We start from the raw sequence: 68601 nt of genomic DNA on the forward strand, positions 1-68601 counted from the left end.
CTTTGAGGTCGTGACATCATTAATCAGTCAATCACATTTGATTATAACACTTTTTGCAAAATCATTAGTCGCAAGATATTTGTGGTTAGGTCCTGGATAGAAACTGTCATCCGTTCAGGGTCCATATTATGACAGCCTCAGTTTCAGCAGGAGTTGTACATCTGGTTGACTTTTTGGATCACAAAAACTCAACCACTGACAATACACTACTTTGTTTGTGACACTTTCCCTGGGGGGTAGATAACTTCCCTCGTGTATCATAGCAACAGGTGGACATACACTACTGTTCAAAAGTTTGGGGTCACTTAGAAATGTCCTTGTTTTTGAAAGGAAAGCACTTTTTTTGTCCATTAAAATAACATCAAATTGATCAGAAATACAGAGTAGACATTGTTAATGTTGTAAATGACTATTGTAGATGGAAACGGCAGATTTTTAATGGAATATCTACGTAGGCGTACAGAGGCCCATTATCAGCAACCATCACTCCTGTGTTCCAATGGCACGTTGTGTTAGCTAATCCAAGTTTATCATTTTAAAATGCCAGCATCCCGGAGTCGCCACTTCACTGTTGATGTTGAGACTGATGTTTTGCGGGTACTATTTAATGAAGCTGCCAGTTGAGGACTTGTGAGGCATCTGTTTCTCAAACTAGACACTCTAATGTACTTGTCCTCTTGCTCAGTTGTGCACCGGGGCCTCCCACTCCTCTTTCTATTCTGGTTAGAGCCAGTTTGCGCTGTTCTGTGAAGGGAGTAGTACACAGCGTTGTATGAGATCTTCAGTTTCTTGGCAATTTCTCGCATGGAATAGCCTTCATTTCTCAGAACAAGAATAGACTGCTGAGTTTCAGAAGAAAGGTCTTTGTTTCTGGCCATTTTGAGCCTGTAATTGAACCCACAAATGCTGATGCTCCAGATACTCAACTAGTCTAAAGGAGGCCAGTTTTATTGCTTCTTTAATCAGAACAGTTTTCAGCTGTGCTAACATAATTGCAAAAGGGTTTTCTAATGATCAATTAGCCTTTAAAATTATAAACTTGGATTAGCTAACACAACGTGCCATTGGAACACAGGAGTGATGTTTGCTGATAATGGGCCTCTGTACGCCTACGTAGATATTCCATTAAAAATCTGCCGTTTCCATCTACAATAGTCATTTACAACATTAACAATGTCTACTCTGTATTTCTGATCAATTTTATGTTTTAATGGAGAAAATATGTGCTTTTCTATCAAAAACAAGGACATTTCTAAGTGACCCCAAACTTTTGAACGGTAGTGTATATTACATTGTACATGATGAAGGAGCCACTTTGGATTTAATCCGCAATATTTTACCTTAATGTTCTGGCACGGCTTATAATCTGACACTGAATTCTTACATATAACTGCACTCTTAGCAGGGGAACTGGGATGGTAGGACCAGCCTGGACAGGATCCTGGCTCTCAGCCCACAAGCCCTCACAGACATCTAAGATACTCTGTCCCAAAGGGGAACTGAACCAAACTAAGAGCAGACAAAGTAAAACAGTTTCTCCAGACACACAGTGTGCAGGATTATAGCTAGTGGACCATAGCTATATTATTTTGTGTCATGATCACACACCTGGATGATAAGCTTTATGCTTCACACACACCCCATTCACACCCTTGACCATAGTACATGAACCAGAACAATGTACGTGTTATGGTCAAGGGTGTGAATGCTGTGCATGTCCATATAGTACAAAGGCAGAGGCCTTTACCTAATGCCTGGTCTAGTGTAAAGTAGATCTCTGTGCCAATGAAAAGCCTTTATTAAGTCCTTTTGATGGGGATGGAATTATCTTTATCCCCCACAGTAGCCCCTATCCATGCAATGCTGTTTTTATCAACAGTGCTATGTTTGTGTTACCAATGATAGCTTCTCCTTTGGGTGTTGTGTTCAGCAGCTGTCCCCATTTCTCGGATCACTGACTGGAGCCTGGCAGAGGGCAGGCATTATGGAATGTTATTGTGCATATCACTCCCTCTGCTGATTGGGGTTGGGATTACAGTCTCATGTGGTATGCTCCCTGTTTCCTAATGTCCTCCCCGCTCCATATGCTTCCTATTAGAAGAAGTATGGCTGTTATGATTTTCATCTTGAATTTTTTTACAGATTGGTCTATATGCAGTTAGTGCGTCTGATGGAAGTGGCAGATAGAGTGAGAGCAGGGGAAAACGGGACAACAATATTTTTCTATTCAGGGATCTGCGATGGGTGTGAGGGAGTATGTAGGGTAGCAGAGGAAGGATTTCATCCTGTGGACCAGGATGAGATTGGGGCACTGTGGGTTTGCTGTGTACTGTGTAGGGATATACTGAGCCTGTGGGTGGCAGTAATACACCATGTATTTGTGTAGTCTGCCAGAAACTGAAAGGAAGGAGATGAGGAAGAGGATCACTTTCATTGGCTAGTGCTGCAAGTCGTGGTTCCAGCAAATAGTGTCCATGTAGAGTGATACCAGAGGAGGCTGGTGGGATGAGCTATAGGAAGAACGGACAGAGTTTGCTGTGTTTGATACCCTTCCATTGATTCCATTCCAGCCATTACAATGAGCCTGTCCTCCTAAAGCTCCTCCCACCAGCCCTGTCTGATATATATACTGGTTGTGGTGAAGTTAACGGGGGTTAATCCTGGGTCATGTCCGTATTCTGCAAACACTGCTTTTCCTTTCTCATTTCTGCCCACTAGATGCATAGATAGGGATCTCTTGCATTCACCAGTCCAGCTTTTCCAATGGGGATGACTCGTGAAAGGAAAGTTCTAGTGCATTGTTCATCTACTAGTTTGTTTATTTACTAGTTTGTTTAACCCAGACCTTGGATGTGGGGACTTTAATTTGCACGTGGATTGGGTATATAGCTACCATGTGTTTTGTCCTCCTATAGCCAGTAGTTCTTCAGACAGTGGATCCATGGCAGCTGTAGGGACATGGACATGGGGATTCTCTCAGCCTGATTACCGCTGGACGAGATGCTACGGACAATGTAGAGGATGCCATGGCAGGTTGGCATGAGTTGGAGTGGGTGACCCACCGACTGCAGTTAAGCAAAGCAGCATGTCTATTTAAAAAAAATAATAATAATGTTTAGTAATTTATCAGACACTTATTCAGAGCGACCTACAGTTAGTAGTATCTTAAGATAGCCAGGTGAGACAACCACATATCTCAGTCATAGTAAGTACATGTTTCCTCTATAAAGTAGCTATCAGCAAAGTCAGAAGTAGGAAGAGGGAAAAGAGTCAAGTGCGAGTGGGCACAAGCGGGGAGCCCAGCCAACAGCAAGTTGCAGGAGTCCAGCCAACAGCAAGTTGCAGGAGTCCAGCCAACAGCAAGTTGCAGGAGTCCAGACGGAAGTTGACAAGTGCCTGGATTTGGACCTGCGGCACTTCCAGTGAGGTAGTGTCGTACTCTACAGGTGTTGTAGAACATAAACCTGCAGGAGCATGTCACTTCTTTGATGTTTGCAAAGAGCGACAGAGTGTTGCCCAGGGTCACGCCAAGGTTCTTTGCACTCTGGGAGGGGAACACCATGGAGTTATCAACTGCGACGGAGAGGTCTTGGAGCAGGCGAGCCTTCTTCGGGAGGAAAAGCAGCTCCGTCTTGTAAAGGTTGAGCTTGAGGGCCGACATCTAAGCTCCAGATATCTACTAGGCACACAGAGAGATGCGTGTCCCCACCTGGGTGTCAGAAGGGGGTAAGGATCAAAGTAGTTGAGTTGTCATCCGCATAGCAATGACAGGAGAGAGTGTGAGGATATGACAGAGGCGAGTGACTTGGTGTATAGAGAGAAGAGGAGAGGGCCTAGAACTGAGCCCTGGGAGACACCAGATGTGAGAGTATGTGGTGCAGACACAAATCCTCTCCACGTCACCTGGTAGGATGGGTCTGCCAGGTAGGATGCAATCCTAAAGTGTGCAGAGCCTGAGACACCCAGCCCTGAGAGGGTGGAGAGAAGGATCTGGTGGTTCATGGTGTTGAAGGCAGAGGATAGATCTAGGAGGATGAGAACAGAGGAGAGAGAGTCAGCTATGGCAGTGCGGAGAGCCTCCTTGACACAGAGAAGAGCTGTCTCGGTTGAGTGACCCGTCTAGAAGCCTGACTGGTTAGAGCCAAGAAGATCGTTCTGAGAGAGATAGCGAGAGAGTTGGTCAGAGACAGCACGCTCAAGTGCTTTGGAAAGAAAAGAAAGAAGGGAGTTTTTGTCGTTTTTGACATCAGCAGGGACGAGTGTTGGTTTCTTGAGGAGGGGAGCGACTCGGGCCATTTTGAAGTCAGAGGCGACGCCGCCAGTGGTCAGGGATGAGTTGATGAGGGAAATGAGGAATGGGAGAAGGTCTCGAGAGATGGTCTGGAAAGGGAGGAGGGGATGGGGTCGAGCGGGCAGGTTGTTGAGCGACCGGTCCTCACTATTCGCAGGATTTCATCAGGAGAAAGAGGGGAGAAATAGGTTAAGGCGTAAGGTAGATCTGTGTGAGTGGGGCCAGTTGATTCAATAGGCTGAGTGAATGAGGAGCGGATGTCGTCAAACTTCATTTCAAAGTGGTTGACAAAGTTGTCTGCAGAGAGGGAGAAGGGGGGGGGGGGGGGGGGGGTGGAGGATTAAGGAGGGAGGAGAAGGTGGAAAAGAGTTTCCTAGGGTTAGAGGCAGAAGCTTGAAATTTAGAGTGATAAAGTAGCTTCAGCAGCAGATACAGAGGAAGATAAGGTAGAGAGGAGGGGGAGAAAGGATGCAGGAGGGGGAGGGTGGAGCCAGCCAGGAGGAAAAGGGACAGTGAGAGTCATAGGATGCGGAAAGAAGGGATAGTAGGGTCGAAGAGGCAGAATCAGGAGACAGGAGAGAGAACGATTCAGCAGAAGGGAGAGATGATAGTATAGAAGAGGAGAGAGTAGTGTGAGAAAGAGAGTGAAGATTGCGACTGCGCATAACCATCTGGGTAGGGGCGAACAGCCTTTAATAAAGATGTGGTCAAGCATTTTGCCTGCCTTGTGAGTGTGAGGGGACTGGGAAAGGTCAAAAGAGGCAAGGAGGGGGAAAAAGAGTTGCAAAGAAATTAATCAAAGGCAGATGACGGGAGGTTGAAGTCGCCCAGTACGAAGAGCGGTGAGCCATCGTAGGAAATTAGCTTATTAAGGTGTCAAGCTCATTGAGGAACTCTCTATGGTGGGCGATAGATGACAACAATGTTAAGCTTGAGTCGACAAGTGACAGTGACAGCATGGAATTCAAATGAGGAGATGGACAGGTGAGTGAGGGAGAAAAGAGAGAATCTCTATGAGCAGCCCTGTGCCACCACTGTGAAGACCAGGTGGTCTCGGACTTCGAGAAAACATGTTGTCAGATAAAGAGAGAGCAGTTGGAGTAGCAGTGTTCCCCGGGTTGATACATGTCTCTGTCAGGGCCAGAAAGTCTAAGGACTGAAGGGCAGCATAGGCTGAGATGAACTCAGCGTTCTTGACCGCAGATCGGCAGCTCCAAGCGCTGCTGGAGACCAGGAATTCCACATGGGTTGTGTGCGCAGGGTACACTAAATTAGAAGGGTTGCAGCCAAGGGGTGGGGAGCGTCTGTAAAGCCTACAGGGAGAGGGGCGAACTGGGTTAAAAACACACATACAGTGGGGAGAACAAGTATTTGATACACTGCCGATTTTGCAGGTTTTCCTACTTACAAAGCATGTAGAGGTCTGTCATTTTTATCATAGGTACACTTCAACTGTGAGAGACGGAATCTAAAACAAAAATCCAGAAAATCACATTGTATGATTTTTAAGTAATTAATTCGCATTTTATTGCATGACATAAGTATTTGATCACCTACCAACCAGTAAGAATTCCGGCTCTCACAGACCTGTTAGTTTTTCTTTAAGAAGCCCTCCTGTTCTCCACTCATTACCTGTATTAACTGCACCTGTTTGAACTCGTTACCTGTATAAAAGACACCTGTCCACACACTCAATCAAACAGACTCCAACCTCTCCACAATGGCCAAGACCAGAGAGCTGTGTAAGGACATCAGGGATAAATTGTAGACCTGTACAAGGCTGGGATGGGCTACAGGACAATAGCCAAGCAGCTTGGTGAGAAGGCAACAACTGTTGGCACAATTATTAGAAAATGGAAGAAGTTCAAGATGACGGTCAATCACCCTCGGTCTGGGGCTCCATGCAAGATCTCACCTCGTGGGGCATCAATGATCATGAGGAATGTGAGGGATCAGCCCAGAACTACACGGCAGGACCTGGTCAATGACCTGAAGAGAGCTGGGACCACAGTCTCAAAGAAAACCATTAGTAACACACTACGCCGTCATGGATTAAAATCCTGCAGCGCACGCAAGGTCCCCCTGCTCAAGCCAGCGCATGTCCAGGCCCGTCTGAAGTTTGCCAATGACCATCTGGATGATCCAGAGGAGGAATGGGAGAAGGTCATGTGGTCTGATGAGACAAAAATAGATCTTTTTGCTCTAAACTCCACTCGCCGTGTTTGGAGGAATAGAAGGATGAGTACAACCCCAAGAACACCATCCCAACCGTGAAGCATGGAGGTGGAAACATCATTCTTTGGGGATGCTTTTCTGCAAAGGGGACAGGACAACTGCACCGTATTGAAGGGAGGATGGATGGGGCCATGTATCGCGAGATCTTGACCAACAACCTCCTTCCCTCAGTAAGAGCATTGAAGATGGGTCGTGGCTGGGTCTTCCAGCATGACAACAACCCGAAACACACAGCCAGGGCAACTAAGGAGTGGCTCCGTAAGAAGCATCTCAAGGTCCTGGAGTGGCCTAGCCAGTCTCCAGACCTGAACCCAATATAAAATCTTTGGAGGGAGCCGAAAGTCCGTATTGCCCAGCGACAGCCCCGAAACCTGAAGGATCTGGAGAAGGTCTGTATGGAGGAGTGGGCCAAAATCCCTGCTGCAGTGTGTGCAAACATGGTCAAGAACTACAGGAAACGTATGATCTCTGTAATTGCAAACTAAGGTTTCTGTACCAAATATTCAGTTCTGCTTTTCTGATGTATCAAATACTTATGTCATGCAATAAAATGCAAATTAATTAATTAAAAATCATACAATGTGATTTTCTGGATTTTTGTTTTAGATTCCTTCTCTCGCAGTTGAAGTGTACCTATGATAAAAATTACAGACCTCTACATGCTTTGTAAGTAGGAAAACCTGCAAAATTGTCAGTGTATCAAATACTTGTTCTCCCCACTGTATAGTTGCCAAAGATACAAAAAAGCAAAATTAGATCATCTGAAAATAATTAGGTAAGATACTCAAGTGAGAGACTGGTGTGAAGCTTTACTCTTTTTCCTTCCTTGAATAACTCAGCAGAACCATCTTTGTTTCGGTGACGGTCTTAGTTTTGACGACGAGACCGCCGCTGACACTGATTAACAAAACCACAACAGTCACAAACTGCCCTGCCCCTTAATCCTGGTTGATGTGTCAACAATCATCTGCAAGTTATGAGCAGTCAGCAGTTCACACACCAAGTAGGCTACTGGGAAGACAGGCAGCATTTAAAGTAGATGGTCTTAGCTAGCAGAAAGACAGTACTAGACAACAACAGATTAAGGCAAAAAAAATGAGGAGTCCTCTAGCTATAGAATGAAGCATTATGATACTCTTGTGTTTCTTCCAGAGGTTGAAGATGACCCAGAGACTGGGCATCACATTGTGGGGAGGGGAGGATTCCCTAACAGTGGGGGAGTGTGATGCTGCCATCATGGAGGGCATCGCCGGCAGGTTTGGGGCAGTCACAGCACTACGATGGTGAGAGAACCACCTGCTGAAACCACTGCCATGGGAAAGAGATATCTTTGAAAATAAATAACCTATTGATAAATGTACTGTCTGTACGGTATGAAACTATGATTTCCAGTGTTGGGGCTCTGGTGCGGGTGGCTTGTAGGGTGATGGACAGGAGCCCCCATAGTCTGCTGGTTGGGGATGGAGCAGCAGCTTTCGCCAGGGAGCAAGGCTTTACTATAGAGTCCAATTACAACATGCTGTGATGCTTGTGCAGTCAGCCAAGGATTACTAGGTACCGATACTCCATAGGGGAAAATGGCATGGCTAACCATTTTAAATATAAATTACAGATATTGATAAACTAAAATTATAACTCATAGTTGCAGGACTTGCTGGAACAGAAGCAAAGTGTCAGTGGACATGACACACTTGGTGAGAACTGAAACTTGCTTTTTAAATGTATTATTTATCATGATCTTCCTGCTCATTGTAGAACATTGAGTGACAGTAGAACACGTAGCAGAAGGGTTGGGTTAAATGCGGAAGACACATTTTAGTTGAATGCATTCAGTTGTACAACTGACTAAGTACCCCCCTTTTCCTTCCCTTTATTGTAACATAACTGAAAAGGACTGGTAATGTATGACTGATACTTGTGCAGTAAATTGTTTGGTCCTCTAAGGGGAGACCTAATCCATACAATCACATTAGTCTGGGTTGTCTATTATATAATGTATGAGTCCCTGACCTGACACCGACTGTTTTGATCTGGAATCACCTTATAATAGTCTTGATTTCCCCCATCTCCAATATGAATGTTTCTCATCTCGGTTAAATAACCCCAATTTCCCTTTTTTTCCCATAATTTTGATTACTGACAATTCCTGCAAGGCATGTTGGTACAGTACAATATATCTGTGGACCCAGGTCTAAAAGTGCAGTTTAAGTATTTATTAGTTCACGTCTAACACCTTCTCATCTTCCCTTTCTCAACAGGACTCATAGTGGCAGTTAGACAACATGGGGAACATAACTGTTGGTGAGGAAATTGGTGTCTTCTGTTTTGCTCTTTCTTCCTTATTATGTAAGGCTCTTTTCACATATAGTCCTCTTTAAAGGAACCAATATCAGTTCTCTTTAAAGTGAACTCTGGGGTAAAAAAAGGGGCACTTTTTTTTCATGAACCCAGTTCTCTTTGTAGTCACACTGCCTTTGCCTTTGAATGAGGCCTCAACTATTTTGCCAGTTCACTTCAACTACTTTGTGGACTGCGTTCTCTTTGCATTCACATTGCTATGTTTAGAAAGGAACCAATATATTTTTCCAACATGCACTCTGGGTTTTTACAAAGTGCAGGACAAGCCATTCAATTAGAATGCGTTATCAGACAGCTAGATACATCTACTTACATGTTGGAAGCCAATAGATTGCATTGAGTTAAAATATGACACATAATAATTGTAACCAGAAGATACTATTAACATGTAAATTTGATTGGTAACAATAAATAGCATTAGAATAACTGCAGAATAAATAATGCTGTAATTGGGGCTAGTGCCCCTTGAAGCTCTCTTAGCCTATATATCACATATTACAAATAAATAATCTGAACTAAAAACTCCATACATTTTGGAATTTCTGTGCGTCCTTGACAATCGCTAATCAATATCCAAAGCAGCACACAATTTTTTTCCGCAAACCGGCACATCGTCATCTTCTCTTTTTTTGTGGCACCAATGTGAGGGTTTATGGCAGGGGGAACGGTGTTGCAGTAGTCTAGTGTGTGGTTTGGGAATAATGACAAGCGAACCTGAGGAGCTTTGCGTTCACATTGTCCTAAAAAAAGGAAACCATGTGTTTGATGCATTTGATAGCATTCCGCTCCAGCCATTACCACAAGCCTGTTCTCACCAATTAAGGTGCCACGAACCTCCTGTGGTGAAAACACCCTAAAAGACATTCATTGACTATTTATTTTCCGAATTTAGAGATACTTCCATAGTAGCTACAGTATGAGGTCAGGTTGTAATATTATCATTCAGCGGATTTGCTCTTGTCCTATTTTTCAGTTGTTTTTACTTCAGGTGCCCCCTTCAAATCACCATGGAGGGTGGAAGACTCCCCTATCGGGCTGTCGCCTATACACTGAACACATGGCAAGTTTACAGCTACCAAAATTAACTCAATCAAAGAACTGTACACACTGATAAACTTTTTCCCCTCAATGTTTTAGTAGCCTTTTCTGGAAAGTTGTGTTATGTGACATACTACATAATTCATTCATGTTACTGTATGTTTGTTAATCCTACAAAGACTGAAGGTGTATGTAAAGTTTGAATACATTATTGTAATGTTAATGTAACAGTCTATTTCAAACCAGTACAATATTCAATGGACAAGTGGGGCAAGAAAAGTGAATGTAGAATTGTTGGGGGGAGGGGGCAAATAATTTTGGCCTTATTCCAACAACCTAGAAACAATCTCTCTGACCAGGCTACTATCGCCTTTACACACAACCATGTCTCTGTTTCAGTACGCTTGAGGGAAACGTATTCATAGACAATTCACCACACTCCACAGTTTAGCATCTTATGATCAATAAGAAAACACAAGAGCAAAGGAAGCGCATGTTGAATTGAAAGAGATGTGAATATTAAAACAGACTTGTTGTTTTTCACGTGGGGGCCACTGCAGGTACAGTATGTGAACTACCCTACCTGTCAAAAGTTTTAGAACACCTACTCATTCAAGGGTTTTTCTTTATTTTTGATGTCTTCACTATTATTCTACAATGTAGAAAATAGTACAAATAAAGAAAAACCCTTGAATGAGTAGGTGTTCTAAAACTTTGACCGGTATTTATATATATATATTTATTTTTTCTTTGCATGCTCAAATATGCTTTAGATTATACATTCATAAGGGTTCTTCTCTTGTCAGCCAGAGGTGATGGTGACAAAAGACTGTGTCATTGCCCAAGCTTTCATGCTGTTCAACTGATGAAACAGGCAGTGTTATCAAATGATCAAGCCATAAATCATTTTACTTTGTCAGCCTTATACTGAGTCAGGTGTAGGTTTGATGTGCCCTGTGGTTAAGATGTTTGAGCAGCACCACTGCCCCATGAAATCTATCCATCTATAATTCACACAGCATTAGCCTGCCTGGAACTTGTCCACCTCCTTACCTCAACTGACTCTCTGTCTCTCTGTCTCTCCCTCAGGAGTCATCATCCAATGAGGCCTGTCACGCTGTCCTGGATGACATCCTCAGGAGCACTGCCCCAGACAGGTGTTTTGAGGTTGGACTCATCACCCTGAACGCGAAGGTGTCTTTTCTACTCTTAGACCTATATTATAGAAATTGAGTAGTCATTTGTATATACAGTGCATTCGGGAAGTATTCAGACCCCTTGATTTTTTTCACATTTTGTTACATTACAGCCTTATTCTACAATGTATTCAATAGTTTTTTTCCCCCTCATCAATCTACACACACAATACCCCATAATGACAAAGCAAAAAGGTTTTATACATTTTTGCAAATGCATAAAAATTAAAAAATTAAATAAAATATCACATTTACATAAGTATTCAGACCCTTTACTCAGTACTTTGTTGAAGCAACTTTGGCAGCCATTACAGCCTCGAGTCTTCTTGGGTATAATGCTACAAGCTTGGCACACCTGTATTTGGGGAGTTTCTCCCATTCTTCTTTGCAGATCCTCTCAAGCTCTGTCAGGTTGGATAGGGAGCGTTGCTGCACAGCTATTTTCAGGTCTCTCCAAAGATGTTCGATCGGGTTCAAGTCCGGACTCTGGCTGGGCCACTCAACGACATTCAGAGACTTGTCCCGAAGCCACTCCTGCGTTGTCTTGGCTGTGTGCTTAGGGTCGTTGTCCTGTTGGAAGGTGAACCTTCACCCCGGTCTGAGGTCCTGAGCGCTCTGGAGCAGGTTTTGATCAAGGATCTCTCTGTACTTTGCTCCATTCATCCTTCCCTCGATCCTGACTAGTCTCCCAGTCCTTGCCACTGAAAAACATCCCCACAGCATGATGCTGCCACCACCATGCTTCACCGTGGGGATGGTGTCAGGTTTCCTCCAGACGTGATGCTTAGCATTCAGGCCAAAGAGTTCGATCTTGGTTTCATCAGACCAGAGAATCTTGTTTCTCATGGTCTGAGAGTCCTTTAGGTGCCTTTTGGCAAACTCCAAGCGGGCTGCCATGTGTCTTTTACTGAGGAGTGGCTTCCGTCTGGCCACTCTACCATAAAGGCCTGATTGGTGGAGTGCTGCAGAGATGGTTGTCCTTCTGGAAGGTTCTCCCATCTCCACAGAGGAACTCTGGAGCTCTGTCAGAGTGACCATCGGGTTCTTGGTCACCTCCCTGACCAAGGCCCTTCTCACCCGATTGCCCAGTTTTGGCTGGGCGGACAGCTCTAGGAAGAGGCTTGGTGCTTCCAAACTTCTTCCATTTAAGAATTATAGAGGCTACTTGCGCTATAAAAGCAACGAAGTCCACCTTCTTTACTATTAGTATGTTGAGATCCTTCTTCTGCATTGCATTCACTGCAGACTATGGGACATCCACTTCCATCTCCTCTCTACTCAGTCCTTCAGCTATTTTCACTGCCTCCACATAGGAGACCGTCTGGATTGCCCTGATCCTAGCTACTGTGACCTCCATCATCCGCATATCTCACGTACTCAAGTTTTACATAAGTTGGGAGAACGACTTCCTTCTCTCTATCATTCGATTCAATCGACGTGCGTCTACCACTCCTTGAATGTTATCCCTAAACCACACAGCCTCTATGTCCAACAAAACACCAGAGATGACACCTTTAACCGGTGCCCTACTCTAAAAGTCATAGCTTTCCACATCATGCGTCGACATCTTATTGAGCCACAGAGCTTTCTCCTTTTGTGCTGTCGACACCATACCACCATACAGCATCATACTGCTCCTGGTTATTCAAACTGATTCCACTTCACCCAATTCGTCCTTCACCATCTTTGAGACTGCAAACGGGTCTCCCAAAAATATCCTTGCTCGCGAATCGCACTCTAACCATAAACTGCAGTTCATTTCCAACTTAAGCCCTATTCACTCCACTCTTCTTCACCATCGTCCACTCATTCTCACCAACTGTACTTGTGCCAAGAGAATCACACAATGCTTCCGGTCCACCATTGCTCCTCCAGTCATCCCCTGGGACTCCCTCGCTCTTTGCTGTGAAAGATGCAGGAGTTTGTGTTCTCGAAGTAGCACCCATATTGTTCTCATTTCAGCACAGCTGTTGCTTCACCAACTTTTTCTCGATTTCCTCCATTTCATCCGCACTACTCGCCGCCATTTCCCTTCTTGGTCATGTCCTGACATGCACTTGACATGCACATGTCCTGACATGCACTTTCATGATGACGGAAGTGAGTGCTACGGGGCGGTAGTCGTTTAGCTCAGTTACCTTAGCTTTCTTGGGAACAGGAACAATGGTGGCCCTCTTGAGGCTGGTGTGTTTAAGGACATATTCAATCAATCCTTATCCCAGTCTGCTGTTCCCACATGCTTCAAGAGGGCCACCATTGTTCCTGTTCCCAAGAAAGCTAAGGTAACTGAGCTAAACGACTACCGCCCCGTAGCACTCACTTCCGTCATCATGAAGTGCTTTGAGAGACTAGTCAAGGACCATATCACCTCCACCCTACCTGACACCCTAGACCCACTCCAATTTGCTTACCGACCCAATAGGTCCACAGACGATGCAACCACACTGCACACTGCCCTAACCCATCTGGACAAGAGGAATACCTATGTGAGAATGCTGTTCATCGACTACAGCTCAGCATTTAACACCATAGTACCCTCCAAACTCGTCATCAAGCTCGAGACCCTGGGTCGGGCCGCCCCCAGGTTGCGAGGGTAGGTAACAACATCTCCACCCCGCTGATCCTCAACACTGGGGCCCCACAAGGGTGCGTTCTGAGCCCTCTCCTGTACTCCCTGCCATCCAGGACACCTACACCACCCAATGTCACAGGAAGGCCAAAAAGATCATCAAGGACAACAACCACCCGAGCCACTGCCTGTTCACCCCGTTATCATCCAGAAGGCGAGGTCAGTACAGGTGCATCAAAGCAGGGACCGAGAGACTGAAAAACAGCTTCTATCTCAAGGCCATCAGAATGTTAAACAGCCACCACTAACATTTAGTGGCCGCTGCCAACATACTGACTCAACTCCAGCCACTTTAATAATGGGAATTGATGGAAATTATGTAAAAATGTATCACTAGCCACTTTAAACAATGCCACTTAATATAATGTTTACATACCCTACATTACTCATCTCATATGTATATGTATATACTGTACTCTATATCATCTACTGCATCTTGCCATCTTTATGTAATACATGTATCACTAGCCACTTTAAACTATGCCACTTTATGTTTACATACCCTACATTACTCATCTCATATGTATAGACTGTACTCTATACCATCTACTGCATCTTGCCTATGCCGTTCTGTACCATCATTCATATATCTTTATGTACATATTCTTTATCCCTTTACACTTGTGTGTATAAGGTAGTAGTTGTGGAATTGTTAGGTTAGATTACTTGTTGGTTATTACTGCATTGTCGGAACTAGAAGCACAAGCATTTCGCTACACTTGCATTAACATCTGCTAACCATGTGTATGTGACAAATAAAATTTGATTTGATTTGATTGTCAACTGTGGGACATTATATAGACAGGTGTATGCCTTTCCAAATCATGTCCAATCAATTTTAACACAGGTGGACTCCTATCAAGTTGTAGAAACATCTCAAGGATGATCAATGGAAACAGGATGCACCTCAGCTCAATTTCATTGCAAATGGTCTCATTGCAAATGGTCTGAATACTTATGTAAAGAAGTATTTCTGTTTTTAATTTTGCAATACATTTGCTAAACATTTTAAAAACCTGTTTTCGCTTTGTCATTATGGGGTATTGTGTGTAGAGTGATGAGGAACATTTTTTATTTAATACATTTTATATTAAGGCTGTAACGTAACAAAATGTGGAAAAGTCAAGGGGTCTGAATACTTTCCGAATGCACTGTAGATACATTAAATTGCAAATAAACCAGCTTGGGTCTTTCTGTATCCATGACTCCCTAACGCTAGATTGAAACCTGTCCTCTGTCCTTTCAATGGAGTTTCCCTACACATTCTTGAACCAGGGGAATTATTCTTTGGAAACAAGTAATCAGCTTCCACATTCCAAAGCAACAGAGGGCACAGAACAATGTGACACACATGCACAGTGAAAGAAAGAGTGTCATTATTATCAGTGATTTCTTGAATTGTATCGATATAATCAGTAATAGATAATACAACTATTGTATGTTTACTATATATAAGGGTCTAATAGTGCTGTCTGAAAATATATTTTGAAGTAGGCCTACACACAGGTATGACGTTAGAATGGTATGTAGCAGACACTTTTTTTCTCCCCAATCTATGGTATGGACGTTTCTAGCTTTAGCCTGTGAAATGTTGAACTCTTTTCACATGCACGGTTCATGTTATGGACTAACTGTGACTGGCATAATCATAATTACTTACTTGCGTCCTCGCTCATCTCAAAAACCATTGGATGAGAAAGCCAGATGTCACGCCCTTCTGACCTTCTCCTCCAATAGCTTTAGTGAAGGAGGCGAGGAGCTAACCTTTGTTGATATCTGATGTGGCTGATCAATTTCATGAGGGAACTGGACTGTGCCTTCAGTTAATTTTGCCATCCATTACATTGTATCCCTCCCAGTGGTGGTTGTTGTCGTCTTTATTAATTTACTCATTCAAAACACTATCATGGTCTTACATTTTGAGAAAGCAATGACAAAGAGGAACAATTTGTCCGTTGTTTTTTTTTAGAGCTCATCTCAGAATTATTTTAATAAAACAATGACAGGCTTGATTTAGATTTGATTAAGTCTGATTAAGCCATATGGAGAGCAATTTATTTATCCAGTCCAGACTGGATTTCATGCCAACATTTTGCCACGTTTCACTAATGACGTAACCTCTTTTTAGCTTTGACAACAAGCAGAAGGGGCAAACGAGCGGTTGAAACATCGACCAGCCTAGTTGCCTACATTGTCAGTAGGGCACTGTAGTCATATTCTTCACGGCAGAACGTAGTCAATAGTTGACGACCCTTTAGGGACAAACTACGATTTCCGAAAATCGCTCAACTCTCTGTAAGGCTTCTCTGCTTGTGGAGTTGCTATTTCCTGGTTGGTAACGTTACTAGCAGCCATTTTGGGTTTCAGACAACTAGCCTATTTTTGGAGGAGTACCTTGTCACCTAGTTAAATTATCTAGCTACTTTTTTATCGAAGGAATTAGCTAGCTAAGTATTTATTTCGATTTTTCAGAGCGGAAGGGGGTGTCGTTTTATAAGAAGAGGGGATTTACTGTGACGAGTCCAGGATGAATCCCGAATAGTAAGTAGCTAGCCAGCTATCGTTAGCTGATCAACTGTCTAAGAAGTGCAAGCTAGTTAACTACTATTGTCACTGTGTTGTTTATTTAGCGCATAATAACGTTTCGCACAGGTGAATTATGTTTGCAGACAGTTGTTGTGAGTTTGCTAGCTAGTTGCTAAGTAGCATCTACCTTAGCTAGCTAGTTAACGTTACCTAGCAAGCTAGACTAGGTAACGTTACCTAACGTTCATCAGTTAGTTAACGATAAGTGCTGTTGTCAAAAGGAACATTACTTTGGTTGGTAACTAACGTTACTACTTCCTTTTTTACTTAACATATTGAAACTAGTAGTCTGACAATACAACGCACGTCTGCTAAAGTTACATGTTATGGTTATCGTTAGCCATGCAAGTCATTATGCGAGTGTGTAACGTTACGGCAGCCTTTGTGCGCTTGTGGTCAATAATTCATGTAACTAGCTTGCCTTTTCCATGACATTCAGTGAATTTGGCCCTCAAGCGGAAAACAAGCAAGAGGACAGTCAGTGCCACCCCCCCTCTACATCCTGAGAGTCATGTGTAGGTCACGAGCATGCCTGCCATATGCCATGCCTCTTTCAACACACTCATTGGGTTGTTTGGCAAGTAATGGTTTGTCTACTACTACCATCTCTCCATGCAGGTTGGCAAGTACCTGATTACTGTAGTTTAGGCCTATACGTTTCCCTTTTGTGATACAGCTTTTGTATTTCAGCTCAGTTTAAATGATTGATTTCTCATATTCAATAGTCCCACTGGCATGACTGAACATCTGATTTGAAATGGTGTTTACAATATTAAGTTCTGATGACACAATCTAGTGCATATGACTTTGCATTGAAGGGTAGCCCTTTCCTTCCTTTTTTTTGACAGGCACACTATACTATTGCCTCCATTTATAGCCATTTCAGTTATTTATTTGAAACCTCAAGGGGTATGTTATTAATTGTAACTCAGTTGTTCTTTAACTCTTAAACTGTGTGTAGCATAATTTTTGGGGGGTCACATACACATGTTTAGCAGATGTTATTGCGGGTGTAGCAATGCTTGTGTTCCTAGCTCCAATAGTGCAGTAGTATCGTAACAATTCACAACAATACACACATGTAAAAGAATGGAATTAATAAATATATAAATATTAGGACAAGCAATGTCTTGAGTGGCATTGAATAAAAAACAGAATATAGTATATACATATGAAATGAGTTAAACAGTATGTAAACATTATTAAAGTGACCAGTGATTCCATGTCTATGTACATAGGGCAGCAGCCTCTAAGGTGCAGGGTTGAGTAACCGGGTGGTAGCCGGCTAGTGATGGCTATATAACAGTCTGATGGCCTTGAGATAGAAGCTGTTTTTTAATCTCTTGGTCCCAGCTTTGATGCACCTGTACTGACCTCGCCTTCTGGATGATAGCGGGGTGAACAGGCCGTGGCTTGGGGGGTTGATGTCCTTGATGATCTTTTTGGCCTTCCTGTGACATCGGGTGCTGTAGGTGTCCTGGAGGGCAGGCAGTGTGCCCAAGGTGATGCATTGGGCAGACCGCACCACCCTCTGGAGAGCCCTGCAGTTTGCGGGCAGTGCCAGGCGGTGATACAGCCTGACAGGATGCTCTCAGTTGTCCATCTGTAAAAATCTGGGGCCATGACAAATATCTTCAGCATCTTGAGGTTGAAGAGGCACTATTGCGCCTCAGTGTGGTGAAGAAGGCTGTTGTGGAACTTGAAGCTTTTCACCTTCTCCGCTGCAGTCCCGTCAATGTGAATAGGGGCGTGCTCTCTCCATTGTCTCCTGAAGTCCACGATCAGTTTATTTATTTTGTTGACGTTGAGGGAGAGGTTATTTTCCTGGCACCACTCCACCAGGGCCCTCACCTCCTCCGTGTAGGCTGTTTCGTTATTGTTGGTAATCAGACCTAGTACTGTTGTGTCGTCTGCAAACTTGATTGAGTTGGAGGCGTGCATGTCCACGTAGTCATGGGTGAACAGGGAGTACAGGAGGGGGCTGATCACACACCCTTGTTGGGCCCCTGTGTTGAGGATCAGTGTAGTGGAGGTGTTGTTTCCTACCTTCACCACCTGGGGGCGTCCCATCAGGAAGTCCAGGACCCAGTTGCACAGGGCGGGGTTCAGACCCACGGCTCGAGCTTAATGATGAGCTTGAGGGTACTGTGGTGTTGGAGGTTGAGCTGTAGTCAATGAACAGCATTCTTACATGGGTATTCTTCTTGTCCATATGGGATAGGGCAGTGTAATGGCGATTGCATAATCTGTGGATCTATTGGGCCAGTATACAAATGGAAGTGGGTCTAGGGTGTCAGGTAAGGGTAGGATTTAATAGTCACAGTGGAAACAACATCCCCTATACACTTCCTGATGAACTCAGTCACTGTTTCCGTGTATACGTCAGTGTTATTCTCAGAGACAACCCGGAACATATCCCAGTCCGCGTGATCAAAACAATCTTGAAGCATGGATTCTGATTGGTCAGACTAGTGTTGAATAGACCTTAGCACGGGTACTTCCTGTTTGAGTTTCTGCCTATAGGAAGGGAGAAGCAGAATGGAGTTGGATGGAGTGATTTGATTTGCCGGCAGGGCGGGGGAGGGCCTTGTAGCCATCCCGGAAGGGAGAGTAATAATGCTCATGTTTTTGTAGCGCGAGTACTACAGGCAATTTGTTGGTAGAACTTCGTTAGCGTTTTCCTCAAATTTGCTTTGTTAAAATCCCCAGCCACAATAATTGCGGCCTCAGGATATGTGGTTTCCATTTTGCACAAAGTCCAGTGTAGTTCCTTGAGGGTCATTGTGGTATTGGCTTGAGGGGGAATATACACGGCTGTGACTATAACCGAAGAGAATTCTCTTGGGAGGTAATACGGTCAACATTTGAGATATTCTAGGTCGGGTGAACAAAAGGACTTGAGTTCCTGAACATTATCACAATCACATCCTGAGTAGTTAATCATGAAACATACACCACCGCCTTTCTTCTTTCTGGAGAGTTTTTTATTCCTGTTTGTGCGATGTACTGAGAACCCAGCTGGCTCTAGGGACAGGGACATTATATCCGGAGAGAGCCATGATTCCGTGAAACATAGTTTGTTACAGTCCTTGTCTCTCTGGAAGGAGATCCTCGCCCTGAGCTCGTCTACTTTATTGTCCAGGGACTGAACATTAGCGAGTAAAATACTTGGAAGCTACTAATGTAAGAAATGACGTACAAAGAAACAAAATACTGCAAAGTTGCTTAGGACCTAGATGCCGAGCTGCCGTGTCTGTCGTCGCCACCTTCACCTTGTTGGCTTACTTTTTTTATTTTTTATAATTTTTTAGATTTTTTTTTATTTTTTTATGTGTTATTTCTTACATCGGTACCCCAGGTAATCTTAGGTTTCATTACATACAGTCGGGAGGAACTACTGAATATACGATTAACGTCAACTCATCATCGTTCCTACCAGGAATATGACTTTCCCGAAACGGATCCAGTGTTTTGCCTTCCACCCAATACAATGGATCTGATCCCAGCCGGCGACCCTGTGCGACGCCGTAAAAGGGGCAAACGAGGCGGTCTCCTGGTCAGGCTTCGGAGACGGGCACATCGCGCTCCACTCCCTAGCATACTACTCGCCAATGTCCAGTCTCTTGACAATAAGGTTGATGAAATCCGAGCACGGGTAGCATTCCAGAGAGACATCAGGGATTGCAACGTGCTCTGCTTCACGGAAACATGGCTAACTCAAGAGACGCTAACGGAGTCGGTGCAGCCAGCTGGTTTCTTCATGCATCGCGCCAACAGAAACAAACATCTTTCTGGTAAGAAGAGGGGCGGGGGGGTATGCCTTATGATTAACGAGACGTGGTGTGATCATCATAACAACACACAGGAACTCAAGTCATTCTGTTCACCTGATCTAGAACTCCTCACAATCAAATGTCGACCGCATTATCTACCAAGGGAATTCTCTTCGATCATAATCACAGCCGTATATATTCCCCCCCAAGCAGACACATCGATGGCCCTGAACGAACTTTATCTGACTCTTTGTAAACTGGAAACCACACACCCTGAGGCTGCATTCATCGTAGCTGGGGATTTTAACAAGGCTAATCTAAAAACAAAACTCCCTAAATTCTATCAGCATATCGATTGTGCTACCAGGGCTGGAAAAACCCTAGATCATTGTTATACTAATTTCCGCGACGCATATAAGGCCCTCCCCCGCCCCCCTTTCGGAAAAGCTGACCACGACTCCATTTTGTTGATTCCAGCCTACAAACAGAAACTAAAACAACAAGCTCCCGCGCTCAGGTCTGTTCAACGCTGGTCCGACCAATCTGATTCCACGCTTCAAGACTGCTTCGATCACGCGGATTGGAATATGTTCCGCATTGCGTCCAACAACAATATTGACGAATATGCTGATTCGGTGAGCGAGTTCATTAGGAAGTGCATTGACGATGTCGTACCCACAGCAACGATTAAAACATTCCCAAACCAGAAACCGTGGATTGACGGCAGCATTCGCGTGAAACTGAAAGCGCGAACCACTGCTTTTAACCAGGGCAAGGTGACCGGAAGCATGACCGAATACAAACAGTGTAGCTATTCTCTCCGCAAGGCAATCAAACAGGCTAAGTCCCAGTACAGAGACAAAATCGAGTCGCAATTCAACAGCTCAGACACAAGAGGTATGTGGCAGGGTCTACAGTCAATCACGGATTACAAAAAGAAAACCAGCCCCGTCGCGGACCAGGATGTCTTGCTCCCAGACAGGCTAAACAACTTTTTTGCCCGCTTTGAGGACAATACAGTGCCACTGACACGGCCCCCTACCAAAACCTGCGGGCTCTCCTTCACTGCAGCCGAGGTGAGTAAAACATTTAAACGTGTTAACCCTCGCAAGGCTGCAGGCCCAGACGGCATTCCCAGCCGCGTCCTCAGAGCATGCGCAGACCAGCTGGCTGGTGTGTTTACGGACATATTCAATCAATCCTTATCCCAGTCTGCTGTTCCCACATGCTTCAAGAGGGCCACCATTGTTCCTGTTCCCAAGAAAGCTAAGGTAACTGAGCTAAACGACTACCGCCCCGTAGCACTCACTTCCGTCATCATGAAGTGCTTTGAGAGACTAGTCAAGGACCATATCACCTCCACCCTACCGGACACCCTAGACCCACTCCAATTTGCTTACCGACCCAATAGGTCCACAGACGACGCAATCGCAACCACACTGCACACTGCCCTAACCCATCTGGACAAGAGGAATACCCATGTGAGAATGCTGTTCATCGATTACAGCTCAGCATTTAACACCATAGTACCCTCCAAACTCGTCATCAAGCTCGAGACCCTGGGTCTCGACCCCGCCCTGTGCAACTGGGTCCTGGACTTCCTGACGGGCCGCCCCCAGGTGGCGAGGGTAGGTAATAACATCTCCACCCCGCTGATCCTCAACACTGGGGCCCCACAAGGGTGCGTTCTGAGCCCTCTCCTGTACTCCCTGTTCACCCACGACTGCGTGGCCATGCACGCCTCCAACTCAATCATCAAGTTTGCGGATGACACTACAGTGGTAGGCTTGATTACCAACAACGACGAGACGGCCTACAGGGAGGAGGTGAGGGCCCTCGGAGTGTGGTGTCAGGAAAATAACCTCACACTCAACGTCAACAAAACAAAGGAGATGATTGTGGACTTCAGGAAACAGCAGAGGGAGCACCCCCCTATCCACATCGACGGGTCAGTAGTGGAGAAGGTGGAAAGTTTTAAGTTCCTCGGTGTACACATCACGGACAAACTGAATTGGTCCACCCACACAGACAGCGTCGTGAAGAAGGCGCAGCAGCACCTCTTCAACCTCAGGAGGCTGAAGAAATTCGGCTTGTCACCAAAAGCACTCACAAACTTCTACAGATGCACAATCGAGAGCATCCTGTCGGGCTGTATCACCGCCTGGTACGGCAACTGCTCCGCCCACAACCGTAAGGCTCTCCAGAGGGTAGTGAGGTCTGCAGAACGCATCACCGGGGGCAAACTACCTGCCCTCCAGGACACCTACACCACCCGATGTCACAGGAAGGCCATAAAGATCATCAAGGACAACAACCACCCAAGCCACTGCCTGTTCACCCCGCTATCATCCAGAAGGCGAGGTCAGTACAGGTGCATCAAAGCAGGGACCGAGAGACTGAAAAACAGCTTCTATCTCAAGGCCATCAGACTGTTAAACAGCCACCACTAACATTTAGCGGCCGCTGCCAACATACTGACTCAACTCCAGCCACTTTAAAAATGGGAATTGATGGAAATTATGTAAAAATGTACCACTAGCCACTTTAAACAATGCCACTTAATATAATGTTTACATACCCTACATTACCCATCTCATATGTATATACTGTACTCTATATCATCTACTGCATCTTGCCATCTTTATGTAATACATGTACCACTAGCCACTTTAAACTATGCCACTTTATGTTTACATACCCTACAGTACTCATCTCATATGTATATACCGTACTCTATACCATCTACTGCATCTTGCCATGCCGTTCTGTACCACCACTCATTCATATATCTTTATGTACATATTCTTTATCCCTTTACACTTGTGTGTATAAGGTAGTAGTTGTGGAATTGTTAGGTTAGATTACTTGTTGGTTATTACTGCATTGTCGGAACTAGAAGCACAAGCATTTCGCTACACTCGCATTAACATCTGCTAACCATGTGTATGTGACTAATAAAATTTGATTTGATTTGATTTACTATTTTAGGAGTTCTACTCGTGAACTTACACCTGGACAATGGACATCCCATAGGCCTATCTTATGTATTGTCTTGGCTAATCCATCAACAATTACCCCAGCCTACATCATTGTGTAAATCATTACAGTTTAGCCTAATTGTCCTTTTACTGTCAAGCACTTTTGCTTTGGTATGACAATAACTAACTACCAGAGAGAGATCATTGCCTAGCAGAGGTAATTTCCACTCTCGCACTATTGGCCCCAGCCCTTACACCTCCTTTGGCATCTTTTGTTGCAGTGTGAAGTCCTTCCACACTGCTTCCATGGACTCAAATGCACCTGGTCAACAAGACAAAACTGTCTTTTGGGCTTCTCGAGTTCCCAGTTACTAGCCTAAATATTTCTTTGGGTTCCCAGTTTCTAGCCTGCAGAAAACAGGGTACATTTGTGTTTTTGCAGATCACTTGCTTTCATTAGGCCTATCCTTTCCCTAACAGAAGCTCTAGCCTATCTCATCTGCTGGAGCTGAGCTTCTGATCCACAGACTGTTAGGGCCTGGCTGACACACTGTGACTCTCATTGACCTCTGTAGTAGTGAGGAAGGGAACCTCTGGTCTGATCTAAACCCTGCTTTTCCTCGACACATCTTATTAGACTGACCTCCCCGAGGAGAGACTGAGATAGGAATGCTAAAATTGCAGTGTTTGATTCTGTGGCGTTTGTAGAATTTTGTGATTGAATGCCACGTAGTGTGTTTGCATGTGTTATAGGTGTTCAAAGGAGTTTTAAAGTCAAATGTCATGTGAAAGTCAAATAATGGTGGGTGGTGTCATGTGTTTGCAGCATACAAAGTATCATTCAATCCGATTTAAAACATTAACACTGACTGTGATAGAGGAGAGGGATGGACAGGTTTTTGCTGTAGGCTTTTCCCTCTCTGTCTTGCATGACCAGTCAGCGGTACTACTAGCCTTTCATAGAAGCTGTCATTATCCTCAACCATCTGCTTAACAAAGAGGGTATGACTGGAATTCATTCCAATGGGAGAGGAAAGGGACAGGGAGGCAGGAAACGGCTGCATCAGAGCTTCTTAGCCTTGGGGCTGGGTCAGATCACACCAGACTAGAGCGTTGCCTAAGTTCTTCCGAACCTTCCTTCCTTCCTTTGACTGTACTACTGGAGAGACTGGAGGGGGATCTGAAGTCCAGCTGCATTCCCCTTTGCTGTGGAATGCTTAATCGGCTTACAGGAGTTTCCGTACCTTTTTCTGTGTAGCCTGGTTGTATGGCACAGCCCATGTTAAATAAAAAACAGCGTACAGAGTGGAGGGGGTTGAAAGGGCGAGAGCTCTCTGTGTGTGAATGCCTTGGTTAGAGGTGAACAATAGCTGTAGCCTATAGTTAGCGAGAGATTTTTTTTCATTTATTGGTCTGACCTATTTTGATAGGGAAGCATTAGTGTAGCCTAATTCACACGGTTGGGAGTTGGACAGGATGTATGGACTGTTGATGCTAATATAAATGAGCATAGCAGGAATTGGTGTATTTGAGCAAGTAGAAATGGAGCAAGGAATGGTGTTTTAGAAGTTAGGCTGATTTATTTTTTCATTTTTTTGTTGCACGATTAGTGTTTGGTAAGCTGCGGTTGCTATGCTGTTAGGCTTGTACCAATAACTAAAAAAGCATATTTGACATGAGGTCCAATTAGTCATGTCTGTGTGTCTGTGTTTTGTATCTCATAACTGACCAAGGTTAGCAGCACTCTGAAATCTGATCTGTTGAACTACAGGGAGCTTTGGCAAACTCTGAACAATGGCTCTGTTGTAACTGCTCGTTAACCTTTCTAGGACACATGTTCCGCTAGCGGAACCCCCCCCCCCCCCACAACATTCCGCTGAAAAGGCAGCGCGGGAAATTCAAAAATATTTTTTTGAAATATATTTAACTTTCACACGTTAACAAGTCCAATAGGGCTAATGAAAGATAAACATCTTGTTAATCTACCCATCGTGTCCGATTTTAAAAATGCTTTACAGCGAAAACACAACATATGATTATGTTAGATCACCACCAAGTTCAAAAAACACAGACATTTTCCTAGCCAAAGATAGGAGTCACAGAAATAGAGATAAAATTAATCACTAACCTTTGATCTTCATCAGATGACACTCATAGGACATCATGTTACACAATACATTTATTTTTTGTTCGATAATGTGCATATTTATATCCAAAAATCTTAGTTTACATTGGTGCCATGTTCAGAAATGACTCGAAATTGCAGAGGGCCACGTCAAATAACAGAAATACTCATCATACACTTTGATGAAAGATACATGATTTACATATAATTAAAGATACACTTGTTCTTAATGCAACCGCTGTGTCAGATTTCAAAAAAACTTTACGGAGAAAGCACACCATGCAATAATCTGAGACGGCGCTCAAATATAAATAACATTTCTCCGCCATGTTGGAGTCAACAGAAATACGAAATGACATCATAAATATTCCCTTTGAATATCTTCATCAGAATGCATTCCCAGGAATCCTAGTTTGACAATAAATTGTTGTTTTGTTCGATAATGTCAATTTATTTATGTCCAAATAGCTGCTTTTGCTCGCGCGTTTAGTACACATATCCAAACGCTCGTGCAAGTGACGCATAACGTCGGACAAAAACTTCAAAAAGTTATTACAAGTTGAATAAACTGGTCAAACTTAGTAGAGAATCAATCTTCAGGATGTTGTTATCATATATATCCAATAACTTTACAACCCGAGAATTCCTCCGTGTCTGTAAAAGTTATGGAACGCAAGGCGATATCATGAGGAATGCGCGTGACCAGGAACTGGCAATCTGCCAGACCACTGACTGAAACACCTCCCATCCGGTCCCACATCACAGTATACACTTCATTCAACGTTCTACTGACTATTGACATCTAGTGGAAGGCGTAGGAAGTGCAAACAAATCCATATCTTCCTGGGATTTGAATAGGCGATGAGTAGAAAAAACAGCAGCCTCAGAATTTCCACTTCCTGTTTGGAAGTTTGCCTGCCATATGAGTTCTGTTATACTCACAGACATAATTCAAACAGTTTTAGAAACTTCAGAGTGTTTTCTATCCAATAGTAATAATAATGCATATATTAGCATCTGGGACAGAGTAGGAGGCAGTTCACTATGGGCACGCAATTCATCCAAAGTGAAAATGCTGCCCCCTATCCCTAAAAAGTTAAACATGAATTGTCTGCGTTCAATTAAAGTAGGCTTCTTGGTTAAGTCAGGCACAGGCCTACTAAGTTGGTAGTGTATTCTGTTGAACATGCTATGCTGTTGTCAGTCACAGTGCAGTCTTTACCTCTTTTAAAATTCTCTTGTCTGAGTGTGTATCACATGAGCACTGAAACATTGACCCCCCCCACTGACTATTATTTCCTTATGTGGTTTTGCTGACCTTGCACAGCTCAGTATTGTGAGGTTTAATTTTATTTGCCTGTAGAAAACGTTATTTTCTGTACCGACAACTATGGAAGTTTGTGTTGCTGTGTGGACTTGAATTGGGGGGGGATGGAAGGAAACTATGAAGGACCAATACTGGAGTTTTGGTTCAGGTACAGCCAACTAGGGCAAAAATATTGTAAAAATTATCAAATATATTGTAAAAAATGACATCCTGGTATGTAACTATTGATCCCCCCACCCCAATCACTACTGGTGATCCAGTGCATCCAGTAAGTATAAAAGACCCCTCGTCTTTTTCCACATTGTTACATTACAGCCTTATTTTAAAATGGATTCAATAAAAATATTCATCAATCTACACACAATACCCCATAATGACAAAGTGAAAAGCTTTTTTTGTGTGCAAATGTATTAAAAAAGAACACCTTATTTACATAAACATTTTTGCTATGAGACTTGAAATTGTGCTCAGGTGCATCCTGTTTCCATTGATCATCCTTGAGATGATTGGAGTCCACCTGTAGCACATTTAATTGATTGGACATTGATTTGGAAAGGCGCACACACCTGTCTATATAAGGTCCCACAGTTGACAGTGTATGTCAGAGCAAAAACCAAGCCATGTGGTCGAAGGAATTGTCCGTAGAGCTCCGAGACAGGATTGTGTTGAGGCACAGATCTGGGGAAGTCTGCAGCATTGAAGGTTCCCAAGAAAATACTGGCCTCCGTCATTTTTAAATGAAAGAAGTTTGGAACCACCGAGACTCTTCCTAGAGCTGGTCGCCCGGCCAAACTGGACAATCTGGGGAGAAGGGGCTTGGTCAGGGAGGTGACCAAGAACCCAAAGTCACTCTGACAGAGCTCCAGAGTTCCTCTGTGGAGATGGTTGTCCTTCTGGAAGGTTCTCCCATTTCTGCAGCACTCCACCAATCAGGCCTTTACGGTAGAGTGGTCAGACGAAAGCCACTCTTCAGTAAAAGGCACATGACAGCCCGCTTGGAGTTTGCCAAAAGGCACCTAAAGGACTCTCAGACCATGAAACCAAGATTGAACTCTTTGGCATGAATGCCAAGCGTCACGTCTGGAGGAAACCTGGCACCATCCCTACGGTGAAGCATGGTGGTGGCAGCATCATGCTGTGGAGATGTTTTTCAGCTGCAGGGACTGGGAGACTAGTCAGGATCAAGGGAAAGATGAACGGACCAAAGTACAGAGCGATCCTTGATGAAAACCTGCTTCAGAGTGCTCAGACTGGGGCAAAGGTTCACCTTCCAACAGGACAATGACTCTAAGCACACAGCCAAGACAATGCAGGAGTGGCTTCGGGACAAGTCTCTGAATGTCGTTGAGTGGCTCAGCCAGAGCCCGGACTTGAACCTAATCGAACATCTCTGGAGAGACCTGAAAATAGCTGTGCAGCGATGCTCCCCATCCAACCTGACAGAGCTTGAGAGGATCTGCCAGGAAGAATTGGAGAAACTCCCCAAATACAGGTGTGCCAAGCTTGTAGAGTTATACCCAAGAAGACTTGCGGCTGTAATCGCTGCCAAAGGTGCTTCAACAAAGTATTGAGAATTAGGGTCTGAATACTTATGTAAATGTGATATTTTTTTTTTTATAAATTTGCTAAAATTACAATAACTGTTTTTGCTTTGTCATTATGGGGTATTGTGTGTAGATTGAGGGGGGAAAACGAATCCATTTTAGAATAACGTAACGTAACGGTACATAATGTAACGTAACAGTGGAAAAAGGTCAGGGGGTTTGAATATTTTCTGAATGCACTGTATATGCAATTGATAGACACTAACAATCAAAGGACAAACAGTTCAAACAATCAAGTTATGAAACAATGAATGCACACTAATTGGAGAGAGAGCGCATTCTGGCGAGAGATGTGCCTTGTGCAGCTTAGCCACACTTCCCTTCTTCTTGACTCAACATTTAAATTATTCCCAGGACGTATTATCTTCAAACATACTGTAGTCCTAAGGAATATTCCCTGAAATGGTGTCAGATCCAAAGCATTAGCCATTTATGGAAAACCAATGCAATTTCGAAATGAATTAAATTTCACATTTGATAAATTGTATCAAATTGCTTGATGTGCCAAGGCAAATACTCTCACGGCAAGCGTGTCTTGCATTGCCAATGCCTGTTTAAGAGTGATGGCCTGAGCCATCCCCGCTGCCTCTTCAATGGATTAGTCCACTGAGACGGGCGGGACTCAGACTGGCGTGCCATGAAATAAAAATATATATTTGCGACCAGTCGAGTAAATGGGGGTCAGCCCTAAAGCTAATGCTGTCTTCTGAGTTTAGAGTCCCAAGCTTGACAAGGCTGTACTTTCGTTGAAACTGTGGAAAATCTGGAAACCTGTGTTAAAAAAAAAAAAAAAAAAACTTTACTCCTCTCTCCACAGTGACTATTTATTCAAGCTGCTCCTGATCGGTGACTCTGGCGTCGGAAAGTCATGTCTTCTACTCCGATTTGCAGTAAGTGTCCTATTGATTCATCCATGTCCTATAAGTGTCTCATAGCCATTCATAAATTGCTCGCACTAATCACTCATTAGCTGTTCATAGGCTGAACCAGTCATATTAATAATGATGTCATATTAGTGCACTGCCTGAAGTAAATAGTATTCAACTTCTATATTAATACTCATGTATGTTAATTTTACTTATCTTGTTTACTCTCCTTTTGCGGTGAATGGTCATACTTTTGATTCCTTTTTTCTCTTGACTGAAAATGTATGAAAGGGTTAAGGATTTGTACTTTTTCAGATTCCTCTCCTCTCTCTCCACAGGATGACACATACACAGAAAGCTACATAAGCACAATCGGAGTAGACTTCAAAATACGAACTATAGAATTAGACGGAAAGACCATTAAACTTCAAATCGTAAGTGTTTCCCCGCCACATCTTTGTTTTTCTAATATGGAAAGGGATACTCCAAGCTATACTAACAAGGACCTAACAAGTATGCCTTTCTGCATCTGGCCACATTTGTACCATGGAATTTCTGAAAAAATGCCTTTGTAGGCATTCCTAAACAGAACCTAACTCTAGATTGTTCATCAAATATCGCAAGGCAGAGGCCTCCTACATTATTAAGACACATGGTTGACGATAAAATTGTGATTTTTATCGATTTAGAGATGTCCTTCTCTCATCTGTTTGAGGTGCTTGCGTGTGTTCTTATTTGTCACATTTGGTGAATGTGCGAGGAAGCAGCACTGTGAGTGCTGAAAGAATAGTTTTTAGAAGCAATGGGCACAGGCATAAAAGTTGTTCTAATTTACTCAAGTCTACTAAAGTGAGACTTTTTTAATGTTTCTTGGCTATTTACATTTATTTTGTTCACAAGCTAGGTTGCTTTTCAATGTTTGAGTTTGCTCCCACGGCTAGCAGAAAGAGACCTTGTTGGCCTCAACTAGTGACATTCTAACAGGCAAACATGACTTAAGTGGCCCTGTTACCAAGTAACCTTAAAGTGGCAGCTAAATATTTTTGTCTGATATTTTGGTTAGAATACTCACAGGTCATTAAATTAAATTGAACCGTAGTCCACATGACTTTTTACTAATAATACATTTATTGTTTTAGAAACATAACTAAGCATGACCATCTGTTTTTTGTGTGTGTGTGTTTGTGTAATTATGGCATCAACAAAAAATGTGGTCTGTAAAAAATAGTCAAATATTGAGTCCTATTTTAATAGTAAACTATAACAACAATGGCCTAATTGTCAAATTCATGACAATAGCTGGATTAGGTTGCAGTGCACATCAAAATATCTTGAATCATGCATTCCTGCTTAGATTAAACAAGATATTTGAATACCATCTCAGTAGTCTATTGCACTACTTTATTAAAGCACTGTTAATGCCATTAAAAATATGGGTAAATTAGCAGGTTTGTGGCGCACGAAGACCTCAAATTGTTATTAAATTGCATTTCAAGTTGCATTAAAAAGGTCTTTAAAATGTCTTAAATTCAACTTGATGAAACCTGCAGATACCTTGTATTTGGCAGTGTGTGTGTGTGTGTGTGGCAGCATCTATTTGGTAGTCCCGTATTTATGACAGTGACTGACTATCTCTGCTGTGTATTGACGCTGGCAGTGGGACACGGCGGGGCAGGAGAGGTTTCGTACGATCACATCCAGCTACTACAGAGGAGCCCACGGCATTATCGTAGTCTACGACGTCACAGACCAGGTCAGTCTGTCTCTTTAGCACAGTCAGTCTTTAACTACTGTGTTTGGGCTTTCTGGCTTCTTTTTCAGAATTTAAATTCAGGAGTGCAGGTGAATTAGTATTTTGAAAGACTTACTTCACAAATATATTGCCTACCCTGATATGTTGGTTTTCATTCTCTTTCTTCTTCTAGGAGTCCTTCAACAATGTCAAGCAGTGGCTACAGGAAATCGACCGCTATGCCAGTGAAAATGTCAACAAGCTATTGGTGGGGAACAAGTGTGACCTGACCACAAAGAAAGTGGTGGATTACACAACAGCAAAGGTAAGGGCTTTTAACCAAGACAATGGGTTATCAGATGGAGCAGAAGTAATGCATGTTTCCAATGAACTTTTAGAAAAAATGGTGTAGAGCTGTGGTTACCAACTTTTGAATTGAGATTTTGTTGAGGCCCCCAAACATTCCAAATGGTTTTGGACACAGTCAGGTCTCTACAACCCAGTAGTAAATTAGTAGCAGTAATGGTCTACAGTCCTGTCATGAATGCAGCAGATCCCCTAACCCTCTCTCGCCATTCCTTTCTCTGCAGGAGTTTGCAGACTCCCTGGGCATCCCCTTCTTGGAAACGAGTGCCAAGAGCGCCACCAATGTGGAGCAGGCCTTCATGACCATGGCTGCTGAGATCAAGAAGAGGATGGGGCCCGGGGCCACGACCGGAGGCAACGAGAAGTCCAATGTCAAGATCCAGAGTACGCCTGTCAAACCTGCCTCGGGGGGCTGCTGCTGAGAGAGAACCCCACCAACACCTCTACCCCCACCTCAAGCACCCCCCTCTGGCCTGTCAGCCCCCTCCACCTGGCCCCATTTTCCACCATGTCCCACCTTCCTAGCCTAACTGTAACCGAGAGAGGGAAAGTCTGATAGAAAGAAGTTGTGTGTGCGAGAGGGAAAACAAAATGAAGTTGCCTGAATTTGTACTGTAGCCGCACTACCAAGAAAATAAATAATTCCCCCCCCTCCCTTATTGCCCTGGTAATTGATTAGTAGTACTGTCTAGGCAATCTGTTAGCAGTCAGATGGACAGGTCCCTCACTGGCCCCCTCCTGGAGAGGCTTTACCCCCCCCACCCTTCCCCGGACCACCTCAGAGACAACTGATTTCGTTTGCCCCCTCACCCTCGCAGTTAACGCCCCCCTCTGTGTGCAGGGTTATGAGAATAATGTGTGTGTATCTCACTGCATTCCTATTTCGGGATTGGTCTGTGGTCAAATTCAATTATGTTTTCTATTCTTCTGTCCCCGTCTTTTTCTTCTTGGCTTTCCTTTCCTGTTGGTTATTTTACTGTTTGTGTCGGCATGTCTCTCTAAGGTGTTTATTCGCGAATATGCGTGTCAGCCAACTGCACAAGTCTCTCACTGTCTCGTGAAAAAGTACAGAAAAATATACAATACCAGTCAAACGTCTGGACACCTACTCATTCAAGGGTTTTCATTTTTACTCTTTTCTACATTGTAGAGGACATCAACTAAGAAATCATGTAGTAACCAAAAAAGTGTTAAACAAATCAAAATATATTTGATTCTTCAAAGTAGCCACCCGTTGCCTTGGTGACAGCTTTGCACAATGTTGGTATTCTCTCAACCAGATTCATGAGGTAGTCACCTGGAATGCATTTCAATTAACAGATGTGCGTTATTAAAAGTTAATTTGTGTTATTTCTTTCCTTAATGCGTTTGATCTAATCAGTTGTTGTGACAAAGTAGGGGTGGTATACAGAAGATAGCCCTATTTGGTAAAATACTAAGTCCATAGGGCAAGAACAGCTCAAATAAGCAAAAAGAAATGACAGTCCATTACTTTAAGACATGAAGATCAGTCAATGTGGAAAATTTCAAGGACTTTGAAAGTTTCTTCAAGTGCAGTCGCAAAAACCATGAAGCGCTACGGTGAAACTGGCTCTCATGAGGACTGGCCCAGAGTTACCTCTGCTGCAGAGGATAAGTTAATTAGCGTTAACTGCACCTCAGACATGCTTCAGAGTTCAAGTAAGGGAAACATCTCAACATCAACTGTTCAGAGGAGACTGCATGAATCAGGCCTTCATGATCGAATTGCTGCAAAGAAACCACTACTTAAGGACACCAATAAGATGAGACTTGCTTGGGCCAAGAAACAGGAGCAATGGACATTAGACCGGTAGAAATCTGTCCTTTGGTCTGATGAGTCCAAATTTGAGATTTTTGGTTCCAACCGCCGTGTCTTTGTGAGATGCAGAGTAGGTGAACGGATGATCTCCGCATGTGTGGTTCCCACCGTGAAGCATGAAGGTGTGATGGTGACACTGTCTGTGATTTATTTAGAATTCAAGGCACATTTAACAGGCATGGCTACGATAGCATTCTGGAGCGATACGCCATCCCATCTGGGTTCTGCTTAGTGGGACTATCATTTGTTTTTCAACAGGACAATGACCCAAAACACACCTCCAGGCAGACCAAGGAGAGTGATGGCGTGCTGCATCAGATGACCCAGCCTCCACAATCACCCGACCTCAACCCAATTGAGATGGTTTGTGATGAGTTGAACTGCAGAGTGAAGGAAAAGCAACAAGTGCTCAGCATATGGGAACTCCTTCAAGACTGTTTGGAAAATCATTCCTCATTAAGCTGGTTGAGAGAATGCCAAAAGTGTGCAAAGATGTCAAGGCAAAGGGTGGCTACTTTGAAGAGTCTAAATCACGGTTACTACATGATTGAATGTGTTAATTCTATAATGTAGACAATACTAAAAATAAAAACCCTTGAATGAGTAGGTGTCCAAACTTTTGACTGGTACTGTATATATGCTTATGTATATATGTATGATCTGCTAGTTCTGTAGACTTCATTACATTATCTGAGTAGTCTTGACTTAATTTCTGAATTAAATTTGTGGCTGTAGGCAATTGTAATATTGTTGCTCAACATGTCAGATTTAAACAATAAATATTGTACTTCCAGACTGTATGATACAGAAAGATCTGTCTGCGATTCTTGGTGGAATATGTAGAAACATTTTGTTTTAATTATTTATCCTACATTTATGGCAAATAAGTTGCACCAGTAATTTAGGATTGGTTTGCAAATGGGCCATTACCTGTGGAATATCTTCATTCAGAATTGCATATATAAAACTGTTCTTTTTTTCATAATAAAGGCAACTAAATACAGTTTTAAAATAAATCTGTTCCCATTTCTCTAGCATCGTTTACTAGTTCAGTGTTGTTGCGGTATGGATGTCTTTGTACAGTGGTAGTGGTCTGTCCAGATATCATTCTGTGGTCTGGTCATTCTACAGGTCAGAGTAGAATGCCTGTGTGTCACATTCTCATGAGTCCCCTCAGTACACCAACTGCTCATTTCAGACTTAAGGAAAAGGTCAGAGATTCACAGTTCCTTGGATCTTACAATATGCCAAGCCACATTTGTTTGTAACTACAGTATTTTCACTGACCTGGCCTCCATTGATCTGCTCCATAAGCAGCTGAAGTGTGACCTGATTTCCAGTAGACCCGACTCAGCAGAATTCCATAGTTGAGGAAATACTGTTCCATGAATCTGTGACCTGTAGACAGCCCATTTCCGATTACTCAGCTTTAAGAGCAAAAACTCAGTAGGCAGCACAAATCTGATAATTATTATACCCGAGCTCTACCCAAACTGATTATACATTAAATGAAGCAGCCAAATAAAAGGTTTGTTTAATCAGAAGGAACAATGTGTAGTTTTCACCAGGCTCATTCTGTGAATGAGGATAACAGTTTGATGAACAAAGTTTTCCATGGTGTTTAAAAGTTAACATTCCCAATTGATTACTACAGTAACAAAGACAGTTAAAAACATCCTGTACGTTAAAAAAGGCTAGTTATGTCTGAGCGCTCTATTCAATCAGATCCGCTTTAGCCAACATCCGCAAAGTGGTCGTTTTGGCAGTGAAGGTGGAACTGCGTTAGAGCTGTCAAATCCACAAGCGGCTCCTGGCATTATACCTAAAGCGGACATTGCCCTTGGCTGCACCGAGTCTCATTAAGAGAAATCCCATGCAGCCTTGTTTACATTTTAGAACACTGGAATTTGAAAAGAAATCCTCATTATTTAGTTGAATGATTTTCAAATTCAGCATAATTATTTCCATATAACCTACTTTCTCATTCTGAACATCTTAACGCGAGGGGTGTGGCTTTGACAAATCAAGAGCAGCTGCTCACCAATTTGACAGCCAACGCGGTTACACCTCCGACGCCGCCAAAACATCAGGTATGCATGCGGATGCCGACTATTGCCCGTTATGATTGAATTTAGGCACTTTTCATCCAGGTTTTCCATGCATACAAAAAGTATCAAACTCATAAAAACATGGGACCTCCAAACTGTGCTGTTGTCTCTGGCTGGTGATTATCACAGAGGCCATATCTTGCATATAGCTGCCACCTGATCAATGATATGATTTCAAATACAACTGTAAGGGCACAATGGTTCACCATCCTATATTACCAATCTACATATACAACATCAACACAAATGCAGACCTTCACTTCTGTCAATCCAGGAAGAAGGCTCAACATTATGTACCAGAGACAGGTGACACAATCTGAGGCCATAATCAACTGGTTGAGTTCACCCTGAAAAAAGACTTGCTGGAAAATATTGCAGTGCTCTACCCAGTGTACTAAATTCACAGCACCTTTAGTGAAGACACTTAGATGCCACAGAGAAATATCAAAATAGGTTAAAAAACATTATGTCATGCATGTAACAGAGTGAGTTGCAAGAGGAGTGCAATAGGTCATTATTAATAACTGTGTAACTCAAATGATTAAACATCTGCTTGAGCATATATCACAAGGCAAATAATACTTTGCTTCTTCAGCACACATTATGCATACATTTAAAAAGCACTTAAGAAAACAATGTAACAAAAGCATGACAACAGTCAAGTGGTTCTCTTTTCAACACAACGAGGTCATTTCCTTTAAGGAATGTTAGTGAAGATGCTCCTGCACCTCATCAAGCCTCCTCCACCAATCTGCTCTCATTCTTCTTCACTGAAAAGGATAATTACTTACGATAAATAATACAACTGATAGCCCGAAACTAGACGGTGATGTATAGTAATCATAGCCCGATCTCTATGTAACCACAGAAACATACTATCCATATCTTGCATGGAGCCTTCACTAAGCTGTCCCCTGGACCTCCACGCTATCGGTGTCCCCAGCGCCGGTCTCCTCTGCCCCGCAGGGCTCCCTGGGCTGGGTCAGGCTGTCCATGGCCGAGAGGATAGAGGAGAAGAGGTGCTCTGAGTGAGTCTCCAACGCCCTGGACTGCCTCTCAATAAGACCAAGGGTCTCTTTCAGAACTGGGGGACATAAGAGGAAGAGAGTAGTATAGGGAAGAAAAATGAAAAGAGGAAGAGAAAAAAGAAATGGAAAGCTTTAGTGACTGCCAGACATCTACAGTATACCAGTGTTAGCTGTTAAACTGACACGTATGAGACCTGAAACCAAGACAAGCTCGCCACTGTTAGCAGACAGGAAATGTTACCCTTTGATCAAGGTAGCCTTCACACAAACATGTAAGCTAATCATGTAATGTAATTTGAATTTGGAGCCCTTTACAAAACAGGCAACGCCCACTTCAAGAGTCTCAGATGTTGCTGTGTCACGCAACTCATTTGACTCTCCCTTTAGTAAAGGAGCACAAGCATATATATTTCAGAAGGAGTCTGGTCTGACAGGCTGATCCGCTTGAGTTGAGATCGGGGTCATTGCTGTGTGAAGGAAGCCTCATTTATCGGTCCTAATAGTCAGGGTGGGTGACACCTGAGATTCAGTAGGTAACAATGAAATAGCTGCAGGCAAAGAGAAACTAGTCAGTGATGGAAATCTCACCGGGAGAAGTGGAGGTCATACAACCCAGGAGAAGCTCTCCAGTCTGCAGAACAGAGGTGGTCAGAGGCTGGTGGGCATTTACTTCTCTCTGAAACCTCTATGGAGGGAGAGGCAAGGGAACGAGAGAGAGTGATGAGAGTGAAAAAGACAAAGGGGAAAACAGAGGGAGTGGGGAGACAGAGGCATATAGAGATAGAAAGATAGCAAAAGACAGAAACAAAAAAGAGAAAAGGGGGCAGAGGGGGTTGAATAATTATAAGCCACTTCCCTTCTCCCAAGATACTACGCCAAGAGTTATCACTTTTGAACAAGGACGTGCATTGTACACCCACAGAATAACATATAGAATTGATTTATAGGATCTTTGGGTGTAAACTACGGACCTTATAATCCGCCAGGGAAGACTTGACACTCTCGATGTCCACAGAGGGCGGAGCCAGCACCTCCATCCTCTCCACCACAGTGTACAGCCATTGGATGAGCTCCTCCAGGTTAGAACAGAAGGTCTGATGGGTAAACAGGTTGTCAGTCCCAGAATTAATATCAAACTGCACCACAACCGTTTGTTCGTGGATTTGGATTGAATAGAGGTGAGACCTGTGTACTGTACATGTATTATGCGTTATAAACTGGGTGGTTCAAGCCCTGAATGCTGATTGGCTGACAGCTGTGGTATATCAGACCGTATACCACAGGTATGACAAAACATTTATTTTTACTGCTCTAAATTACGTTGGTAACCAGTTTATAATATCAATATGGCACCTCTGGGGTTTGTGGTATATGGCCAATATACCACAGCTAAGGGCTGTATCCAGGCACTCCACGTTGCGTTGTGCATAAGAACATCCCTTAGCCATGGTATATTGGCCATATACCACAAACCCCAGAGGTGCCATATTGATATTATAAACTGGTTACCAACGTAACAATACCACACCCCCTCTGCGTTATTGTTTAAATATACCATTATCAACACATTGCATTGATTGTGTAAGGTGTATTGTATTCCATTGTGTTGGGAGGTACTGTATCATATTGCATTTTTATTTTTTTATTTTTTTACATATTGGTGGCAGAGGCACACCCTTGTCTTTATATCGCACATAATAAAGCGATTATTTTAGCTCTCTGTCCTTACCTGGATGTGCTGCATGAGGGACTCCCTGTGTCCCTGCTCCCCCTGGCTCCCCCTCTGGAACTCAGGCAGGGTTAGTCCACTCAGCTGGTCCACCATGGCCTCCACCTCTCTCAGACTGGCCCTGCTCACTCCCCTGCCTGCTACCCCAGCCTCCATCCTAGAACCAGAGTTTCTGGCTGCCTGGGAGGATTCCCCACTATGGACCACTTTAGAGACTAAAAGTGTTTGAAGTCAAACATGTTAAGTTAAGAAATATTACAAATACAATAAAATACTATATATATTTTTTTTAAAGCCTACTGAAATGCTGCCACCAACACATACCTTTATTAAAGTATTGAAGCGCTTCAGAAATGGACACCTCTTTCTGCTTCTCATCACCCTCTCTTTCTTCCTTTTCATTCTGCTCCTGTTCTTTTCTCTCCTCCTCTGCCTCCTGTTTCTCAGCCAGGGTCATGGAGGACTGGACGGAGGTGGTCCCCCTCTCCAGGGACTCCCAGCTGGCTGTGACAGGCTGACTGAGTTGGGCCGTCACCTCCCTGACCTGCCGGGACAAACCCCGGAGCTCCTCCAACTGCTCCGGAAGAGACCAGAACTCCTCATCCCAAGCCCCCCCTCTGAGGCACCCTGGCTGGGGAAGGATACTGGTTGTGCGGATGAACGTGGTGGAAGAGGAGATGCCGTGATGGCAGTAGCGACCTTCCCCGATACGATGCAAAGGATCCAGACCACCACCTCCACTACAGTCCAGACTCTCCACGGATAGACCAATAGGGTCCGCAGAGGATAAGGGGCTACTGGAGAGGCGACCATCCGAAGACTTGGGGTGTGAGAGCCCACGCAGCTCAGATGACCTCTGACCTATACCCGGCATCCGCCTCTCCCTAGCCAACCCCACCCCTGCCGTGCCAGTCAGGGAAAAGTCCAAAGCTGACAGGCTGGTGGAGCTGCAGATGCGGTCCAGGTCTATTCCTGAGTCCTGGAGGTTTGGGTCTGTCTGGATTAGAGGTCCACCCCCTGCATCAGAGGTATCCCACCCACCTACCACCCTACCTGGCCTCAGAGGGTAGGTGTAGTCCAGGAGGGCTTGGTACTCCTTATCAGGGTCCCAGCTCGAAGAGCGTCGGTCTGGGGAGGGGGGCAGGGAGCTGGGAATGGCGCAAGCCCAGTGGTTGGCCTGGTGGGGGGACATGGTGTGGAGCACAGGGTTGGAGTAGCCCACTGAAGGGCCTACATTTAGATACATTTCCCTTCCTCCTCCACGTGATTGACAAACTTCACCTGCATCCAATCTCAGCTCTGTCCATCTCTGTCTGGACGGGCGCGAAGGGGGGGTGTAGGAGGGCGAGAGGGGGGATAGCAGAGTGGAGGTCCACTTGGAGTTGAGTGGAGTAGAGAAAGTACGGACCTCCAGGGGTGGGCTGGAGAGGCTGCGTCGGCCAGGCCTGCTGCCAAGGTACGATGAGCTGAAGGTGGGTTCTTCATGTGACAGACCGGTCCTGAGGTCTGACACCCCCAGGGAGGTGCTAAGGTCCTCTCTGGAGGCTGAGCAGGTTGAGATGTTGGCCTGAGAGGGGTTGAAGTTGTCTGGGAACTTCTGTTCAGCCCATCGGGTCTGGAAGTCAAACTCGCTATGATGGTGTGCTTCATTACTGCTACCTTCCCCCTGTCGCTCCTATGGTGAAAGAATAGGGAAGGAATAGGACATTTGGTAGAGCTAACATACAATGTGGTGTTCATTGTACAGTAGTAGTAGAATTTTTAAATATTTTTTATGTGCAGTCAAAGGTCATCTAAATCAAACATGTTTCAATACTTGTCATAAGTCATACAATAGTAGCAGTCCTATCTCACCTTTTCTGGGTGCTCCTGTAGGTAGGATTTCTTTAGGATGGAGGTCTGCTGCTCTGTGGTGGTGACCAGCGGTTTCCTCATTGAGTACTGCCTCCTGTCACTCATATACCTGGAGGTGGGTGCCATGGTAACACTCTTTCGGGGACCACCCCGGTCCCTGCCACCTGTCCCCTTCTCCCCATCTTTGTCATGCTGCGTTGTGGTTGTCCCCGTCCGGATAAACTCTGGAATCCGGGTCTTCCATCGCCCACTGCAGCCCTTGGACTCCATCGGGGAGATGGATGCTGGGAAGGCCCTGTCAACTCCCAGTGCCATGGTTACGGGGAGAGGCCCAGAGATGCGTCATGTGTCCAAGCGACCTCTGAAATTGACAGCAAAAAAATATACATTTCAGTCTTTAAACAGTTGTTGTGATGTAAACCAAAGACACTTGTGCTGTACTACTGGTACCGTGATCTGTTGTGTGGTCAGGGATGGCAGCACAGATAAGAGGAAGAACACTGCCCTTTGTCCACTTCTGCAGTGTACCTTATAGTAGCATAGCTACAACCAGACAGACCAGCCATATAAACACAAACATTTAGCATCCATCCAGCCACAGCCGCCAGTCAAGTCATGCTGAACTTGCAAATATAAAACCATCATATTAGCTGTATTCGTCACGAAGTTGAATAGCTCTCATAAGCTCGATTATATTTAATGATAGTGAGATTCCATCCTGGACTCATTAGGAACCAAAATTATTGTAAATATAATTGTAAAAACAGCTAATGCTCTGTGTGTCTCTGGGGTGTGGCACTCCCTCTAGCATCCTCCCTGCCGGTTTGAGTATGTCTTGTTGCCATGGGGCAATTCCACAGTAACGGAATTACGCCAACTCCGATTTTTCACTTTAAAATCTATACCAAACAAAAACCATTGTTTTCAAAGTTTAACAAACCGTAGAGAAGTCTATGCACAATAACTACTTTTAAACAATTTCCACTGGAACATTTGACAAAAACCCATTTAATGGAAGAACTGTGCAGACGCAAAGTATTGTAACAGAATTACGGTAAAATCTCCCTCCGTTTTTTTATGCGACCACGTTTTCCAAAAACTCTTAAATATCTGCTCCGAATTTAAAAAAAAAAAAAGTTTTTTTTATTTTTATTGGGTGTCAGCTATGACATCTAGAGTAAAAAAAAAAAAAAAAACTTATATTTTGGTTATTGAACTACAGTAAGCAAAGTGGCTTCACACCCGGTAACAAATTTAAGGTAACGGAATTACATTATGGGTCCCTGATCTGTACTACACAGAAATGCATAATTATGGATATAAATGTAATTCTCTTCATGGTGATGTATTATGAATAGGTACACAAAGGTAGAAATAGGCAATGGGTATTATGCTACACACTGGCTATTATTCTAACGAAGATTTGGTTGGTCCGGACCTAATCTGAACCAATCATAGACATCTATGTTTCACAAGTTTGGACATCACAGTAGAGTGCGGTACAGTACAGGGCAGTAGAGTACAGCACAATATACACTGCTCAAAAAAATAAAGGGAACACTTAAACAACACAATGTAACTCCAAGTCAATCACACTTCTGTGAAATCAAACTGTCCACTTAGGAAGCAACACTGATTGACAATAAATTTCACATGCTGTTGTGCAAATGGATTAGACAAAAGGTGGAAATTATAGGCAATTAGCAAGACACCCCCAATAAAGGAGTGATTCTGCAGGTGGTGACCACAGACCACTTCTCAGTTCCTATGCTTCCTGGCTGATGTTTTGGTCACTTTTGAATGCTGGCGGTGCTTTCACTCTAGTGGTAGCATGAGACGGAGTCTACAACCCACACAAGTGGCTCAGGTAGTGCAGCTCATCCAGGATGGCACATCAATGCGAGCTGTGGCAAGAAGGTTTGCTGTGTCTGTCAGCGTAGTGTCCAGAGCATGGAGGCGCTACCAGGAGACAGGCCAGTACATCAGGAAACGTGGAGGAGGCCGTAGGAGGGCAACAACCCAGCAGCAGGACCGCTACCTCCGCCTTTGTGCAAGGAGGAGCACTGCCAGAGCCCTGCAAAATGACCTCCAGCAGGCCACAAATGTGCATGTGTCTGCTCAAACGGTCAGAAACAGACTCCATGAGGGTGGTATTTTATTTACTGTACTGTGTTGTCCAAACTTGTGAAACAGATGTCTACGATTGGTTCAGATTTGGTCCAGTCACCAATAATGGACGTTTATGTTTGGGCCAAATCAACGCCCATGGACGTTGAAATCAAGGCCAGGGCAGACTGAACAAATTTCAACATCCATGGATGTCCAGTGTCGGTCGGTGCTCAGTGGGTGAGGATGCTGGTTACAGTACATGGAAAGAGGGGGCTCATGGGTGTCATTAACAGCCAGAAGAGGTAATATTAAAAATGGAGAGAGGGCTTTTCTCAATTAGATTTGCTCAACTCCCGCGTCCTCTCTCATCTCCTTTTAAAAAAGGTCAAAGGTAATCAAGCAGAGGCAGCGCGGAGAGTGAACGTAGACGAAAATGCACTTTTATGAAATGAGAAGCACCTTCTCCCCTAGCGTGCCATGTGGCAAATGGCGTTTACAGGGGTGGTTCCCAAAATAAGTGTAAAGTGATTTATGCAAGAATTGTATAGATAAAAAGGAGAAGTAGAATATTGTTTTTAAATGTGTGCATGCTTTTCTCCTCCGGCAATACAACATCTGATTCAAAGGGTGTGTGGCAGATATCAAACTCTTCCACGGTAGGACACATTTGTTCTTCCTCGCCAAAAGGAGGTTATCAAGGAGGGGAGGACAGTCTTCCGTTGGCCTCCTAACAAATTGACACACTCAGCAACCACTTATCAGTTTCCAGGTCACGGAGGAGAGAGGACAGACTTTTGCCCAAATGAGAAAAGGCCATAGAAGAGAGAGGCAGCGAGAGGGGGAGGGGTTGTCTAGACTGTTCACATTCTCGCTTTGACCACCAGAAGTTAAAACCAGAAAGAAAACCTGTATGAACATAACAGTATGCCATTGGTAGGGATGACAGTAGCAAGTGACCAAACTGTGGTTTGTGACTACTATGATTTTGTATTGTAGCCAATTCAATTGCAGTAAATCCGTTACGGATGTTTTTGGAATTCTGTTACCGATTTGGTAACAGAATTACGTGTTTTAATCACTTAATTATTCATATACAAAAATGTAAACCACTAAAAACACTAATTGATAGTTCTACCTTTACTTGTTACTTCTGTGAACTTTCATTATCCTCCCTCACAAGGGTGATAAATTAGATAATATCTTAAAGATGTGGGTTTTTGGTAACGGAATTACAAGGCACAAGGAAATGTTGGCAAAACATTTCCCCAAAACTAAATATGAAAATGTTGATATTAGTTGGCAGGGGTCTTCACTTCACATTGTGTTTTGATGTATTTCTAATTATTTTTATGTTAGATGTTTTCTAAGACACATATTCCATCTGTTTAACCAGAAATCAAAGCCATTACTTATGCAAAAAAAATTAAGATGGAAAATGGTTGGAAAATGTATCTATGCCTTCATTTCCCCAAAATATAGACTTAGCTTTCATTTGACATGCTCCTATAAACGTCACATGGTGCTGCTCATGGAAATAACCCATGGCAAACGACTAGAGTGGCTCTCTAGAACACTGATCATGAGGGTAGTGTCAATCAAAGCTTTACTACAGAACAAAGACTGACATAGAACACTCTAGAACGCTGATCATGAGGGTAGTGTCAATTGCCTACTAACAATAATTTGATCTGCCCCATTTCCTTCTTTGTTACCTTTATACCTATACTACAAGATATGATAGAAGTGCAGAAAAAAAGCTTACTGTGTTTGAATACAACAAAAAATACACTTATCAATTTAATCTAAGTTAATTTCTTACCTCTCTCTTGAAGCTGCCACTGATCAAATTATGTTAGCCCGCTGTGCCTCTGTTACTCTCATTTGAGGAATAACAGTTGTGGATACTGGCCTAGCAACAACATGTTTGCCTTTACTCACACACGGCATAGGTACACTCATTGAATTACTGATACTGTTGTTCAAGAGCCAATGAGTCTTCTTGTAGCTTGCTTACCTGACTTTTCTGGGAACAAGACTCATTTCCTTGTATAGATTTCTTATTATAGAATCAGCCTAGTAAGACTAGATGTATTTGGTGATATAATTTGATGTATTTTACTGGATAATCTTGGACACTTTAGATCTGTGAATTCGTAAAGCCTAGAGCAGCTCTCTGCACCTGTGTGTTTGAATGTGTTGCTCAATTATTTTCCAACAGTCAGGGTATTTATACATAGACTTCAAACATTAACTTTGAGCCAAGCTACCCTGGCCTTCCCTTGAACATACGGTAACATGTAGGCCTTGTCCAGGCCAAGATAATGAGTCCTTGTGATGGGTAGAATGTTTGGCTGGCTACCCAAACTCATCGCTCTGGTCAAACGCCACATTTATTCTCCACAATGAGTCTGGATTTGAGTCCCTCCCCAATGATTTCTAGAACGCTAACACATTCCAGCTGTTTTGATTAGTCCCATAAAACGCTGGTACAAAGCAGCGTTTTGAAAATTCGTTAACGGCTTTGAAACGCTGATTGGTTAGAGATGATCCAATTGCTGATGACTTTGTTTTGTGCCATGACGGCAGTCTCAGACTGATGTAGCGAACATAACAAACACTGCGTAAGAATTCAGTTTGAGTAATCAGGCAAGTAGAATGCTTAGCAAACTATCACTCTAGTAGTCTAGGCCACTGAATATAGATATCATTTGAAATTTGAAATGAACTATCCACAAAAGCAACATTCTGTAAGACAAAGGCACTAGTTTATCCTAGGCAGCCGCTAGTGGGATCTAACGCCCACTAGAGGCTGGCTAGGCTACACTAGCTATATACCTCCAGAGAAACCCGTGACAACACATCCAAAATAATTATCAATGTAAGGTCTACAGTGTGTACCTTGAGGTTACTGGTTTTCAAATAACTTACTGCTATCCTCAACCAGTCCTAAAATGACATTAGCAGCCCTAGCCATTTATTAAGAAAAGCATTCACTCCACGAGAGGCTCAAACAGAACATACCTTATTTCTTTAGCGCACGCGTCTGTTAGATGAGTGTATTCCAACTAAACGTGTTGCAATGGACGCATCCTTACGGTAAAATTTGTTTCACCACGTCCCTTCTTGTAACAAAGATACATCGGCAAAGGAAATAGTTCAATTGTAAACAGGCGTGGCAAACGGAAGAGGCTACTGCACAGTTTCAGACCGTAGCTAACACTACCCCCTAGTGGGGCCACATCTGTAACAATTACTGTAGTTCCTTCATTTTTATTATTCAATGCATTCGTTTTCACATTGATCACAATATTTCATAATTTAATATCACAACTGGACTCAATACAGGTTGAATAATGGCATATTGGTGTGCTGGTATTAGAACACTCATGTAATCTCAGTTTGTTTTAAAGAATCGTCAATACAGCCACAACGTATCAGACCATCGCAACAGATGGGTCCACTGCATTAATACTGAACAAAAACATAAACGCAACATGCAACAATTTCAAAGATTTTACTGCGTTACAGTTCATATAAGGAAATCAGTCAGGACATTGCTTACATCCGCTATGACAGGCTCATTGTCCACCCTACCAGAAGCCTGGAAGGGATGAGAAAGCCAAGCCTATGGGTTCATAGCTTCAACACTGCAGCACACACACACACTTACACACACCAATTGATTAATGGACTGCTGAATGTATATTTCTTTCAATGTCTTTGTTTGCTATTTTCCACATTATGTCTATCTCTGATAAGCTACCCAGGAAAGGGCTGAACATAGCCCATATTAATATATGTAGCCTTAGAAATAAGGTTAATTAAATCAATAACTTGCTAACATCAGATAACATTCATATATTAGCCATTTCTGGGACTCACTTAGATCATTCATTTGATTATACAGCAGTAGCAATACAAGGATATAACATCTATAGAAGACACAGAAATGCTTATGGGTGAGGTGTTGCTGTATATTATCAGAGCCATATCCCTGTAATGCTTAGAGAAGATCTTATGTCAAGTGTTATTGAAGTGTTGTGGTTGTAGGTTCACTTGGCACATCTAAAGCCTTTTCTTTTGGGGTGTTGCTATAGGCCACCAAGTGCTAACAGTCAGTATCTAAATAATGTGTGAAATGCTTGATAGTCTATGTGATATAAACAGAGAGGTCTACTTTCTTGGGGACCTGAATATTGACTGGTTTTCATCAAGTTATCTGCTCAAGAGGAAACTTCTCACTGTAACCAGTGCCTGTAATTTGGTTCAGGTTATTAATCAACCTACCAGGGTGTTTACAAACACTACAGGGGCAGCAGGTACCCTAGTGGTTAGAGCGTTGGACTAGTAACCGAAAGTTTGCAAGATTGAATCCCCGAGCTGACAAGGTGAAAATCTGTAGTTCTTCCCCGGAACAAGGCAGTTAACCCACTGTCCCTAGGCCGTCATTGAAAATAAGAACGTGTTCTTACCTGACTTGCCTAGTTAAATAAAGGTTAAAAAAACACTACAGGAACAAGATTATCCACATGTATGGATCACATTTTTACTAATACTGTAGAACTTTGATCTAAAGCTGTATCCGTACCCATTGGATGCAGTGATCACAATATGTGGCTATATTCAGGAAAGCCAAAGTTCCAAAAGCTGGGCCTAAAATAGTGTATAAGAGATCATACAAAAGATTTTGCTGTGACTCTTATGTGGGTGATGTTAAAAATATTTGTTGGTCTGATGTGATTAATAATGAGCATCCAGACGCAGCACTTGATGAATTTATGACATTGCTTCTTCCAATAATTGATAAACATGCAACTGTTAAGATACTGACTGTTAGAACTGTTAAGGCTCCATGGATTGAGGAAAAACTGTATGGTTGAAAGAGATGGGGCAAAGGGACTGGGCTAATAAGTCCGGCTGCACATCTGACTGGCCTACTTACTGCAAATTGAGAAATGTGACTAAACTCAACGAAAATAAACTGTATTATGAAGCCAAGATCAATGATATAAAGAATGATGGGGAAAAAAACGTGACTACTTTAAATGAAATTATGGGCAGAAGGACAAATTCAACTCCATCTTTCATCAAATCAGATGGCTTATTCATCACAAAACCATTTGATGTTGCCAATAATTTTCATGATTACTTCAGTGGCATAGTGGGCAAACTTATGCAGGAAATGCCAACAACGAACAGTGAGCCATCGTATTCATGCATAAAAAAACGAATAATGAAAGAAAAGCATTGCAAGTTTGAATTTTGTCAAGTTAGTGTGGGAGAGGTGAAACATTATTGTTATCAATCAATTATGACAAACTTCCTGGAATTGACAACTTAGATGGAAAGCTACTGAGGATGGTAGCTGACTCTATAGCCACTCCTATCTGTCATAGTCACGATCGTCGTAACGTGAAAGAGAAGAGGACCAAGGCGCAGCGTGAAGTGAATACATAATCTATTTATTTAAGCGACGTACTGAAGAACACTTAAACAAAACTACAAACCGTGACGCTAATACAAAACAAATAAGTGCAGACACTGGCAACTTACACATAGACAATCACCCACAACCTACCTAATGACTATGGCTGCCTAAATATGGCTCCCAATCAGAGACAACGATAGACAGCTGTCTCTAATTGAGGACCAATCTAGGCAACCATAGACTTACATAAACACCTACAATGAACACAACCCCATGAACTCTACAAACACCCCCTAGACAATACAAACACCCGAGACGAGACAAAAACACACAAACACATGTCACACCCTGACCTAACTAAAATAATAAAGAAAACAAAGATAACTAAGGCCAGGGCGTGACACATATCTTTAATCTGAGCCCAGAGGAAAGTCTTTGTCCTCAGGCCTGGAGGGAAGCCAAAGTAATTCCACTACCCAGTGGTAAAGCGGCATTTACTGGTTCTAACAGCAGACCTATCACCTTGCTGCCAGGTCTTATCAAACCGTTGGAAAAAATAGTGTTTGACCAAATACAATGCTATTTCTCTGTAAACAAATTAACAGACTTTCAGCATGTTTATAGAGAAGGGCACTCAACATATTCTGCGCTGACACACATGACTGATGATTGGTTGAAAGAAATTGATAATAAGATTGTGGGAGCTGTTAGATTTCAGTGCAGCCTTTGATATTATTGACCATAACCTGTTGTTGAAAAAACTTGTGCTATGGCTTTTCAACCTTTGCCATATCGTGGATTCAGAGCTATCTAATAGAACTCAACAGGGTTTCTTTAATAGAAGCTTCTCTAATGTCAAACATGTGGTGTACCGCAGGGCAGCTCTCTTATCTTTTCTATTTTTACCAATGACATGACACTGGTATTAAACAAAGCATGTGTGTCCGTGTATGCTGATGATTCAACCATATACGCATCAGCAACCACAGCTAATGAAGTCACTGAACCCCTTAACAATTAGTTGCAGTCTGTTTTGGAATGGGTGGAGAGTATTAAACTGGTCCTGAACATCTCTAAAACTAAGAGCATTGTATTTGGTACAAATCATTGCCTAAGTTCAAGACCTCAGTTGAATCTGGTAATGAATGGTGTGGCTGTTGAACAAGTTGAGACTAAAAGACTAGGTGTTACCTTAGATTGTAAACTGGCATGGTCAAAACATATACACTACCGTTCAAAAGTTTTGGGTCTCTTAGAAATGTCCTTGTTTTTGAAAGAAAAGCTAATTTTTTGTCCATTAAAATATCATCAAATTGATCAGAAATAAAGTGTAGACATTGTTAATGATGTAAATGACTATTGTAGCCGGAAACGGCAGATTTTTTATGGAATATCTACGTAGGCGTACAGAGTAGAGGTCGACCGATTATGATTTTTCAACGCCGATACCGATTATTGGAGGACCAAAAAAAAGCCGATACCGATTAATCGGACGATTTTTAAAAATGTATTTGTAATAATGGCAATTACAACAATACTGAATTAACACTTATTTTAACTTAATATAATACATCAATAAAATCAATTTAGCCTCAAATAAATAATGAAACATGTTCAATTTGGTTTAAATAATGCAAAAACAAAGTGTTGGAGAAGAAAGTAAAAGTGCAATATGTGCCATGTAAGAAAGCTAATGTTTAAGTTCCTTGCTCAGAACATGAGAACATATGAAAGCTGGTGGTTCCTTTTAACATGAGTCTTCAATATTCCCAGGTAAGAAGTTTTAGGTTGTAATTATTATAGGAATTATAGGACTATTTCTCTCTATACGATTTGTATTTCATATACCATTGACTATTGGATGTTCTTACAGGCACTTTAGTATTGCCAGTGTAAGAGTATAGCTTCCATCCCTCTCCTCGGCGCTACCTGGGCTCGAACCAGGAACACATCGACAACAGCCACCCTCGAAGCAGCGTTACCCATGCAGAGCAAGGGGAACAACTACTCCAAGTCTCAGAGCGAGTGACGTTTGAACCGCGATTAGCGCGCACCCCGCTAACTAGCTAGCCATTTCACATCGGTTACACCAGCCTAATCTCGGGAGTTGATAGGCTTGAAGTCATAAACAGCGCAATGCTTGAAGCATTGCGAAGAGCTGCTGGAAAAACACACAAAAGTGCTGTTTGAATGAATGCTTACGAACCTGCTGGTGCCTACCATCGCTCAGTCAGACTGCTCTATCAAATCATAGACTTAATCATAACATAATAACACACAGAAATACGAGCCTTAGGTCATTAATTAATATGGTCGAATCCGGAAACTATCATCTCGAAAACAAAACGTTTATTCTTTCAGTGAAATACGGAACCGTTCCGTATTTTATCTAACGGGTGACATCCATAAGTCTAAATATTCCTGTTACATTGCACAACCTTCAATGTTATGTCATAATTATGTAAAATTCTGGCAAATTAGTTTGCAATGAGCCAGGCGGCCCAAACTGTTGCATATACCCTGACTCTGCGTGCAATGAACGCAAGAGAAGTGACACAATTTCACCTAGTTAATATTGCCTGCTAACCTGGATTTCTTTTAGCTAAATATGCAGGTTTAAAAATATATACTTCTGTGTATTGATTTTAAGAAAGGCATTGATGTTTATGGTTAGGTACACGTTGGAGTAACGACAGTCCTTTTTCGCGAAATGCGCACCGCATCGATTATATGCAACGCAGGACACGCTAGATAAACTAGTAATATCATCAACCATATGTAGTTATAACTAGTGATTATGATTGATTGATTGATTGTTTTTTATAAGATACGTTTAATGCTAGCTAGCAACTTACCTTGGCTTCTTACTGCATTCGCGTAACAGGCAGGCTCCTCGTGAGGCAGGTGGTTAGAGCGTTGGACTAGTTAACCGTAAGTTTGCAAGATTGAATCCCTGAGCTGACAAGATAAAAATCTGTCGTTCTGCCCCGGAACAAGGCAGTTAACCCACCGTACCTAGGCCGTCATTGAAAATAAGAATGTGTTCTTAACTGACTTGCCTAGTTAAATAAAGGTGTAAAAAAATACCGATTTCCGATTGTTATGAAAATGTGAAATCGGCCCTAATTAATCGGCCATTCCGATTAATCGGTCGACCTCTAGTACAGAGGCCCATTATCAGCAACCATCACTCCTGTGTTCCAATGGCACGTTGTGTTAGCTAATCCAAGTTTATCATTTTAAAAGGTTAATTGATCATTAAAAAAACCTTTTGCAATTGTTAGCACAGCTGAAAACTTGTTCTGATTAAAGAAGCAACACAACTGGCCTTTTTTAGACTAGTTGAATATCTGGAGCATCAGGATTTGTGGGTTCAATTACAGGCTCAAAATGGCCAGAAACAAATAACTTTCTTCTGAAACCCGTCAGTCTATTCTTGTTCTGAGAAATTGAAGAAGAAAGAAATTGAAGATCTCGTACAACGCTGTGTACTACTCCCTTCACAGAACAGAGCAAACTGGCTCTAACCAGAATAGAAGGAGGAGTGGGAGGCCCCGCTGCACAACTGAGCAAGAGGACAAGTACATTAGAGTGTCTAGTTTGAGAAACAGATGCCTCACAAGTCCTCAACTGGCAGCTTCATTAAATAGTACCCGCAAAACACCAGTCTCAACGTCAACAGTGAAGATGCTGGCCTTCTAGGCAGAGTTGCAAAGAAAAAGCTATATCTCAGACTGGCAAATAAAGAGAAAAGATTGAGATGGGCAAAAGAACACAGACACTGGACAGAGGAACTCTGCCTAGAAGGCCAGCATCCCGGAATCGCCTCTTCACTGTTGACGTTGAGACTGGTGTTTTGCGGGTACTATTTAATGGAGCTGCCAGTTGAGGACTTGTGAAGCGTTCGCCACCCATTCCACACATACTTACCCCACCAGACATGCCGCGAGGGGTCTTTTCAGTCCCCAAATTCAGAACAAATTCAAGAAAACGTACAGTATTACATAGAGCCATTATTGCATGGAACTCCGTTCCATCTTATATTGCTCAAATGAACAGTAAACTTGCTTTTTCTTTTTAAACAGATAAAGCACACCTCACGGCACAACGCCTCTCCCCAATATGACCTAGATAGTTTGTGTGTACGTATTGATATGTAGGCTACGTGTGAAGTAGTTCTATCCTCGAGCTGTTCTTGTCTATTAATGTTCTGTATTATGTCATGTTTCATGTTTTGTGTGGACCACAGGAAGAGTAGCTGCTGCTTTTGCAACAGCTAATGGGGATCCTAATAAAATATCAAAAATACCAACAATTTAAATAAATACATTTGGTCCAAACTGGGAATACAGATATGCATCTGTTGGTCACAGATAACTTAAAAAAAGGTAGAGGCTTGGATCAGAAAACTAGTCAGTATCTGGTGTGACCACCATTTGCCTCATGCAGCGCGACACATCTCCTTCGCATAGAGTTGATCAGGCTGTTGATTGTGGCCTGTGGAATGTTGTCCCACTCTTCAATGGCTGTGAAAAGTTCCTGGATATTGGGAACTGGAACACACTGTGTACACATCGATCCAGAGCATTCCAAACATGCTCAATGGGTGACATGTCTGGTGTGTATGCAGGCCAAGAACTGGGACATTTTCAGCTTCTAGGAATTATCCATGCGACATGGGGCTGTGTATTACCATACTGAAACGTGAGATGATGGCGGCAGATGAATGGCATGACAATGGGCCTCGGGATCTCGGTCACGGCATCACTGTGCATTCAAATTGCCATTGATAAAATGCAATTGTGTTCGTTGTCCATAGCTTATACCTGCCTACCCATACCATAACCCCACCGCCACCATGGGGCGCTCTGTTCACAACGTTGACATCAGCAAACTGGTCGCCCATTGACGCCATACACGTGGTCTGCGGTTGTGAGGCTTGTTGGATATACTGCCAAATTCTCAAAAACAACGTTGGAGGCAGCTTATGGTAGAGAAATGAACATTCAATTCTCTGGCAACAGCTCTGGTGGACATTCCTGCAGTCAGCATACTAATTGCACAACATTGTTTTGTGTGACAAAACTGCACATTTTAGTGGCCTTTTATTGTCCCCAGCACAAGGTGCAGCTGTGTAATGATCATGCTGTTTAATGAGCTTCTTGATATGCCACACCTGTCAGGTGGATGGATTATCTTGGCAAAGGAAAAATGCTCACTAACAGGGATGTAAACAAATTAGTGCACAAAATGAGAGAAATAAGCTTTTTGTGCAAATGGAACATTTCTGGAATCTTTTATTTCAGCTCATGAAACCAACTCTTTACATGTTGCGTTTATATTTTTGTTCAGTGGATGTTACAGGACGTCCCAGACAACAAGACGTAGAAGAGTCAGGTCAGAATGTCAGGTTTCTGCCTGTTGAGTGTTGGTGAGCAGGAGTGGTTCTGTACAGTACGTATAGAATAAAATCGAGAAACAACCAAGAGCCAGGTATGACAAAGGTAGTGGAGAAACGAGACATGGGCTAATGTAGGAATACTGACGATCAGAGAGGCATCAGGCATGGTAGATAACTCTCTTTAATATCATGAGCGTACACCAAAAAGTGAAAACATGCCACGGTATTTTCCAGAAACATTTCATTTTATTCACAACATTCAAATTTCTGTACAGGAAGCAATAACCATAACAAGCATTCACTATGTCATCATCATAAATTTCAACAAAGGAACACAATATAAGAGAGACTGTTTTTCAAATTCATACACATGGAGTCTGTTGAACAGTCATCAGATTGTGTCGTTCAGGGGGAAATAATTAAGCCTGGTTCTGTATGGTGGACCGTTCCTGGTCTCTTGCACGACAGTCCTTCGATATAGATACATAAGTTATAAGTTAAGGTATGTCCACATCGCATGTGTAATATACCAGGTATGGAAACTAGAAGTCGACACAGCGGCCCTTCCTCTCCCAGTCCCCGTAGCGTGTGGGCTCTGGGCCCCGGGGCCCCCCCTGCTCCTTTGTGGCTGGGTTCACATCATCAGGGAACTCTGGAAAATCAATGGGGAATAATTACAGTGTGAAAGGCAATGGAGCATCCTAGAAGGTACAGTTGAAGTCAGAAGTTTACATACACTTAGGTTGGAGTCATTAAAACTCCACAAATTTCTTGTTAACAAACTATAGTTTTGGCAAGTCGGTTAAGGACATCTACTTTGTGCATGACACAAGTCATTTTTCAAACAATTGTTTACAGATTATTTCACTGTATCACAATTCCAGTGGGTCAGAAGTTTACATACACTATGTTGACCGTGCCTTTAAACAGCTTGGAAAATTCCAGAAACTGATGTCATGGCTTTAGAAGCTTCTGATAGGCTAATTGACATCATTTGAGTCAATTAGAGGTGTACCTGTGGATGTATTTCAAGGCCTACCTTCAAACTCAGTGCCTCTTTGTTTGACATCATGGGAAAATCAAAAGAAATCAGCCAAGACCTAAAAAAGAAAATTGTAGACCTCCACAAGTTTGGTTCATCATTGGGAGCAATTTCCAAATGCCTGAAGGTACCACGTTCATCTGTACAAACAATAGTACACAAGTATAAACACCATGGGACCACGCAGCCGTCATACCGCTCAGGAAGGAGGCGCATTCTGTCTCCTAGAGATGAACATACTTTGGTGCGAAAAGTGCAAATCAATCCCAGAACAACAGCAAAGGACCTTGTGAAGATGCTGGAGGAAACAGGTACAAAAGTATTTATATCCACAGTAAAACGAGTTCTATATCGACATAACCTGAAAGGCCGCTCAGCAAGGAAGAAGCCACTGCTCCAAAACCGCCATAATAAAGCCAGATTACAGTTTGCGACTGCACATGGGGACAAAGATCGTACTTTTTGGAGAAATGTCCTCTGGTCTGATGAAACAAAAATAGAAACTGTTTGGCCATAATGACCATCGTTATGTTTGGAGGAAAAAGGGGGAGGCTTGCAAGCCGAAGAACACCATCCCAACTGTGAAGCACGGGGGTTGCAGCATCATGTTGTGGGGGTGCTTTGCTGCAGGAGGGACTGGTGCACTTCACAAAGTAGATGGCATCATGAGGGTGGAAAATTATGTGGATATATTGAAGCAACATCTCAAGACATCAGTCAAGATGTTAAAGCTTGGTCGCAAATGGGTCTTCCAAATGGACAATGACCCCAAGCATACTTCCAAAGTTGTGGCAAAATGGCTTAAGGACAACAAAGTCAAGGTATTGGAGTGACCATCACAAAGCTCTGACCTCAATCCTATAGACAATTTGTGGGCAGAACTGAAAAAGTGTGTGCGAGCAAGGAGGCCTACAAACCTGACTCAGTTACACCAGCTCAGTCAGGAGGAATGGGCCAAAATTCACCCAAATTATTGTGGGAAGCTTGTGGAAGGCTACCCGAAACGTTTGACCCAAGTTAAACAATTTCAAGGCAATGCTACCAAATACTAATTGAGTGTATAAACTTCTGACCCACTGGGAATGTGATGAAAGAAATAAAAGCTGAAATAAATCATTCTCTCTACTATTATTCTGACATTTCATTCTTAAAATAAAATGGTGATCCTAACTGAACTAGACGGGGAATTTTTACTAGGATTAAATGTCAGGAATTGTGAAAACTGAGTTTAAATGTATTTGGCTAAGGTGTATGTAAACTTCCAACTTCAACTGTATCTGCAACATAGTGAAAATAGTTTGTCCTACTTTCAAGGGGATCCTTGGTCTTCTCATCATTCATGTCGAAACGGCCCTGGGGGGTTTTGGCCTTGCGGAGTGGCTCCTTGTCCTTCACTGCTCCACTGGCTGTCCGCAAGTATCCTTTACACAAGAGAGCCACATCACATCTGATGCATTAGGACATTCCACCTCCAAAAGCACAAGAAAAAGGTATGACACCCACAATGTCAGATTGTTCTGAAATCGTTTCTGTAGTTAGTAACAGATATGATTAGCATTCCTGAAACATTATTTTGTTGACATATAATTTGATCTCTAAGAAAAGAAACTAATTGATTACACTCAAATTGGCCATTTTAATTTATAGGATTCAGACATTCAATAAATATAGTACCCAACATTTGATGTCCACCAAACTTCTTCCTACCAATGAGATCCCAAATAAATTGTCAAAAGCCACCCACGGACTGTTCATTTCTCTACCATAAGCCACCTCCAACGTCCTCGAGAATTTGGCAGTACGTCCAACCGGCCTCACAACCGCAGACCACGTACTTGTATGACGCCATGTGGACGAGCGGTTTGCTGATGTCAATGTTGTGAACAAAGTGCCCCATGGTGGCGGCAGGGTTATGGTATGGGAAGGCATAATTACGGACAATGAACACAATTGCATTTTACAGATGGCAATTTGCATGCACAGAGATACCGTGACGAGATCCTAAGCCCCATTGTTGTGCCATTCATCCGCCGCCATCGTCTCATGTTTCAGCATGATAATGCACGGTCCCATGTCGCAAGAATCTGTACACAATTCCTGGAAGCTGAAAATATCCCAGATCTTCTTCTATAGCCTGTATACTCACCAGACATGTCACCCATTGAGCCTGTTTGGGATGCTCTGGATCGACGTGTACCACAGCGTGTTCCAGTTCCCGCCAATATCCAGCAACTTCGAACAGCCATTGAAAAGGTGTGGGACACATTCCACAGGCCACAATCAACAGCCTGATCAACTCTATGCGAAAGAGATGTGTCATGCTGCATGTGGCAAATGGTGGTCATACCAGATACGGACTGGTTTTCTGATCCACGCCACTACCTTTTTAAAAAAAAAGGTATCTGTGATCGATGGATGCATATTTAACCTTTACCTAGGCAAGTCAGTTAAAGAACAAATTCTTATTTACAATGACGGCCTACCCCGGCTAAACCCGGACGACGCTGGGCCAATTGTGCGCCGCGCTATGGGACTCCCAATCACGGCCGGTTGTGATACATCCTGGAATCGAACCAGGGTCGAACCAGAGGCGTCACACCTCTAGCACTGAGATGCAGTGCCTTAGACCGCTGCATCGGGAGCCCAATATCTGTATTCCCAGTTCTGTGAAATCCATAGATTAGGGCCTAATACATTTATTTCAATTGACTGATTTCCTTTTATGAACTGTAACTCAGTAAAATCTTTGAAATTGTTGCATGTTGAGTTTATATTTTTGTTCAGTATAGTATGAAGCTGTGGTTTGAGTATTGCTTTTCCATACAATGAACGTATTCCCAGTGAATCTGGTGATGTTTTTTACCCCCGTTCAGAGAAAATAGTCATTGAAGTCACTTGATTTACTGTATACTAGTTGTTAGGGTGGGATTGGTATGGGATGTGGTGGGGTCAGTGGGTTGCTTTCGACAATTTTGGATTCTTCATGTCTTACTCATTAGTAGGAAGAAGTTTGGTCCAAATAAGATGTTGAGTACTATATTTATTGAATATGATCTCAATCCTATAAAATGAAAATAGACAATTTGGGTGCAATCAATTAGCTTAATTTCTACAAGATAAAATTAAAGTTCAACAAAAAAATGTTTCAGGAATGCCAATCGTATCTGTTTCTATTCACAAAAACAATCTCAGAACAATCTGAGTTGGTGGGTGTCATTGTTTGCTGAAATTACATTGAAAAACTATTAACAACTTCATACCTAAGCTAGAAGATGAATTTGTGTTGACATTTTTGACATATCAACACAAAATGATTGGTAGCTTGAGAAGGGTATCAATATCTTGGTAATTTGTAAACAAATTATGTATATGTGACAATGTAGGATCCCTAGTTTTGGTCTCTGTTTCCCAGGGAACCCTTTTTAATTGATGTATTTTTTTTGCAATAATAACACAACAACAATAACACATTTAAACACAGGGACAATCCAGGGTACATCATAATACTACCAGACACAGTTTGATTTAACAAGGCATAATTGGGGGATTAATGTGCTTGTGGGAAGCGGGAAACTGAACAGTGGTGCATCCGACATGATTGTGTTCAAATCCTCTCTGAATTTCCCACTCCCAGGGTACCCGGATTAGTGGGGAACACGTGAAGTGTATAAAAGTACTTCTTAGATCTGTTCAGGTGGGAGCTTAGCCTGAAGGAGTGTAGAGACTGTGGCATCTTTGCTGAGCTGTGCTTGTTTGAGAACCATTTGAGGATCATACTGAATGTTTACAGTGTGGTTGAATTTGTTCAGAAAGTATGTGTTGAGTTTCTCTCTGTGTTTAGGTTTGGCAATATTCAACAACAATTTTTTAAAGTTTTTTTTATTTTTAAAGATGCACTCTCAAACTATTGTATAATTTCAGACAGTAGTTTTGAAAGTGATGCTCACGAGCCAAAACGAGTCCGTGTTTTGGGTACTACATCATCCATTTCGTGTGATATGTTACGACACGTTCCAATTTGTATGATATGTTACAAACCAATTTGTGCAATATGTTACGAATTTGTTGTCCTTAAAGATTCCGGAGTGCATCTTTAAGTTATGCCACTGCAGTAGCAAGCGAATGCCTAACCTATTCATAGGGTTAGGGTGCCTACACTGCCATATTTCCATGTTACAGCTCTAGTTTAAGGAAAACAGACGGAAGATAGATGTGTGCCTATGTTAATTAGCTATCTGCATTTCTAAAACACCTGTGTGTAAACAGAAGATGGAAACAACAAAAAATACTGTAGGCTGCAACTGTGTTAACAGTGTATAGTATGTATATATTTAGCATTTGTGAAATTATTTTGATGTGATATGAAAGTAGAGGCCTTTTATGTTTCTAGAACCATACCGCAATTGAGAATCGATTCACGTTTAGATGAAGTATTTGGCTGTAAGAGCCAATTCGCTTCTAAACTGAAAATGTATGGTCCTTGGGCTATAAGGGAGTAACGTTGGGCTCCTTTCGTCCATTATTGGGCTAGCTTATGCCCCACCTGAAAATACAACGGAATGCATTTGCTCCATTGTTTACATTTTTTAGGGATAGGCACATCAACCTAGCTCCCGCTCATCCTTGAGCTTTACCTCAACTGTCACAAGTAAGTTATCCCTGAGTTGATTTCTTTCATTTTCATGTGTACTTTTCTTATTTATCGTGTGTAGTATTTACTGCATTGTTGACGAACAGCTTGCAAGTAAGCGTTTCACTGTACTGTTTACACCTGCTGTATAGTGTGCACGTGACAAATAAACGTTGATTTTATGTTGTTTACCTTGCTAACGGTAACTATAGCCATCATGTGCACGCTAAGCCTTGAGAAGCAACACTCTTCTTTGAGTTAAGACACGTACCTGTAAAAGCAGATTCCACGAATAACCCTTGGGTCACAAGACGTTTCGATGCAGAAGCACAGGCGCTTAGTAGAGACATGTTGATTGCTCGTTTAGAAAGATGATCAAACAGTAATTTACCAAATGTTCTGGTGTTTTGGCAAGCTTTAATGACGTATGAAAAGTCATCATCTTGCGACAAAATCTACCTTGTAGTAACTACGTATGGTCACCAGGGCGAGCTAAAGTACAGGGTGTGGGTCAATCAGATGCAGCCGAGTAGCCAACACAACACAAACTACCACCACCGGTATGTCCCTGTGTAAATGCTTTCATCATCATGTCTTCTGGATGCAGAACGTGAGATAATATCATCATGAAGGGATGGTTATCAATGTCTGTGGGAAACTTCAGGGGTCTATCATTCTCCTCAAAAAGTGTATACATGTGTGCATGTGTGATAAAGTGTATTTTGGTTGACATGACCATTTGTGACATGCACAGGTTGAAAGAACCGAACAATTTGTCAACAACAAAAAAATCTTTATCATGGGTTAATCTCAGTCTCTCCCTTTCTTTGGATCATTTATCACAAAAAAAAGTCAAGTGTGAAAGAAGTATGGTATAACCTAATCAATCCACCGATCAGTGTTCCTATAGGATCGGGCGGCAGGTAGCCTAGTGGTTAGAGCATTGGACTAGTAACCGAAATGGTTGCTAGATCGAATCCGCCGAGCTGACAAGGTAAGAATCTGTTGTTCTACCCCTGAACAAGGAAGGCAACCCACTGTTCCTAGGCCGTCATTGTAAATACGAATTTGTTCTTAGCTGACTTGACTTGCCTAGTTAAATAAATAGGTTTAGATGAGAAAATACCTTGTTAAAAATTGGGATACAGCAACTTTGATTTTCTTTTGTGGACATGGTTTTGTCTCATCTTATATGTTAAACAAGGGAACTAATGGATTAGAAGAGCCAAATATTTATCAAATACAAAATCATGAATCATTTAATAAAAAAATGTTACATACAAATTGCCACATTCTGTTCAAGAATATGATTAAACAATGATTGCAGGATAAAGTCTGCAATAGACAATTGATTTAGCATGCAGTTCAAAATGAGAAAAAAAAACTCGCTCCATTCATACATTTCAAATTCAGAGACATAGGCTACACAATGGCTTTGAAGGGTACAGTGATTTGCATGTGTGTAAAGCCAATAATAGATTATACTGTAGCTAATTTGACTCATACAATCGTTTTCATAGAGCAATAGGATTCATTGCAAATTAATTGTAGCAATGAAGGACATGACAGAGATCGGTTTATTGATAATTATGTTTCAACTTCTTATTGATGATGTTTAGAATATACTGCTTTATTTCCCTGGTGGTGAATGAAAAATGCATGGGCTTCTGTGACTTACTGTGGCAGAATCATACTTTACTGTGCTATAAACAGGATACTAAGCTGTAAGTCCTGGTTAGTGCTAATTTGGAGTTTGTGTAGTGATGAATGCATTGCAGCATTACAGATCATAACTAAGCAAAGCGCATGGAGGTCAAACGTAGAACATGTTTGTGGAAATGTACATATTTCATACGGTACAAAAGAGATTGCAGAATAATAACAGTAACACAAGAACTGAACATTATTTGTGGCTGTGTCAAGATATACGAATGTTGTTAGATTGTGGATTTGCAACTGAATTGTGGCATACAAAACAAACAGTAAACGCTCACTTGGTAGAAATACAATAACATATTACTTCAGTAATGAAATGCATGCAGGAACTGTATTTGATGACATAAAACAAGCCTAAATAATTGTAATTTAATGAAACAATAAATAAAGAATACTGATCAAACTAAAACTGAAAAGACTGAGGACAACGAAAAAAATGGAAGGTGTTATACTTGCTTACATATTAAGCTCTCAATCTGCCGCTCACTGCACTTGTCCACTTCTTTTACATTTTCAGCCATTTTTACCACCTTTTTCCATTGAGGTCTTTGAAAAAACTGAAAGCCCTCATGCCTGCTCGGTTTAAGAATCTCAGGAGTTTTGGGAAAGCCACTTAACTGACGCTGCAGTGCTGATATTTCCGAGTAGATGAGGCAATTCTACTCTACATTCCTTTTTGACCATGGGGAGAGGCCCTGGACTAACTCACAAACACACTGTCCTACAGCTGGATACGATCAACACACACATACACACACTTTACAGTTGCAATGAATGTTAACTAACACACAAAATACACAGCTGCATACTCCAAAATATAGACATTCATCATGATCATGCAACCAGTATCAATCACTTGCTGGAAACACCCATTATAAAGGTCTGGTATTGACTAATAGAGGGCAGGTATATCAGGGATGGATCCTATAGTCAAAGAGGGCTTTGGCCATCAGTTGTCCCATACACAGCAATGTAGTTCACTCCATGCACTCCATGATGCATGATCATTGGTTTAAAACAAAATATGACAAATACACAAAGTACAACACTGCTGTATTAATTCTTTAAAAAATATTTCATATGGCCTTATCATTCTAGCCTGTCATTATACGTATAAATGGATCAACATAACTGAAATGATTATAGGATTATAGAGTACAAGAAAGTTGAACAAATAATACCTTATTTTACAGTGATAATTCAGCTGTTTACCTGGTATTTATTAAGAAATTACATTATGTAGTAACAATGGATAGGCTACTAAACGAAAAAACAATACATTTACACTTCAACATATTCAAGGCCATATTAATATTGCTAACATTGTGCTTGTTTGAAAGACAAAAACAACAAATAATATTGGATAATGATCAGGCAACTATATAACCTAATTTCTGCAAATACCAGGTAAATAGTAGAGTGCAATAAAGTATAATCCAAATGATTAAGTGCTTGTGTAATGTGGTAAGAGGTAAACGATAATGAATCATTTATAACAGAAACTTGATGAGGTGGTACATTTGAATCTCTTGTCACTGATTCTTCCCTGCAAAGAGATAAAGGGTTGCATAACTGCTAAAAGCAATTCATAACCATCGCTAGCAATATAAACAGTTGATATAAACATCACTGTTATGAGACACAGGCAGGCTAGTGAATCTATACCACCAAATTCATATTTTTGAAACCAATACATTTTTCTTGAATTAGGCCTATTCCTCAAATGATCAGGTATGAATGAATATGTCAAAGTTTTCCTCTAGGAGAAAAGTGCTAAAAGAAGTGCTCACTTATTTGAATCAATCTAGCTATAGTCTTAGTTCATAGTTAGAACTGGATTATATTTTATTGAAAAATGAAAATAAATACAACTGCTAAAAATGTTATCACCTAAAAACAGGAAGATAAGGTGAACTATTGCACAGTCCTCAAAAAGCATGTTGCTAATGGACTCGTGCATGGCTGCAGGAAGATTTTTCCGGGTGGGGGTGCTGAGAAAGAAAATATATCCCCGCACTAACGACTATTTTTCTCCACTCATACAGGAGTCATTAAGGACCAGTGCACTAATTTGGTGATTTTATATATATTGGTGATTTTATATATATATACATATATATGTATGTGTATGTATATATGTGTATTTAATTTTGATTTATCAGGGGGTGCTGTAGCACCCTCAGCCCCCTACTTCCGGTGGCTATGAGCTCCTTGTTCACTCCATGCTTTCAACCTAAACCTTTTTTGAGGCACTCAGATAAATCCAGGTCCTCTTGAGTCATATTTTTCTTAAAAAGTTGTTCGCTATAACTCCACTCACTTTCAAAAAGAAGAGAAAAGAAAAGCGGTCAGAGTTTGTTATTCGCAGGCGGACACGCTGCTGATTTTGGCGGTGTTCTCAGTCCATGGCTGGAGGTTCTGAAGCGCGAACAGGGAGCTGTTATGCAGGCAGAGCGGGTCCGGGTTTGCCGGTTGGTTTATCGTTTTCTGAAAAGCCTCCTGTTGGAGTTGCATGAGGATCCGGTTGGCCTGCTGTCGCTCTGCTTCTCTCTCCTCAGCTGTCTGCCGCCTGGAACACCGGAGACACAAGAGAGACACCGAGGCATCAGTGGGAAATTCTATCCAAAATAGGCTGCGTCACTATAGATCATAACAAGCCTATGCACATTACATTTTGACACAAAGTTAATGTCTTCTGGATTAATTTAAACACGTTTATCAAGTATGATTATAGACTATAACAAATTGCTAGACAACATTTGCCTAATGTAGGCTAAATTGCTTGGCTAAGCATTATTAACCGATAGGCTAAAAGCTGCTATTCAAATGCAAATTTCCCACAAATAGTATGCCATTTTCACAGCCAACAATAGCCTATGTGAAAATAAATAACGTTTTGTCAATTAATTTAGTCTTCATCTGATGTGGCATAAATGTTTCTTCAATTTTTTCTGTTATGTTCTCTCATTGACTTCATACTTACTCTTAGGCCTATATACATAATATTTGTATTCCTTGATTGTTTTGTTGTTTTTTTATTTTCTAAAATCCAATCTTCAGAGATGTATTTAACTTCTTCAGTAGATAGGCCAAGGAAAATATCCTCTATCTCAATGCGTACATGTTGTGGCCAAACAGGCCTTCTACTTTTATGCACGATATGTTTAATCTAAAAATAGCTTTAAAGACCATTTTAAAAAATGACTGAAATTACATTATTTCGAAAGATTAAAGAAACGTTTCACTTTAAAGAGTAGACATATGAGGGAAATCATTATCCTGTAGGATAGGATATAGGATATAGTTAATTTGCCACTGAATTTTACTTTAATTTTAAACCACTCGTTATAAGAATCACTATAGTTTCCTTGACTGTTGCAAGACAATATTAATTCAATGAATTTCAAAGATTTGCAATCGAAAACTTCAATAAAAAATACAATTGACCACCTGGGGTAGACTGTAAAATGTTCATTTGAAGCAGGGAGATTGGATTTTTGCATATAGTTTTAACAAATGCACACAATTATTTATCCCATATTCAAGACCGAGTACGTTCAAATAAATTTGTGGCATATAATAGGCCTAGATATAGTTAATATTTATCAAATCTATCCGTCTCCCAATCTCTTTTTGGTGGGTTTATATAGCCTTCTTGGAGTGTAAATAAATAGCCCATGTTATACATAAAAGCATCAACTTAGCTAAAACACACACACAAAAAAAGCACGGAGAGAACACTTTATACCTTAAATGTAATCTACAAATTATCATCAGTAATCTCACCTCCATTTTGTTCTTCTGTTCTGGAACCATGTTTTGACTTGTGCGTCAGTCATCTTGAGGGCCTTGGCCAAAGCCGCTCGCTCTGCCGAAGCCAGGTACTTCTGTCGGTGAAAGCGTTTCTCCAGCTCGCAGATCTGCAGGCGAGTAAAAGACGTCCGGGGCTTTTTCTTCTTGGGGGGCGTCCGGTTCTGGTACGGGTGACCTACACGACGTGTTACAGTGAGGGGTGAGAGCGCCACTGGATTGGGAGACGGATAGATAGGGGCGAAAGCATGCAGCAAAATCAGCAAAATAGCAACAACAGAGCAGCGAAGCAAGTTCATGCAACGTCAGACAGAGAGAGGGAGATTGCAGGTTTAAAATAAAGAACTGCAATTCAAATGCTAGGCTAGACCAAACATCCCATTGTTAATAATGCACTCTGATACAGCCTTGGATGATATAGGCTATTGATTAGGCACCCGCTGTCCTGTCCAAAAACAAGATGATGCAGGTGGGAGGAAAACACTTGATGTTACGTTTATACCACACAGATTCTGACAGAAGCATTATCCAACTATTAGGCTGCAGAAACATTTAGTGTAAAAAACAACAACATACAATTAAATAGCCCCAAATACTATAGCGTAGTTATCGTTAAATTAACTCTTAAAATGTCAGCTTGAAGGATACATTTTCATTTTAAATCACCGAGAGATGAGAAACAAGGATGCATAAGATGTTATATTTGTTGTAGCCATTTTTGTAATAATGGGGTGGCTACATTTCGACTATTTCGATAACATGCAGATGTGTTGGGCTATATTTGGATTATCTTTAAGTCAACGTTGATTGTAGGTGCTTCTTGTGAGATATATATATAGACTAGTAAAATAAGTCAAATGCATTGGTGTTTATCAACTAAAATGGTATAATGAAATTACACAGCGTGTTACGAAGAAGCCGCAGTAGACAGCAGTAGACTGATTTATTATCGATTATTTTCTAAACTGAGTGCATCAGAAGACAATAACTAAGCCTAAATGCATTCAATGACCCTTTCCATCAGAAACAAATTGCATGATCGTGATCTTCTCATGACAAGCATGGCAACACACACACACACACACACACACACACACACACACACACACACACACACACACACACACACACACACACACACACACACACACACACACACACACACACAACATTGTATGTGCATTATAGAGATGGTCTACCTGTGAACCTGTCTTTGGTGTATCTTCTGTTGCTCTCCATCCAGGGGAATGTAAATCCCGTCAGGCTGTTAATCGAGCCTGGCATCGTGGACATGCCGCAGGGGATGGACGAGTGTCCACTGTTCAGAGGTCGGTGCGCGGGCACACGGATGACTCCAGCTGCGTTAACGTTATTCCCACTGACGTTCATCCCCATGTTCATGTTATAGGTGCCGCTCAGATTGGCGACCCCACATGCGTTGCCGTTATATCCAGAGTTGTTGCCGGGGAAGTTACTAGTCATGGTGTTGTAGGCAGTGCTGACGACGCAGCCGAGGCCATAGTCCGGCTCGGGCATCCGACCGCCGAGCATGCAGCTTTGGTCCACATTGTTAAGGATTTGGTCGATCCCAAAGCTGATGGGCTCCGCGTGAATGTGCTGGAGATGCGCTCCAATATGATCCATGGCCCCCGCGAGCCCCCCGCGAGGTACAGAGGTGCTCCACGCAGCGCGCCTTATCTTGGACCTTTAAAACGTCTTCAGCTCTCGCTCCTGTCGTTATCTAGTACGCGTGTGTGGGTGTGTGTGCGTGTGTGTGCGTGTTTGTGAGAGTGTACGTGTGTGAGTGTGAGGCTATACTAAAAGCGATTGTCTGGTTTTTTCTTCTTCCCTTTTGGCTCAGGCAGCCTTGCCGACTGGAGTGCAGCATCAATCAAAGTGCCAAATAGGCAGCACGAGATTAAGCCCCATTTTTAGGCCTCGGGACTCAATTGGCTGAAGACACCACCGCGAGGCCACAAGCTCATTCAGTGAAAGCTGAGCGCAGGGTCGCATGATCCTCTGGACTTGTGGCAAACATCATAAACACCAGGCGGAGTCTTGTGAAAGTAGGCAATGTTTATATTCTGTATTTGATTAATTTCACCTCATGGCACATTTTTAGAACAGCAATTACAAAAACTGTTTTACGTAACACACAATAACCTAACGTCAATAGGTGCGTGGTCAGCTCCCCGAGCAAGCTCCGTTCCGTTCCGTTCCATCCATCATAGGCCTCTGTGTTCAACTTATTTCAGGTAGGCCTAATCAAATGTCTCCATTTGACAGTGTTTCTTGGAAACACAATTGAACTGGAGAAAAATCTACATCCATGCTCAAGCAAATTATCTTAATCAAAGTGGATTCACAGTGCCTTCAGAAAGTCAAAGTGGAAGAAACATTTGTAAAAAAAAATGTATGTATCTTGTTTAGATTGCCTAAGTATTCAACCATCTGAGTCAATGCATGTTAAAATCACCATTAGCAGCGATTAAACTGTGAGTCTTTCTGGATAAGTCTCTAAGAGCTTTGCACACCTGGATAGTAAAACATTTGCACATGATTGTTTTTAAAATTCTTCAAGCTCTGTCAAGTTGGTTGTTAATCATTGCTAGGCAGCCATTTTCAAGTCTTGCCATAGATTTTCCAGACGATTTAAGTCAAAACTGTAACTAGGCCACTTAGGAGCATTCAATGTTGTCTTCGTAAGCAACTCCAGTGTATATTTGGCCTTGTGTTTTGCGTTATTGTCCTGCTGAAAGGTGAATTTGTCTCCCAGTGTCTGTTGGAATGCAGACTGAACCAGGTTTTCCTCTGCCTGTGCTTAGCTCTATTATTCTTTTTTTATCCTAAAAAACTCCCCAGTCCTTGCCAATGTAACAGTATAGTTTCTGTCTCTCTCCTCGCCCCTACCTGGGCTCGAACCAGCCACCCTCGAAGCATCGTTACCCATCGCGCCACAAAAGCCGCGGACCTTGCAGAGCAAGGGGAACAACTACTTCAAGGTCTCAGAGCGAGTGACGTCACCGATTGAAACGCTATTAGCGCGCACCACCGCTAACTAGCTAGCCATTTCACATCGGTTACACCAATGACAAGCATACCCATGACGTGATGCAGCCACCACCATGCTTAAAAATATGAAGAGTGGTACTCAGTGGTGAGTTGCCCCAAACATAAGGTTTTGTATTCAGGACATAAAGTTAATTTCTTTGCCACATTTTTTGCAGTTTTACTTTAGTGCCTTATTGCAAACAGGATGCATGTTTTGGAATATTTTTTATTCTGTACAGGTTTCCTTCATTTCACTCTGTCATTTAGGTGTCACAACTGGTGAATGAAGTGGACCAAGGTGCAGCGTGGTGGGCGTACATATTCCCTTTTATTAGGTGATGACGCCGACAAAACAATAAACACTACAAAACAAACCGTGAAGCTAAAGGCTAAGTGCCATAAACAAAGTCAACTTCCCACCAAGACAGGTGGGAAAAAGGGCTACCTAAATATGGTTCTCAATCAGAGACAACGATAGACAGCTGTCCCTGATTTAGAACCCTACCCGGCCAAAACATAGAAATACAAATAATAGAACATAGAATACCCACCCCAAATCACACCCTGACCAAACCAAATAGAGACATAAAAAGGATCTCTAAGGTCAGGGCGTGACATTAGGTTAGTATTGTGCAGTAACTACAATGTTTTTGATCCATCCTTAGTTTTCCTCTATCACAGCCATTAAACTCTGTAACTGTTTTAAAGTCACAATTGGCTTCTTGGTGAAATCCCTGAGCCGTTTCCTTCCCCTCCAGAAACTGAGTTAGGAAGGATGCCTGTGTCTTTGTAATGACTGGGTGTATCGATACACCATCCAAAGTGTAATTAATTACTTCACCATGCCCAAAGGGATATTCAATGTCTGTTTTTTTTACCCATCTATAGGTGCCCTTCTTTGCGAGGCATTGGAAAACCTCCCTGGTCTTTGTGGTTGAATCTGTGTTTGAAATGTACTGCTCGACTGAGGGACCTTACAGTTAATTGTATTGGGTACAGAGATGATGTGGTCATTCAAAAATGCAACGTATTATTAGATTTGTTATGCAAATGTTTACTCTTGAACTTATTTAGGCTTGCCATAACAAAGGGGTTGAATAGTTATTGACTCAAGACATTTCAGCTTTTCATTTTAAATTAATTTTGTAAACATTTCTAAAAACATAATTCCACTTTGACATTATGGGGTATTGTGTTTAGGCCAGTGACACAACATCTCAATTGAATCCATTTTAAATTCAGGCTTTAACACAACAACATGTGGAAAAAGTCAAAGGGTGTGAACACTTCCTGAAGACACTGTATACGAAACACCCCAAACTTCGATTTTATGCCCAATAAAACTCCATTGGTTATAGTTGATTTAAAACAACAACAAAATGTTAACTTTGTCGACACGAAGAAAGTAAATCGATTAATACTAAGCCTTTGGATAACTGCATATCATAATGAATGATTGATCGACCTGCAATGTGCTCATCTTTTAATATATAAAGCATATTACTGATAGGCCTATAGGTCCATGCGTAATTCCAATTGAATTATGGACTCATCTCTCGATTGTACATTTCTTAGTAGCCTAGCCTATTATTTAATTAAAACCAAATAGTTCCAAGCAGATCCATGCCCTATACAGCCGGTCCTGTGAGAGGGAGTTTATTAGGCTTTCAAAAAGTGAGCTCAAATAGACCAATTAATAATAAGCATATCAGCTGCACATCTCCTATAATGAGGTCCTTCATCGAAATAGG

General features: G+C 42.3%; 4 protein-coding genes and 1 pseudogene across 8 annotated transcripts; 2 read left to right on the plus strand and 3 right to left on the minus strand.

The window, feature by feature from the left end:
• The first annotated feature begins 2941 nt into the window (after positions 1-2941).
• On the plus strand, positions 2942-8051 carry LOC139562171 (isoaspartyl peptidase/L-asparaginase-like; annotated as a pseudogene).
• A 7803-nt stretch (positions 8052-15854) lies between these two features.
• On the plus strand, positions 15855-33947 carry LOC139562419 (ras-related protein ORAB-1-like). 3 transcript variants are annotated; one of them, XM_071380123.1, is made up of 7 exons: positions 15855-16078; positions 16220-16288; positions 28958-29030; positions 29345-29440; positions 30664-30759; positions 30932-31063; positions 31329-33947. In XM_071380123.1, exons 2-7 carry the CDS (start codon positions 16275-16277, stop codon positions 31524-31526), a joined length of 609 nt encoding a protein of 202 aa, XP_071236224.1. In that variant the 5' UTR covers positions 15855-16078; positions 16220-16274; the 3' UTR covers positions 31527-33947. The 3 variants fall into 3 exon arrangements, with proteins under 3 accessions (XP_071236224.1, XP_071236223.1, XP_071236222.1); XM_071380121.1 differs by lacking the exon at positions 15855-16078 and adding an exon at positions 16773-16848 and having other exon boundaries at positions 16273-16288; XM_071380122.1 differs by lacking the exon at positions 15855-16078 and having other exon boundaries at positions 16091-16288.
• Positions 33948-34462: 515 nt separating this feature from the next.
• LOC139562418 (centrosomal protein of 68 kDa-like) lies at positions 34463-45017 on the minus strand. 2 transcript variants are annotated; one of them, XM_071380120.1, is made up of 8 exons: positions 44794-45017; positions 39664-40024; positions 38134-39484; positions 37810-38024; positions 37052-37174; positions 36669-36765; positions 35929-36136; positions 34986-35822 (listed from the first exon to the last, which is right to left on the minus strand). In XM_071380120.1, exons 2-7 carry the CDS (start codon positions 39976-39978, stop codon positions 35955-35957), a joined length of 2283 nt encoding a protein of 760 aa, XP_071236221.1. In that variant the 5' UTR covers positions 39979-40024; positions 44794-45017; the 3' UTR covers positions 34986-35822; positions 35929-35954. The 2 variants fall into 2 exon arrangements, with proteins under 2 accessions (XP_071236220.1, XP_071236221.1); XM_071380119.1 differs by having other exon boundaries at positions 34463-36136.
• A 7810-nt stretch (positions 45018-52827) lies between these two features.
• Positions 52828-58754, minus strand: sdhaf4 (succinate dehydrogenase complex assembly factor 4). Its single transcript, XM_071380127.1, has 3 exons — positions 58545-58754; positions 54951-55064; positions 52828-53253 (listed from the first exon to the last, which is right to left on the minus strand). The coding sequence occupies exons 1-3, from the start codon at positions 58621-58623 to the stop codon at positions 53144-53146; spliced, it is 303 nt and encodes a 100-aa protein (XP_071236228.1). The 5' UTR covers positions 58624-58754; the 3' UTR covers positions 52828-53143.
• Positions 58755-60343: 1589 nt separating this feature from the next.
• Positions 60344-65586, minus strand: tlx1 (T cell leukemia homeobox 1). Of its 2 annotated transcripts, none has more exons than XM_071380126.1 (3): positions 64999-65586; positions 63776-63977; positions 60344-62558 (listed from the first exon to the last, which is right to left on the minus strand). In XM_071380126.1, the coding sequence occupies exons 1-3, from the start codon at positions 65441-65443 to the stop codon at positions 62348-62350; spliced, it is 858 nt and encodes a 285-aa protein (XP_071236227.1). In that variant the 5' UTR covers positions 65444-65586; the 3' UTR covers positions 60344-62347. The 2 variants fall into 2 exon arrangements, with proteins under 2 accessions (XP_071236227.1, XP_071236225.1); XM_071380124.1 differs by having other exon boundaries at positions 63776-64013.
• Between the last annotated feature and the right edge of the window lie 3015 nt (positions 65587-68601).

This window comes from Salvelinus alpinus, chromosome 32, assembly GCF_045679555.1.
Source record: "Salvelinus alpinus chromosome 32, SLU_Salpinus.1, whole genome shotgun sequence".
Lineage (NCBI taxonomy): Eukaryota > Metazoa > Chordata > Actinopteri > Salmoniformes > Salmonidae > Salvelinus > Salvelinus alpinus.

Excerpts from the sequence above, each read along its gene's own strand:
- LOC139562419 (XM_071380121.1), top strand. Across the intron at positions 29,031-29,344 it reads GTCTTCTACTCCGATTTGCA|GATGACACATACACAGAAAG; the intron begins GTAAGTGTCCTA and ends CTCTCTCCACAG. Across the intron at positions 30,760-30,931 it reads TCTACGACGTCACAGACCAG|GAGTCCTTCAACAATGTCAA; the intron begins GTCAGTCTGTCT and ends TTCTTCTTCTAG.
- LOC139562418 (XM_071380119.1), bottom strand. The coding sequence starts at position 39,978 with ATGGCACTGGGAGTTGACAGGGCCTTCCCAGCATCCATCTCCCCGATG. Across the intron at positions 36,766-37,051 it reads CTTCCCTGGCGGATTATAAG|AGGTTTCAGAGAGAAGTAAA; the intron begins GTCCGTAGTTTA and ends CTCCCTCCATAG. Across the intron at positions 36,137-36,668 it reads TATGACCTCCACTTCTCCCG|TTCTGAAAGAGACCCTTGGT; the intron begins GTGAGATTTCCA and ends TATGTCCCCCAG.
- sdhaf4 (XM_071380127.1), bottom strand. The coding sequence starts at position 58,623 with ATGTCTCTACTAAGCGCCTGTGCTTCTGCATCGAAACGTCTTGTGACC. Across the intron at positions 55,065-58,544 it reads CGTGGAATCTGCTTTTACAG|GATACTTGCGGACAGCCAGT; the intron begins GTACGTGTCTTA and ends TCTTGTGTAAAG. Across the intron at positions 53,254-54,950 it reads GACCAAGGATCCCCTTGAAA|AGTTCCCTGATGATGTGAAC; the intron begins GTAGGACAAACT and ends TTGATTTTCCAG.
- tlx1 (XM_071380124.1), bottom strand. The coding sequence starts at position 65,443 with ATGGATCATATTGGAGCGCATCTCCAGCACATTCACGCGGAGCCCATC. Across the intron at positions 64,014-64,998 it reads CACCAAAGACAGGTTCACAG|TGGCGCTCTCACCCCTCACT; the intron begins GTAGACCATCTC and ends CTCCCAATCCAG. Across the intron at positions 62,559-63,775 it reads AACAGAAGAACAAAATGGAG|GCGGCAGACAGCTGAGGAGA; the intron begins GTGAGATTACTG and ends CCGGTGTTCCAG.